This window comes from Diadema setosum, chromosome 9 (genome assembly GCF_964275005.1).
Source record: "Diadema setosum chromosome 9, eeDiaSeto1, whole genome shotgun sequence".
Classification (NCBI taxonomy): Eukaryota; Metazoa; Echinodermata; class Echinoidea; order Diadematoida; family Diadematidae; genus Diadema; species Diadema setosum.
The window spans coordinates 39291563-39363651 of NC_092693.1; the positions used below are offsets into that span (position 1 = coordinate 39291563).

The following is a 72089-nucleotide window of genomic DNA, read 5'->3' on the forward strand; positions in this document are numbered from 1 at the left end:
ACTATTATCTAAATGAAGAAAAAAAAAAGGAGATGAAGGCATAGAAAGGCAGAGACGGAGAGAAAGGAAAAAAGAAAGTACATGTGAAGAAAAGACAGAACAACAACTGTACAACATGAAGTGTAAACACAATAAAGCGGGGACGAGGAGCGTGTAATTTAAGCTCGAGGCAGGTATTTCTGATTTTTATATTCAGTCATCGACCTGATGTGGATCCTATTGATGTGAGGAGGGTTATTGATTTTTGATTTTTGTTTTTAGGGCATTCTTAAAATCTTTGATCGTTATCCACAGACTACACAGAAGAAAAATTTCACCATTTCATTTCCGAGCGGCCCTCTTTAACATGGAACACTACCGTTGTCCAGATTTATATCTTTGTTGCTTTGCTTGCTCCTAATATGTCACTTGCTGACATAAGTTTATTGAAACCCTGTCAGTGAGTTCTTCATACGATAAAACAATACCAAACAGAAATGTGACGTCTCCTTTAGACTTTAAAGGAACTCTCCAAACTACCTTTTTTAAGGAGTATAATTTCAGATATTTCAAAAGCAATGTTTTGATGTTCCATCTTGGTCATGTGAAACGTGCTCAGGCTTTTCTCTTCATAACAACTGGCTGACCCAGGTCGACAGCGAGCAGTAAGCATACCTCACAAACCATCATGATACACTTGAGAAAGCAGGGAATAGCACGCCTGTGGGTCGCTTTCAATGGTTTGGATGCAAGACTTGAGAGCTGCAGCGAAACACCTATCAGAAATGTCTTAGAATCCAGCAGTTCGCAAGGAGCATGGAAACATTTGTTTCATATCCACTCCCAAGACGGCAATCCGTTCGCAGTTTTCAATAACTTTATGCTGCAATCTTTATTTGCTCTCTCCGTATGCTTCCTTGACTCAGCGCATCATCATCTCTCTCTCTTCGGCGCTTTCATATATGGTAGTAATGCAGAACAAAACAAAAAATATAATGGGCTTGTAGTTCACTTTCTCACGGCTTTTCGAAGGGGAACAAGCTGTCTTGATCTCGTCGATTATTCTCGCTTAGAAGTCATGTCAAATTCAAAATGTAAAGATGGTCACCATTGCCGAGTAGGTGACATTAAGCACAGACAGGATGATTACTATCAGGTACAGCGATTGGCAATTCTGACAATCATGTCTGACTAGCCATCAAACGCATCGACCGGATCAGCAACACAAACCGTCTCAGATGGTGGAATGATCTCCTGGAATGGTCTCCTGGAAACGTAATATAACCAACGTTGATAGGAAGAAATTTATACACGAAACAGGTCCAATGTTATCACAGTGTCACACTTCTTTTCTCAGTTTATTTGCCGAGGATTCGCGCGTTCGTTTTGAATTTCGCAGCTAACTTTACAATGGGCCTATTCTAGGAGAGTATGTGCAGTCCTCCCAAGACATTTTGAAAACTCAGAATTACTGCAGCAGAAAATAAAAATATTAAGTTTCTGTCAATTCATGTCAGGCGGGTTTGAATACAGTTTTCGAAGCAGACGATTTAGGATTAGGTTCTGTTGCGACGGCATGCTGTTTATAGTTGTTCGGGGCGTCCTTCGCAGGGCCTCCACTGGCTTCGATCGCAGACGATTTGGCGCGCGGGATCTGTTCTCCGGCAGTATCATAAGATGGTGTAGGAGCGGATGTTCAGGTAGTAGCTCCAATACGTTACGCAGAAGATGAGGAAGGTTAAGGGGAACATGACTCGGGCCAGCTGGTCGATTCGGAGAGCCAGGAGTTTTGAGTTTCTCTTCTGAGAGGAGAAGAGTCCAAAGAGAACGGGATGTTCCTTCTCCCCCGGGACATGTCCCTCCCTTCGCCCAGCTCGCTCCCCGCTAGCTCCTGGTGCGAGACCGTTCTCCACATCATCGTCGCGGACATCCGACCTCGTTTCGCCTTCGTAGCTTGTGCGGTAGTTCGACGTCCTTACGGGTCGGTAGGTGGCTCCGTAGTTGTACTTGTTGTAGCGGTTGTCGGGGTATGGTTTGTTTTCGTCGATGGCCACGATGAAGTCGGTCCTGCCCGTGTTGCTGATGTTGTGGCTTCGATGTTGGTGGATTGGCGACTCAGCCTCATTGCCACTGATACACAAACCGGGAAATTTGAACTGTAGGGAAAAATAAGTAGAGGTAAAAGAAGTTGATTAAACCATAGGCACCCTAGGCACTCTTGAAGAAATGTTCAAATCTTGATTAGGCTTGGAGCTTATTCAGACAACGGTGTCGATAAATTCCGCCGGAGGGAACACATGCAAACGGTTACCTGCATTATCAAGACCACTATTGCATATTTACTCGATTCATGGTTTTGGTTTTAACACTTCGTGTTAGAACATGTATTATGTAACAGCATGTCATAGCAGTGGTGGTGCATATTTTTCCCTGGTTGAGTGTCATGATCAACGGATAAGTACGTGGCCGTTCCACTTACTATAATAGCCATGGGACCTATAGAATTCTCTATCAATTTAAGCATTAATGTCTAGCAAAAAGAAAGCGAGCACTGTATCATGAAAATGCTACGAACTATCCGTTTATGGGACGTACGAGTATTAAAGTGCGAAATAATCCAGTAGACTTGATCAACAGTCGTCACCTCATATTATACTTACCTTTCTGGTGGCTTTTCTCATGACCTTTTGCCGCTGTCGTTCTGTTCTGTCTCTGGTCCACAAATAGTGGACCACCGAATATTCGAACAAGCTGGCTATGGCGAAGGCTAAACAAGCATCGAACCAGATATCGATAGCCTGTGTGTGAGGGAGAGAGAGAGAAAAAAAACCCGAATAAGTATAATCTGGCCCTGGTTACCGTCCTGGTACAGAAATAAGCCGAAATAGATGACACAAATTTACATCAAAATCAGAGAGGAAAAAAACCCCGAATAAGTATAATCTGGCCCTGGTTACGGTCCTGGTACAGAAATAAGCCGAAATAGATGACACAAATTTACATCAAAATCAGAGAATTTCGTAAAGCTCAGAACTCAGTAGGGCAGCTTAATCTACTCCACAATACACCTTGTTTAGATTCTAACTGTTTTTCATTTTCACAGACCTCAATCTTTAGGAAGTGATCGAATACTTGTACCCTGAAGATAGGAAAATGAGTAATCTAGATATTGACATAAAACCATGATTCACACAAGCACACACAAAAAGAAACCAGATAGCTAGATTCGCAAAATGTCCACAATTTCCCTCGGATTATTGGAGACAATTTGCATTTTGTATCTTCTCCTCTGCATTTTTAGATATGTATAAAATACATAAATTATACATACTCAGTAAAGTACAGTAAATATGGTAAGAATGATTTTTGAGTGATATTTTCTCAGACGGAATGCATAGCCAAAAATCACTTGACCAAATTACCGTTTACGCTCTCTCTTTGTTTTTTGTTTTTTTGGCAACAGCGCCCCCTCTCGAGGAGAAATAAAAACAACTGGTCACTGCTCGTACTCAAACGAAAAACCATTTAATCCTCTGCCTGTGGCCATGAAAACGACTACTGAGGTGTTTGATTGGTGCTCACTTGCCAGATGAGGCGTAAACAAGAGATCACAAAAGCTACGCAAGACGGAACCACGCCATCAGCGTCAGTCGTCAATATTAATTCTTCCAACACTCTACCTTGAGGCGTTAATATTTTACGCCGTTTACATTTACCGGACTTTCTTAAAGATTATCATTGCAAGTTCCAGAAAGGCGCTGTCTTTTCTTTAATTTCCCCTGTACTTGTTTTCATTTCAATGCGACATTAATCTTTAGTTGATTTGATTAATAGGACATATTTCACGACTCTGAAAAAGCGAACTGAATGATGCCAGGACGGATGAACGGCAAGCTAATACCCACTTGTTTCAAGATTACAATTTCAAAAACTTTTATGACAGTCTGTAAGCATGCCGAGTGGATCCAGATAGGACCAACAGGCCTACCTTTTCAAGAAAAAGTCGTATGATGTATGAAAATTCATACATTTATTCTATTATGACGAAAATACTTTTGCTTTCATCTAGGGAATCACCCACTGAAGTATGAATTTATATCCCTATAAGCTCATGAGTTGAGCAAACCCTATCACCATGTCCCACCTTAGTGTAGGAGACTTTTGGAAGACCAGCGAAGCCCGCGTAACCAGTGGTGGTAGTTGTCATGGTGAGGATAGTGGTCACGCCTAGCGACACCCTAGCAGCGGCCTGGCTGATGTCAATCCAGAAGGACACCCAGCTAATGATGACCAGGAGGGCGGTAGGCATGTAGGCTTGGACCACGTAGAAGGTCAGTTCCCGGATGAGCAGGAAGGAGAACTCGATGCAGGAGAAATTTCCTACCAAGTCAGGAGAGAGCAAATCAGTCTGACTCTTACTCAAACTTTCACTCAATGTACAGGCAAAGTGGTTAATCGTTTTAGAAGCAGCAGCGAGAATTCTCGGTTAATAGCGTATGTTGTAAGGCGAGGGAAAGAAATACGTTCTCGGAACGTATTAATATTTGTTAACAGTCAACTCTGTATTGAATCTAGCGTATAATACAATAATATTATTATTTTCTAGGGTATTGAAACAGTTACTAGTAGTTTTAATCGCAGTTACTGTCTGTGTACCGTTCTGTCTCAGAACTCGCTGAAAATCTCAAGCGTCTAAAAACTTACGTTCTGCCTCCAAAAGCAGAGACTTATGTGAACGCTTTGATATTGTAAGGGAAACAAACATTGTCTAAAATGCATGCATCTAATTATCAGATATTGTCCATCGCTCTGAATTAAGTGTGTATAATGATTTGGATATCGTAATTGGTATTTCACAGCATTAAAGTTTTCGTACCATCCAACTGACAATAGAGTTAGCATCGCCAATGTTTATAAACCCGGATGTGAATATCGTGACAAGACAGACTTAAGAAAATACAATGCGTTTAAAATGATCAGAGCTTTAATCTATATATTTATGTGTGCGTTTATGAGTGGCAAAATGCTGTGAACAATTCACATGCACATACAGGCCTTACTCTAAGGGCAATTACAATCATATCTTTCCACGCACATGTAGAGAGATCATGCATTTCACTGAAGATGATAAGAGATCCGTTTGAGAAATCAATTCGGTTTTATATTTGGTACTTTAATTCAATTATTTAATATTTTATTCAATTCTTATTTTAACTTTACTTTTTTTTCAACAGACCATTACACAGCCTAACGAAATTGCAAATGATCTTGAGCACACAATGGTTAACTGTATGATGAAAATTAGAGGTAATTAGCGAATTTAGACCATGTATATACATAGTTTCAACTCAAATTTGTTACGTTATCCATGTTCTGAAAAAGAAAATCACGGGTCCACTAAATGCAGTGCTCGTATACCATGTATACTACATGTGGACAACTAATGCAATCGGCGCAAAAACGTAGACTTTTTTTAAAGATATTCAAAGCAGGGCAGACAGGACAGAAACAAGAGAGAAACATAAACAACAAAAACAAAGGCAAATAAACACGACATGAATGTAAGGGAAATTGAAAAAAAAAAATACCTAAGAAATAAGGTCCTGGGCATACAAGAGAAGATAAAAACTGAAGAAGCAATACAAGTAACGCTATTTACCGTATATCAGAGTTAAGTACCTGTTGTGTAAAAAGTATCCGAGCACGGGCCGTGATCAATGTCTGGTAGAAGACTGAACTGTGGTAACATGATTCTGGAGTTGATCTGGACGGCGAATGGCTCCTTCCACTCGAGGGTAAGCTCATCGTCAGTACTTTGGTCTGTGGAATACAGACGACCCATCAACGGAAAACGGTCGATTAGAGCCTTTAATTAATGATCTGCCATTTTAAAGGAACATTCCAGACGATTTTCATAATTTCACATCATGTAGTACATAAATCGACAACTCCATGTGTAGATTTGTGGAATTTATTGTGGTTCTTGAGCAGAAAAACAATAGTTTGAAAAACCTTAAACAAATTACACTGGACAAGGATGATGACATAGGAGGTTCACATATTTCAGAAATGTGGCAGTGTAATTCCAATACAATACCACTTGCTTGCGAGTTCACCTGTGTGTAATCTATGCATGCCTTCTTCTTTTGTTCTGCTTCCTTGAGCCCCAACTCATGCATTCTTATGGTGACTCTGCCATGTCATCATCCTTGTTCATTACAATTTGTTCTAAATTTTGAAAATATTCTTATTCTTCATCCCAATTATCACAAATTCTAAAACTCTGTCCTCAGTATAACTAATTATTTTATAGTTGTTCAAATGTAACAATCTGAAAATCATGCGGAGGTCTCCTTTAAGGAGTGTGTGGATTTAGCCATTTAACTGATGATGAATGCAGCTCAAAAGAGAACGCTAACATTTTCCTCCTCAAAAATTCTAGAAGTTTTAGCACATTATTTTTCGAATCCACGATACATCCAAATTGTAATGGGTTTCTATTTTGAATGCTAAGTTCATACCTAGCTAAGTATATACTTAGCTTTCAAAATAGAAACCCACTACAATTTGAATGTGAATAAAAATGAAGTGTTAAAACATGAGATTATTACGTCTGGAATAACACAAATATAATCAATTTCATTCTTTGTATACATGCAAGTATGTATAATAAGATACAATGAACTGTTGAATTATTCATGACAATATTCATGACATCCATTATTATCTGATGCTAAGTAATCCCATGTCGAATAGATAATCGACTTTGAATATTTAAATAAATGTTTAATCAACGTCTTCAGAAGATGTATAAATATCTATACATTCGTAGTATCCACGAAGCAATTAAAAAAAGAAAAATGTAAAAAAGAATGAAAAATCTGAATGCTTGAAGGAATAAATATTCATATCAAGTCAAATTTTATTTTTGCTTATTTGTATGCCATTTATGTTGTGTTTAATCAGTTTTTTTTTTTTATTGCGGGTACCTGTTGCTTTTTGTTTTCTATTCAGTTTTGTAAATTCTTACGCACGGCCCTGCTGTAAAGCAGCTTTAAAGCTTATAGCAGGCTTTTTACCGGGTTGGAATGAATAAAAATCCAATCAAATCGACGGCATGTGCTGCAAATTCTATCGACCATTTTTCAGACGTATCTTCATGTTCTCCAACATATGCAGACGTTAACTATATCTGACTGAGGAATTTCATCCTAAGTATCAGGCGTGTCTCCGAAACGATGAAAAATTGGCCTGAACTCCACGATTCATCTTCTTCAGTTCCGTTTTCTGAGTTACAATCAACATTTCTTACATTCTTTTTGCTTAAAAATGGTCTCAATGACACATCTAAGGAACGATCCTACTAGTAAAATCATTAACTTGATTCCATCGTGGAAATTGGATTCATCAATATCCACGGCATCTGTCCCTTCCACGACTAGAATAAGATTCTATTCATCAACGCAACATACACATGGAAAAGAAAAATGAGAGAGTATGGAACTGATTGGTCGGGTGCACGTCACGACACCGACACCCACGAGTCATACAGCCTACGAGTTATACGGCCCACGAGTCATAGTGCCCGTGAGTTTGACACTAAGCAAGCAAAGCCCACGAGACCGACACATTAAATCCCGTGTTGTATCCAATCTGTCGAACTCGTGGGCTTTTTTTTTACCTATAGTGTCGGTCTCATGGGCTTTATTAAACCTATTTGCCTAGTGTCGAACTCGTGGCCTGGAGGACTCATGGGCTGTGTGACTCATCGGTGTCGGTCTTGTGGGATGACCCCCATTGGTTGGGTGTTCTTACAGCTTTCGATGACTGTCTTGCATCTCTGCTTGTCTAAAGGAAACGTCTCAAAGTTCATTCGACATGAGAGAACCAACGTCAGTCTGGGAAGGAGAAACCAAAGATCAGAAGTCCCATTATTTTAGCGCGAGCTTTGGTTTTTAATAACGAGAAGATGTGCTATGACAGAATTTGGAACAATTGTCTCTCTTTGTACAAATATTTAGGACTATGTAAGATCGCAACTGCTGATGTACATTTTAACAAACATGTCGGAAAGAGCACCAATAGGATTCGAACCTGTCATCACTGCTTTCTGGCCAGCGACACCATCACCAGGCAATCCCTTGTTGCCGGCAGTGACACGATGAACTTGGAAAAAATCAATACCCAGGCTCTGAAATTCCGACATTTCTACGTTAAGTAGTCCGAAGCAGACAAGGCATGCTGAATGAATATAAGAGAATATTAACTATACGGAATAATTTGTACAAACTACAAAGGGTGGCAATTGAAAACTGTCACAGCACACTTGGCTTTTATTCAACACGTACTGTTCAACCATGCATTATTTTAATTGACAATAATGTTGACAAAGTAGAATCGTTTTTTTTTTCTTAAAGTGAAATCGCTTAAAAAAGAATGTATATCTGCAATTCTTATGTTGATTTTGAAAAAAATCTCATCAGCAAATGATGAAAATTTCAGCTGCCATGACTGTCACAAAATAATGGTCGTCGTCCAAGCACTTGTAAAATGGAAGCAAGAACAAAAAGTGTGCTGTAACTGATTGACAAATTGCTCTTCATCGACGTAAATAAACATCGATTATTTATGCACGAATTTAATAAGAAGCGTACCGGTACTATTTCTAGCGATATCTGTGGTTGTGGCTGTCGCTGTAGTTAACATATTGCTCTGATTATTTTACACCCTGACATTAACTATCCCAAAAACTTCAACTTCGGAAAAAAGAAAGCAACAAATAAATTGCTCTGATAAAGGATAGTTATTCTATGACATAACTGTTTGATTCATATAGGAGCATAGAACAGCTTATAAGCATCGTGGGTGACTAGTGGGAGATTATTATGCTGCAAAGACTTCGAGAAGTTTAATCCATATTCATCTCTTTGAAGTGTTGATGAAATCTCATGGAAAGAGTATTGCAGATATTACACGGATCCTCGTCTTTTATTTCTGAAAGAATTCTTCTTTCAATACGAAAATGCAGAACTAGTGCAAGAGCGACTTTTGCAAAGTTACGAGCATTGTGATTCAGTGCTCGTTCACGTGCAGGGAGAAAACAGCGTCAAAACTGGCCTGAAACATCAACCTTTGACCTGATGGAAAGATAAACGACCAATGAGCATTGAACGCACTTTAAGCGCAACTTTCATCAAAGTTCCCATCAATATACAGTCTTTGATGTCGATTCACAGTCATCGCATCATATCCGTCTTCATTTCAGTTAGAAATCTGTACACAGAGTGAAAAGACAACAACATTGCCAAAGGAAGAGCAATAAAACGGCAAACGAGGGAACTATGTCTAACAAAATTCGGGTGCTGCCGTTCAGGTGTGGACTATAGGTGCGAAACATACAACTGCGAATTTACGTCTTTGAAGGCTGCTCTCCGATCCTGGGGGTGGGGGATCAACTTGATATTGTGTGCTCCTGTAAATCGATTTGAAATGAAGCACCTGCGTTATCTGGTGTCTGTGCGTAGTATTCTTAAAGCATGTGTGTGTGTGTGTGTGTGTGTGTGTGTGTGTTGGGGGGGGGGGGAGGTGTCCATGGTGGTACGGTTTCGGGAGATGTTTATTTATAGTATCCTCATGCATCTTACAACAATCTTAACCAACGCATCTCAATATATCAAATAACACTTCGAAACAAATGATTAATTATTCATTAACAGACAGCCCCCTCAGGAAGGTGCTTCCTTAAAAATACAATTTCTTTTTGTGTATATGAAACAATCTGGTCACACCCTTCATTATAAGAGTTGTATATTTTCCAACAACGAAATCTGTCTTCTCTGTTGCTGGATTTCGTGTTATACCATGCACCCTTTAACTCTGGTGACGACACAATCAATGAGGAACTTTTGAAAAACTTGTAGAAAAAGGTCTTTGAGGGCGATTTTTTTTGGGGGGGTGGGGTTGGGGCGGGGGAGGGAATGCACACTCCCTATGATTCATTTCAAGAGGTTAACTCTGGTGACGACACAATGAGGAACTTTTACAAAAACTTTTGAAAAATTTGAAAAAAGATCTTTGAGGCCGATTTTTTTTTTTTTTTTTTTGGGGGGGGGGGGGGAAGGTTGGAGAGGGGATGCACACTCCCTATAATTCATTTCAAGAGGTCCTATTGCAGTCGGTATGGAGAAGACGGAAATAGGAGCTGCGAAAAGTGCTCCAAACCCTGTTTAATCTAGCGCGCTTCCGTTGCCCGTGATTGCCCTGGTCCAGATCCCAATATTGCGCGCCATTCGTATTCTCTCAGCCATGTTCTCTTAATTTCACACTGTAAAGGAATAAAAAGCCAAATCTACTCCACGAAAGCCAGAAAGCAGCTTAAAAAGAAAAGGTTTCATGTCATTAGGTGGTGTATTAGCCCCATTCATCATACAGACAAGATCAGGAGACAGCATATTCACTGGGACATGTTGTCATAACCATGTGGACTGTATTCCATCCGTTGAGGATTCACCTCATTAATATACAAGAAGGAAGTAATAACGAGTGTGCAAATTGAGGTAAACCAGGGAACAATGAAGTGCCGTGGGTGAGAACATACGAACAATGACAAGATATGAAAATGATGAATTTCATGAAATAGATGTTGATATGACTATGCGTATGGATGGACATAGGCCGTACTGGTACAGCAAGCCAAGGACGCATGCAGTAGAAGACTATGTAGTAGCTAAAACTCGCGTAATAAAATGGGACTGGGCAGATTCACATTTGAAGAAAAAAAAAAGAACCTAAGCAGACAGGGCGCTGTACTGTGTTGGCAAAAGTGTGCGTTGATGTGTGTATTTCTGTCTCATGTTGTTTGTCTTAGTGTGCATGCAAAAGTCTTTCCCTTGTATTTTAGTGTCTTGTTTTATTTCTTTCTTATGGCAATGCACTTTGCGTTCAGTCAGTAAAAAGAATTTCAGGAAGTCGGGTGTTGTCTTACAATCCTCAGTCTTGACGGTAAAGTGAACAGCACAAAATCCCTCCGCAATTTCAACAAAACCTTTTCAAAGAATATGAATCATTATCCCAGACTTTCAGCAGCCATTTTCACTCGCCAACGATAGAACAAGAGATCGGGAATATAACGAATGTGAGTCAAAAACTTCTTCACATTTACCATGTTTCAGTTTATGGTCAAAGATATTGAGACCAACATCACTAAGCCCTTAAAACAAAGTCCCCTTCTCTGCGGAGCTACATACAAGCAGACGACAGAATCGCATGACTGCGTTTCCCGCCCTTTATTACTCGATTTGAGCCACGAAAAGGAAGTGAGTTGTCAGTCTCTGATTGATATGGTGAAAACTAGTCGCCTTGTTCCATTTGAAACCCGCTGGATCGTGACATTGGTCGGTGTATCAATCAATCCAAGTCAGAGAGGGAGTTCGCTTTTTTTTTTTTTTTTGGAGACTTGATCGTGTCTACTCAAAAAAACAACTACAGGTAAAGTCTATCTACATCCTAAGTCCCTGCCGCTGTTCAACATTCCAATGGTACATTTTTAAGATCTCCAGAACAAGGCATATGAATCATCCGAAATACTTCAGCATTCAAAATAAATAGAATAACAGAATTTAATACTTGAGGGTTCTCCATCATTCTATAACCCATGGAAAGGATCTTGCCATTCGTTTCCAGCACGTACTTGAACTTTTCTGTCCGTTGAATTTGAATCACTAATGCTACGAATGAAAGCATCACTTTCAAGCTTCATAGCTCATCAATTCACTGAAAACACATTTACGGGGTTTCATACTGTGTGTTATTGTTATGTAAAAAAAGTTAAATCTTGTAATTTGTTTGAATCTTTCTTATATAAATTATATCCGTATAGACTTGATTTTTTTTAACAGCATCTTAGTTTCCTGAATACTTACGTCTGATTCTTTGATGACTATACATTTCTGATTTCAGATCATTATGGACCCTGATGCTCTCTCAAATTGGCAAATTGATGTTTGTAAATTTCTTGTTGATATTTGTGTAAATTAGATGTAGGGATTCCAATTTAATGATGAAAAAATATCCAAAGCAAAAGTCACTATGGACCCCATTGCTTAATCATAACGTGAACGGACACGGTATCTTCATTAGATATGAACGTTGAAGTTATAGTACTGAAGCAAGACAACTATAGCATCCTTGGCACAATACGAAAACATCGATACTTTACACGTGTATCTAGATAAACCACAGTACTTGACACAATCAGAGTTCTTTTTCCCATATGCGTTGTATACACAGATTGTATTTGTCCACTTATAGCTATATATGGCTCAGCATGTCCAGCTAGATCTGACCACAGCCTCGGGCTGATTACCAGCCCTGATCGTCCCACGAGACCACAAGATGGATGGTGGCTCATAAAGATGCCCTCATTTATCGACTGCTCGGCTTCACACTTGAAGTGATGATGTGGCTTTTAGTTCTTACATCAAAAAGTGTGAGAAAATTCTCATGAGGTCTACTACAGAACTTACACGATAAACACGATTAACAGTATTGAAAGTGGGACATCCTTCAATCAGAGTCGTAATTTGAGGGAAAGTGTATGCGCCTCTTTGAGGCATAGTATTATTCTCTTGATTTGATTAGAGGGTGATAAAGGCGTTATGCTAATTGGCGACAATAAAACACCAAAAAAAAAAATACAGTAGAGAAAAAAAGAAGAACAAGCGATTAGAGGACAAGACGAAAGAAAGAAATGAAGTGTAAGAAATAAGAAAGAGGTTTCTCACGAAATAAGAGGAAAGCTAATTGAGAAGAAAATTGCTCCACCGTACCTTTTGCCGTACAGGTACACAATCCTCAATGATAGCAGAAAAAAGATGGCAGTCCAATAAAATTTCTACAAAATTTCATTAGTGTGACATGTCTTCGATAAATCCAGTGTAATTGGATGGTTCTATACCCTCATCTAATCAAATAACAAAAGCAGGATTTCACCAGCGAACTCAGATGAAATAGCGAGTAGAAGTTGTACAATGAACTGACAGACTCGAATCTGAATAATCCCGTGAAATCCCCAGCACATCTTGGATGGAATTAAGCGAAATATCTGCTTTTGAGGAGAAAAAAAAACGCGCTGTACGAACTGTCTTCTCTGATCATGGATCTTTCCGTTTCATGTCACTTGCGTACGCCTGTCGGCTAATAAGACATAACCTCGTTATGTTTCCAAAAAATGTACCGCATATCCTCTGGATGACTTGTGTAGCGGGGGAGCTTGGTCTTCATATATTTATTTTCTTTGCGGAAAAGACTCTTAACAGAAAAGTTCACTCGCACGCTAACACCATTAGTGAAATGAGAACTCGTCCACTATTGTACCCATTTTTCTTTCCCCCCTTTTTTTACTATCCTATTATGCTTTATACAAGGGGATGCTTAGGTCTAAGATATCTTTGTCGCCTTAAAATGTCAGATCCGTTATATCTCATTAATCACCTTTACCATGATAAGATGGGACTACCATGCCTGAAAATTAAAGTGGTATGCCAAATAAGATGTGCCGTACATGTTTCTGAGAAATGTACTTCAGAAATGTATAGCGTTTGTGTTTTCAACGTAAATTCTATTGGCACAGTTTTTTGCCCCTTATGATACAAGTAGAATGATAGGAGCATGTGAAGTAATGAAGTTGGACATACACGCATCCTGTAAATTGGTGGTAGATTGGTCCTGAGCCACCCATCCTATTTCTGTCTGCCTTGTGGAGGGAAATGGTAGTACGTTAGGGTCTTCCTTTTGTGCTTCTTCCTCCTTCTCTATGCATTGACGTGTGGACTAAAGTGTGTGTGTGTTTGTGTTTTTTTCTTTGTTTGTTTATGTGAGTCTGTGTGTGTGTTGTTTGTTTGTGTGTGTATGTGTTGTTTGCTTGTGTGTGTGTGTGTGTGTGTGTGTGTGTGTGTGTGTGTGTGTATGTGTTGTTTGTTTGTGTCTGTGTCTGTGTCTGTGTGTGTGATAGCGGGCATCTTGGGCTGTGAGATTTCTTAGCAAAGAATATGAGCCATTTTTGTAAGCGAAACAAGAAGAAAACAGATTCAGATTCAGCACGTGAACATAGTATTTACACACACAACACACACACACGCAGTCACGCACACACAGTATGTATATATATATATATATATATATATGTATATAATATATATACATATGCACTCACATTATTATTATTATTATTATTATTATTATTATCATTACTGTGTATATATGATACATATACATATATATATATATATATATATATATATATATATATATATATATATATATATATAAGGATACATATTGATACACTGGTCGGACTTTTTTCCACACAGCAGTACGTGTCTGGAACAGCTTGCCAGATATTTACAGGTGACATCACTGAAATTGTTACATCCGTCAGGAGCAGAGTGCATAAATTATAGCCACCTATCCTCATATTATAATCATAAGCATTATGTCTGAGGCTGTGCTCCTGCACTTCAGATATATACTCTCTTTGTTTGCTATGAACCAGTGATTAGGACATGGAGTAATTTATCACAATGCATTGCTGTCTATGCTATAGCTTTTGCCTGTTTCCTATCATTCTTCATGATGGGCTATTAGCCCTAAAAACTTTACTGATTGCATCTGTGTGTGCTTGCGTGTGTACATGGGTGGATGAGAGTAGTGATAGGCATGTTAAATTAAAATTGTGTGTACTTGTAAAAGAGTATTGCGTGTGTTTTCAACTTTCTTTGACAGGACCGTACAGTGAAGAATTTGCCCTCGGGACTGAAGACTTGGTCGGCTAGGTTTTCCCGCAGTCAAAGAAATGCAGACAGGATTTGTTCCCATCGGCGACAAGTCTGAGATATGCGTGATATCAGGTAAACGTTCTGCGACCGAAATTTTGTTAGAGGACCCGATATCATTTGAAAATTATATACTAGTAGCTGAAAATGATTTTGCAAATTTATTACCTAACCTTATATGGACAGGATGAAATACGCAGGAAGAAAAATCATTGTCGCTTCAACTGCACAAATTGTAAAGTTTCACTGATGTATGTGACCATGAAGGTGGGGGGAGGGGGGTGGGGAGGAAGGAAGTGACAAGTATGGAACGCCACTTGATGATTTTAATCATATCTTGAAAGGCTGCGCAGACAGTACGAGATATCCCGACCGACAGAAGGGGTCATATTCCACGGATGAACGCTAGACCCCTGAAAGAAGAATCACCGCCAAACGTTGAACGCGACAGGACATGACGTAGGTAGTGTGGCTTGTCACGTAACAAAAGACTGCTGTAATGGAGTAAAAACCCGACTGAATACCTGAAAAACAGAGCCCCCATCCCCTCTCTTCGTACACTCACCCCTTCCCAATGTGACTTCATCCGAGTCCTGCTGCATGGGTGTCAAAAACAACTTTGAAATCAAGGTCGCAGTAAATGCAGCGTTACGACAGGTCTGTGTCATGGCAAATTATTTCATAATTTTTTGATTACCACATTTTCTGAATACATAATCTCAGTCACATTAACATACAATCAAAATCATACCGTTGAAGGAAAAATCAAGCCCCTTGAGTATAACTAAGTTGCATCCAATCAATACAGATAATACTAGCATCATGCAAATGAAATATTGACGCAATCGGGCCCAGGCACGCAATCACAAAGTAACAATTTCTTCCAGAACAGAAGTCTCACCTTACGCAATCAAGTGAAAAAAAAAATAATCGTAGAATGTATCAGAATTCTTACAACATTATCTACCCGTATTCTGACTTTCTTTCAAGTAACTTTATCAAATTATCACCAATATTATTCCCATCGAAGGAGCTTAGAACACTCCAGCTATTAAATAAAATCTGTGGACATAGCTCATGTAAAAAAAAAAAAAAAATGTGAAGGCGTATGTATCCACACTATCTCGTTCATCTCCAAACCCAACTTTTCAGAGATAGAGATCGTTTCTACAATAATATTCATGGCTGCTGACTTAATAAGTATATAGTGCACTAAACAAAAGGTAAACCCTGGCCCATGAAGGAGATATATTCCAATCTATCCCAGCGCAACGCAATTATCATGATCATGGAATAACACGTCACCCAGTGTGATGTTACACGGCGCGCATGCGTCACTCACTTCATGCTGTAGTACACGTCTCCATTTGGATAGATGCGAACGAGCCTGTTCGGCTGTGTGACGTCATGGTAGTTTGCCTGCTTCTCGTTGGCGAAGAAGAGATCGGGAACCCAGATCTGTTCAATCATGTTCTTTCCCGATGCGAAATATGGCTGGTCCGTCATGTTCCCGTAGGCCAGTCTTGGATCGTTCCAGTACTCTTTCAGAAGGATAGTCATGCCAAAGTCCTGCAAGATCACAACAATAAAGAAAATTTAATGGTTAAAAATGCTCAGAACTTAATAATAAATGAAATATTCAGTCGCGGCGATGGATTGATTAAAAGACAAACTAGTGTGCATTACTCTGAACACAATTGATTCTGTTCTCAGATTACCCAATGAATCCAGCTCTTTAAGGTTGCACGTGACTCGCCATGCCTTATACTTTGATTGTTTACCCTTTTCAAATATCGCTTTCTTTGAGATTTCATCCTTTATGATTAAATTTTCTATTAATATGTATTTTCTGCCTTGGTGTTGTGAAGCTAAATATTACATGGATTGTGACTACCTCGTTCGCCCTACTGTTCTTGGGGAAATACGCAGACGTATCCAGTATGTTTGCAAGTACACGGTTTCGAATAGATGTTTCTTGGTTTTGGTGCAATCGTTTGTATGCGCTGCTGCTCGGAAGCAGGACTCGATGAACAAGAAAAAACAGGGATCTTTCTGGACTCCCCCCTTCACAAGCACACACACACACACACACACACACACACACACACACACACACACACAAACAAACACATTGAACATACAACTATATCCTGGCTCAATGTTGATGTATGTAGGCCCTCTGCCACCCTTGGATCTATCTCGAATGTAATGATAATGAGCACATGGTTCGTTCTATCAGTGGGTGTAGGAGTAATATCATGCCCAGCATGATAATGAGCTCTCGGCCGTAAATTTTACCCCTTTTATAAGAAAAAATTCACACCTTGACGCTTAGATCTTATGAGTAGGTGAGTGATGAATTTATTGCTTGGTTGAGGAATATGAGAATGATTTTAAATGTCGTTTTATCTCAAGCGCCCAATTCATGAAAACATAAACCTAGTTTGCTGATGAGAAAACATAGTCCTACTTAGGAATAAAACATTTGGATAAAAAGTTTTGTAGTTTTACAGATTTAATTTTGTTATCATCGGCTACGTTGTAAATGGTATGGTCGATATGTCTCAAGTTACATGAACATGAACTATTGCACCAACAAAGATAAAGAAACTGATGCTACCTTGCCTTATGATGTAGGTTTTTGTTTTTGTTTCTTGATCCCTTGATGATAAGTTTTCTCATGCAGAACAAAAATCAAATTGGTATTCGATTGTAAAAAAGTTTGCCAACAATCACCTTCTTTACTACCAAGGTGCCCTTTATCAGATGCTCTTGGAAGCGCGGAAAGAATCTTCAAAGTTTCAAGTGAAAGGTTTTGAAGGATACTCACCTTTCTCTGACAAAATGGAGGGTGGGGGAGGATAATCTTACAGCGGAAAGCTAATCAAGAGTCATGATCCATTAAGCCAACCTATCGAAACATTTGCTCTTAAGTGATAACGAGTGCAATTCATGCACGTGGGAAATTAACAATTTCTAGCTTTCCGGCCACTGAGGCATCCCCAGACACTAATGTGTATTGAATCTGAATTTCATGAGACACGTATATTGTTTACCAGCTGCCAATACCACAACATGGGATTATTTGAACTCATGTTCATCACATGCTCGTCACATGTTAGACATGTCGTCTAGACAGCCCCCACCCCCAAACAAAAGAAACTGAAAACCAAGAGAAACTGAATAGCTCTCCTAAGTAGATTTCTTGCCGTAGAGGAAATACTAGATCATAAACAAACAAACAATGAAAAAAATGGGGTGCAAATCCCCAAGGATAATTTCGTTCTCCTGCCATTTTTCTCCAATCACCGATTGGTCGATCGTCGGATCATTGTTATGCATTAGAATTAATTGTGTATTGCTCTTGACTGATTTATTGAATATCAGCCTGAAAATCAAGGACAACTTTGTGCAGGGGAAAAAAAAGAAGCTCTAGTAAAATGTCACCTTTGATGACGTCATTGCATAAACTGCATTATTACCCAATCATGAAGAGAGATGATTGAAGTTTGCTTGATTGATAGAAATTTAGGAAGAGGTTCAATTGAACTCCACTAACAAATGAAATTACTTTTGAGGGAAAACAAAACTGCGGTATTTTTATGCGCCGAAAGAAGTCGACATAGGAAGTGAGTAATGCATCATTTATCATTACTAATCTCACTGATAGGGGACGCTTCTGTACATTTTCAGGTAATCACCACCAAAATGGGAATTGAGCATGCTATTGTGTAATGAGGTTAAGGCTTGTAATATTCCTTTCGTTATATTCATTTTGTCCTTATTGCTGTTCAAAAAATATATGTGAGATTTTGATAAGCAAATAGAACCATCCAATCAAAACAAAAACGAGTCAATAACTGCTACTCATTTATTCCCAAAGAATGTTTCGTCCATTTTAGATTGTGTATAAGTGCCAGTCACCATGGTAACGGTCATGCCGCAGTGCACTTACATCTTCACGGACTTTATACGTCTTTCGTTGTGATGAGAGGAGGCTTTTTTTGTACTATTTTTCTTTCATTTAGAAATTCAGTGTACATGCATGTATTATCAACTGGCTTTCCTAGATGGTTAAACATAACGTTAGTATACTTCACATAACCACAAAACCACATGGTCACTGAACAAGACTTATTTGTGATGTGAGGTGTAAACCCTAGCGATGAATCTGGTGTCGTGAGTGAATGAAAAATACAAAAGCCAACGTAGGAATGAAAGCAACCAACACAATAACAACAACGACATGGAGACATGTGAACACTCATATCATCATAATTATAGCAGCAATATGAAATAGGGCTCTTTTCCTATAATCTATAAGATATTTTTAGTCTTGCAATGAGAGTTAACGTCCTGATGAGAATGTATGTTGTTCAGATCTTGAATCAAATTAGGTGAAGAGAATAAATCCATTCCTTCATACATCTATACTGATGATTAAGATTAACATCATAAACTCCTCATTAAAGTGAATTATTTATTATGTCCTGTCGAAGAATAAAAAGATAATTTTAACTAAAAAATGCTTACATATAGGTAGTTGGTATTTCCTTTAGGTGAACCTAAACTGTCAACTCCATATCGCTGTTTTCATGAAAAAGGGTAGTATATTTGGGGTCATCCCACAAGACCGACATCCACGAGTCATACAGCCCACGAATTCGACATTGAAAACAGGCCCATGCATGAGTCATACAGCGCACGATTCATACAGCCCATGAGCTCGACACTATAGGCAAATAAAGCCCATGAGTTCGACACCATGGGTATAAACAGCCCACGAGTTCGCCAGATATAACACGGGGCTTAATGTGTCTGTCTCGTGGGCCTTGTTAGCTTAGTGTCGAACCCATGAGCTGCATGACTCGTGAGCTGTTTAACTCATGGGCTGTATGACTCGTGAGTGTCGGTCTCGTGACGTGCACCCGTATATTTCCATGCAGAGGTGTATTGATGGAAAGTACTAAGCATGAAAACACAAACACCAGATGGATATATCATTCAGATATAGTGTTCGGTTGGACTGCACTGAGTAGAATTGCTCTACATTTATAATGCTCTAGATATAAAGGATCGTTTCCGATCTCCAAGAGAATATCATAAAATTGATTTTTCATAAATTAACTCGAATATTGTTTACAGCTAATGAGTTGACAAATATGATCGAATTTGGAATCCTTATCAATTTCAATGAATAAACTGTGAGTAATCGCTCATTATGATTACCTCAAGATTGAATGAAACACGTACAGCATTTAATCATGAGCCTTTTTCATAATTTCTAGTAACATTATTATGGGAAGCCATTTGGATAATATCTATCAATAACGGGTAGTAAGTCCACCAACAAAATCTGCAACATATAGGGAATAGGGAAGTATGGAAGTTAACCTGAACGGGATTTGTCTCCATACTTATATTAGACTTTGTACAGACCAACCATGCAGTTTCCCGTTGGTAATCGATGGCAATAATGGTAATTATATTCTTCATTTTGCCACTCCTCACTATCCATTAAACATAATCCATATTGGGGGAGAAAATGGTTTGATAGTTAAATTTCATACTGTATGAGGAATAATCGCTAAAATTTCATCAGTGATTATTTTAGTTAGGATACGAAGTCATATACGGCGATGCAAAACGCAGCGCAAATGTTTGGTTGATTTTCAGAATACAGATCCATTTAGTCTTTTTTTTTTGTTTATTTCGTTTCCATCTGATTTAAGATGGCTGGATAGCCCATATTCATCTATGCTAAGCTGGTCTTCCATGGGGTCCAGTTGGATGTGAGGTGGGACCACTTCACCGGGTTAAACACCCTGCGATGAATGAATGAATGGAGCGGGATCTTTTACGTGCATGAGCTGTGACTCTCTCACACACGCGACCTCCATTTTATGTCCTATCGGAGGGACAGAGTGTTTTGCCTCTTACTAGAGGAGACAGTATGATTACACATTGCTCAGTGGGACCCGGGATTCGAATCGGGGTCCTTTGAATCGTGAGGCAGACGCGCTGCCGACTGAACTAACTCACCGCCCTTTAACTTACATCTCAGGAGTAAATAGTTAAGCATGGCGACACCTTCTTTTTCTGCTTCATTTGTTAGTTTACTTAAATATAATATCATCAGTTGGTATGCAAAAGATTCCTTCCCGATCAATTTGATGCGAACAGCCAGACGTATCACGGCTATAGGCAAACAAGCAGGCTGATCATTGTTCATTATGTTACAAGCCATGTGCAAGGAGATTCCGTGATATATTATCTGCCTTATCCAGCAAAAAATAACAAATAGGCCTTAAAAATCCGCCTGCATAAAATTATGATCATATCTTGAAACAATATCTGATTTGTATTTTCTGCCTTTTTCCTCATTTTTTCTTATTTCTTTCCGCCGCTAACTTCCCTTCTGTGATTTGTTATTCTACTCATGCAAATAATTTACAAATAGTGTGATTCTGTATAATTCTTCTAATAAAACATAAAAACAAAAAAAATCTTAAGGACACTCCAACATTGTCGAAACGCTTTATAACGTTAATTCAACTTGCATTCCAGATGGCATAGGGTAAAATTTACATGCTTCTGACTAGTCTTGTAGATTGCTGAAATGGTAAAAGACCAAATCCTCTTGAGTTGGAGCGAGATTGGACAGATGGAGGAAGAGGAGGGATGGGAGACTCGAGGCAGTCTCGCTTCATGGTTGAGCGATGTTTGATATGGATCACTGCCCGACATGGCAGCAAAACAACATAACATAGACCGACGTACAATGCACCCTTCTCCTCCAAAATGGTATCCCTCCTGAACCAGCAATTTGAACATTTATGATATTTTACGACTGCGCATGGGTAGTTTGGGTTTAGAATCAAATTTATTAAATCTAAAATCCGGATATCCAGCTTATAGCTCAGTTCTTACTAAGCTGCGCTTTTATAACGTAAATTCTCTTTCTGTCAAGATAAAACTTAAACGTTCATTATCATGTAACTGTGATTCAAAGTCAATTCAAGCAACCACAATGATAGACATGGCGCATTTTAAATTTGTTTCATTAATGTTATCGACATTGTCACTGTTACATCTATTTGGTATTTTTTTTTTTTGTAAATGCTTGCATTTCTACAAAGACTTTTGAAACAAAACGTTGCCTTGTTTTCAGATTTATATGATATGTTCTATCGTTGCTATAAAGAGTGACTCAACATGATTGTATTCCAGCTCTTTGCGGTAATTCTAATGGTGTTTAAATATTCCCGTATGAGAAGGATTTATAAAGATTAAACGAATCTTGTGCGTTGAGCTGTAATCATTGTAACCTATAAGGGACGAATAAGAATGATATTTTCTTAATGCAATCTTGTTCCCAGAAGGCGCACAGGATGTTTGGTATTTGCTGATAATTATTTTAATGTAGATTTCGCTCCTATACTTCACAAGGAAAGTACTACCATAAGTTGTCCTGTTTAAATGAGTGTGTGTGTGTGTGTGTGTGTGTGTGAAATGCACAATTCTGTTCAAATGTTGCATTGCATGAGATTGTCCGTGCCGCAGCGTAAAAAAAAATGTAATTGACATTAACGCCAACAACTTAGTGGTGGGCTAGCGTATAAACATATACAGAAAAAAAAAATCCAACATGAGAAGTACGCTCTCCAGAAAACGTGAAAAAGTTTAACCACTTTTGGGTGTTACAGCATTGTCTAAGAGTATTCACGTAGGAATATAGAATAGTACAAATAAAAACAAAAAATACAGTTACAATAAAATAGTAGGATTAGCTGAAGGATTAACATGATTAACAAGAGGCAGTTTTAATGACAGTACGAGTAGTTCACTGGAAATAGTACTTGTAGTACTGGATATGAAACCTATAGCACAGCAGGAGTAGTACCTCTAGAATTAGAAATGACAGAGGAAGATAACAGTAAAAGTAAAAACTAGTGTTTAAATAGTGGTAACTGTGGTTGTAATGGCAGTGTAAGTAGTTATCTAGATGATGAAATATTTGCAGCAATATACAAGAAAAGGCATCAAAAGCTAAACAGTTATTCTAGCAGCAATAATGTTTGCAGGATAGTGGCATGGAGTCATTATAAGTAGTCTATGTAGGAGAGCGGGTAAGAAAAAAGGAAAATAAAATTCTGAATTATGCAAACAAAAATAAAAACAAAGCAGAGAGAGGAAATCCTTATTGAGACGAAACATGTCGTTATGTTCTCATATAGTAAAACAAAGATGATCATGTTCCATTGCATAGTTATAATCCTTAATAATAATTATAATGTCTTTAACTGTTTTTTTTTTAAACAAAGAGACTGATATGATTATCAGACGATATGATTTATCAGACGATTATGATTTATCAGAAGATATGATTTAAGAAATATTGAGACGGTGCCTGAAAACGAAACTAAATTGTTATACACGACCAGAATGATGAACATAGAAGTGTACAGATTAAGTAATACTTTCTTTTGATCGATTTCATGAAGACCATGTAACTGAAAAACTGGTTAGGAGTAATCCGACACATTGTAACATCTATTGTGCTACAAGACAACGTGAAAACAACTGAACCAAACTTGCCAAGTTGAAATGGGTCATCCCACGAGCTCAACACCCACGAGTCATACTGCCCACGAGCTCGACGTTGGAAAACAAGGTCCAAGAGCCTTACAGCCCACGAACTCGACACTAGGGAAAATGCCGACCAGCTCGACAATAGTAAGATAAGGCCCATGAGACCAACAGGCAGAAAAGGCCCAATAGACCTACACTGCGTACGTTAAGCCCCGTGATGTAATGTCAGTCTCGTGGGCCATTTTTCCTAGTGTCGGACTCATGGGCCTTAGTTGCCTATATAGCGTCGAGCTGCATGGACCGTATAGCTCGTGAGCGTATTTTACTTGAAGTCGATCTCATGGGCCTTGTTCACTTACTGTTCACTTACTGTCTAGCTCGTTGGCTGTATGACTCGTGGGTGTCGAGCTCGTGACGTGCACCCGTTGAAATGACGTAATAATAGGGAGCTTTAGGTTTGCGACACGGACGTTTGAGAAAACGGCTGCGTTGGACGTTCTCTCTCCCTGCGTCGTGTTGAAAAGTAGCTTTAATAACGAAACCTATAAAGAAATGGCGCCTCTATTATGATTAGTGCATCAAGTAGCTCTCTGCGTCGTGAAGTGAGCGGACGAAAAAAAAAACAAACAAACCAAGAACCCGTAGTGAAAACTCAGACGACGCGAGCTATGAATAGATCGCTTTTGTTAAGCGATTTTGCGCATGCTCACAACAGTTTTTTTTTTCCTCTAAACGTCCCCGTCGCGAAAATCTAAAGCTCCCTGATATCAAAATAAAACGCGACAGAGGAACAAACGTGATCACTTGAACAAGGAATAATTCCCAATGAGGTACAATGTCAAAATTAGTATTACGAGGCAATAAAAACGGTAAATGGGTACAATCAAAACTTATGCGGAATGTTGTGTCTGTCTAAAAAAAGGCTCCATTTCAAAAGGAAAGGGTTTTTTTTTTTCCAATTTTCGTATCTATTTCTCTTTGGCAAATACTTTTTCCCGAACATTAGTTGATTCAACGAAATAAAGCATGTGTGAATTTCAAAAATCCCACAGGCTTATTTTCATGCTTTTCGTCGACAACAACAAAAAAATCTTATTCGATTTCATCACACTATGATGAAGATGTCATAATTCATTGAAAAAAAAGAAAAGGAAGGAGAGGAAAGACTCCTGTTTTACAAATTTACAAATGTACAAAAATGTACAAATACAAAATTTCTATTATTGTGTATTCAAAGATGTTATGACGTTCATTAAAAAAAAAATGAAAATTACCATGCAATGCAGCCTTTTTAGGACACAATGTTGATGCGTTGGTGACGTGAAGTTTGCACAATCATGAAACCACCAGTACCACAAAAATAAAAATAAGTTTGCGCACGGCACCATTTTCAGCTCTCACCTGCGCAGAAGTAGTCATCCGAGGTTTAAGCTGCGACTAAATTTGAAATATTTCATATTGTCAAGAAGAGTAAAGGCTGTCTTTGAAGTTGCAAGTCTACATTATGTTAAAGTAATTGCAAAGAAATTAAAATATTTACAGCGGATGCATTTGGGAGTGAAAGAAAGAATTTATAAGAAGTTTTGGTAAGGAGAATTGTCACTAGATGCGTGTAAATATTTACTTTATTTACACTCGAAGGACAATCCCCTACATTAGATGAATAAGGAAATGTTTTCAAAGAGATATTATATCACAGAAAATTTACACACAAAAAAAAGAAGGTAAACTCACGATGTGGACGAAGAAAATACATTTTACTATGTGCGTACGAGATTATATAGTGCTACTTGTGGTGGCACATTAAAATTTCGCGTTTATGCCTATAATGGGGAAGAACAACATTAACGGTTTTCATAATTTTTTCATTGCGCAATATTGGACCCTGTGACAAAAAAAAAAAAAAAATGTATCGTGGTACAAATCTGAAATCGCTTTGATTCTAATTCTAATAAACGAAGACCAATATCACAATTGTAGTTCCCGAATCTTCATATTGATAACTCACGTGATCCAAGGAAATAATACTTCTAACGCTCTAAGTTAACAAAATTGCTGAAATTCGCTTAAAAGTCCCTATTGATACTCAAGCTGTTTGTGCTTTAAATCGGAGAGGAGGTAATTTGGAATGTTTTGAGCTTAAAATGATTTTGAGACTTTTTGAAAGAAATATCGAACCCCTTGTAAACTGAAATTGCGGGAACAGAGAGGGTTGTACGTTTCATACGTACATGATCTCGAACTCAACTTTCATAATCATCCTGTAAGTCCCTATCTGCTCAATTCCCATATCGTATTGAAATTTACACAATAGCGCTGCACTACTCCTATTCTCTCCTTGAACAACTCTATAAACCGCCACGTTACATTTGCAAATTACTATCATTTTTCTTCGAGCTGTGTTTGCCCAAGTGTTTGAGTAAAAATATAAAAATCAAAACCTTGGATATGCGGCAACTTGAAATTGTCAAGACAAAGATTTGAAAACCCTGGAGGGGTGACCGTTGAATTAGTGTTACATTGCGTCACTGCACGGCACTGAGGTTTTGCTGTCAGTCATAAATCGCATAATGAAGTTTTCGATGCCTTTTATATGATTTGATTTGATTTGATTTAATTTGATTTGACTTACGGGTTCCTGTATCATCATTGTACATGCACATACATGAATGCATACATTGTTGGTGCCATACATAATTATACATGAAGATAAGTTCTTAACAAAGTAATTTTTTCCTTCATTGCCTCGGCGCATCAAAACGTATTAGCAATTAATAATGTAGAGGGGCTACAGCTTAAACTGAGGCAGTCCTCATGAATTTGAGAGAAAAAAAATGTTGTTGTTGTTATTTCTAATGAACGACTTTCGCCAACAACAAACTTTAATCACTAAACAAGCGCGTATATTTCGACTGAAAAAAAAGGTGTGAATCTGCAGTGATGAATATGCTAATGAGTGAGTGTTGGGGGAAGTTAATTCAATTTTCAAAAATCGCATACGAAGACACTTGTGGATTTCCTTCCGTAAAAACTGGTGAAAGATTTTATTGCTTATTGTTCTTAATTATAGATCAAGTAAAAATTCCCAGGACAGCCTCCCTTTAGGCGTAGCTTAAGCGTAGCTTGATCTGCTCGCAGCCCTCATATACATAGTAGGACCTACATATTGGAAAATAGAAGGGAGGGATGACTTGCGTAGAGATAAGAAAGAAGAAAGGAAAGGAGAGGTCTGTCTGCTTTCACTAAGGCCCGAATTCACGAAGGTGGTACACTTTTCGTCCATGGACAAAGACCGTAGTTTTGTATGGGACGCCAAGTATCGCATGGCCTATTTCGTTACGAAATCAGTCATTTCGTCGGTGAATAGGCCATGCGACACTTCGTCGACGAAATGACTGATATCGTAACGAAATAGACCATTGTGACACTTGGCACTCCATACAAAACTACGGCCTTTGTCCATGGTTTAAACCATGGACAAAAAATCGTACCACCTTCGTGAATTCAAGCCTGCAGGTTTACACATGACAAAAACATTTTCTCAGCGAGGTACAGGTGAACAAGGTGTTACAGGTCATGGTCGGTTACATGATTACTTAATAGATTAGGTGCATTTTCTGCTGTCTTTTTATGTTTGTCTCTTCCTTTTTTGGGGGGAGTCTTTTTTCAATCTTCATTTTTTAGGGGGGACGGGATTCGGTTTGAAAAAAAAACAAAACAAAACACAAAACCAACCGTATATTATGACACCAGACAGACATCACAATGTTCATCAGTTCTTTAAAAAAAACCCATATGAAAGCGCTATATAAATATCATTTGTTTTGTTACTATTGTTATCTAAGAGATAGAAAGCTGTAAGTAGCACCATGTTCTATTTGTCAATTACTCTGCTTCTATTTTTGTGAAGACCAATATTTGAAAGGTGACATCACATTGCGCTAAGCTCATGAAAAAAAGGAAAATTTCACGATTATTATAGTATCAAATGAAAACTTTTGGGCAGAACAACATAGTATGCAAATTGTTTCGACAAAAGAGTTTATCAGTTTGATTTACAGAAAAGTGAAAGTTCATGCAGCAGAGAAGGAAAAAAAAAAGAAATGAAGGAGATTATATCATACATAAGGAATAAATGATATTTCCTGTGGTTCATAAGGATGAATTGTACAGAGGACAAGTTACGAGTATATAACTTATAAGGTTGCGGCATATTTGGTCATTGCTCTAAGTAGTCTCTAATGCTCTAATCTAAATGATGTCCTAAATGTGGAATTGCGATGCTGATGATGCTAAAAGGGGTATAGCTAATGTTGAAAAACCCTCCCTGCTCCGTTTTTACAAAGCTTCATGACAAAAAAAAAAAAAAACACTCTACGGTATTAAAACATTCAGGAATTCATGCATCAAGGTTTGTTTTGGTTATGCAGAAGGCATTTATCAATCAGTCATTGATTGATGATACACTCTCTTTTTTTTTTTAGCTTGACTGCTTTCACCCTTTAGCAATCGCCTGGTTACCAAGATATTGGATTCCATTCTAACTTACCATAAATATAACCTGACGATATATATTCATCGAAATTACATAATTGAAAACTTGAAATCACATTATAAAGATCATAAAATAAACGTCTGGCTTTAAGTTTGGTGCGGAAGTTCCTAAAACTTTCAAATACATGATCTATATGCAGAAGGAAAACTTCACAGGAATGTGTTTGTGGGCGTGATTTGTGTCTGCTTGTGTATTCGTGTAGTGTGTGTGCCCTGTGCAAAAATGTAATGCAATATGTGTGTCAGTGTGTGTATGTGTGTGTTTGTGTATCTGTGTACTCGCTTCTCAAACAGATCTTATGCGGAACGTGACGTCATAATGTTAAGTCGCTTGGATGAACATTTTCCAGGTGGCTAATGAAGCGTAGATTATTTTCCTCTTTTCACGGGAGTGCCAGAAATCGCTAGAAGTCCATAACGCATCGATCTTTTGTCAAGACACATTTTAGCTACCCACTGGGTTTGATTGATGCCCATTGAAGGGCAAGCACTCTGACGCTCCAGTCCTGATTGTCAAAATTTTGAATGGTGGAATATGTGCTGATGGTGGGTAAAATGCATGCATATCAAGGGGCAAATTCTACGGTAATCGATAACGTCTGAAACAAGACTATCTGCTAAAGATGGACACCATGCAAATTCAAAACATTTCAAATATCAGCCAGATTAAATATCTATGGGCAAAAATAGAGGGCTTCGCTGGCTCATTGCATGTCGATGAATACTTGATATCTTGCTGCGAAATTCCATCAATACTTGATCAATCACTTCAACATTATAAGGAAAAAATGATCCATTCTTCCCACACTACCAAACATACGATACGTATCCCAATAAAATAATTTCATTCCAGTAGCTTAGAAAACATAGCATAGCATAGCATACTTCAACAGATTAGACCAGCAGTCCTTTACCATATCACATCCCTTGTTTACTATTATACGTGTCTTCACGCAGTAACTATATATACAGATATATATATATATATATATATATATATATACAATGTATATATATATATATATATATACTTATATATATATATATATATATATATATATATATATATATATATATACACACTCAGCAAAAAAAGAGAGTAAACACTTTTTTGAGTTCATAATTTTCATAGAAGATGTTGATGAAAATCAATGTATTATATACCATATTAAAGGTGATTTCATTAGCTATCAACCTAGTAGGTCAATATAAAGGGAAACCTTACGCATGAGTGAACACATTTGTTTCTGTCCTTTAAGGCACGAAAGTAAAAATTGGAAAAATTGACATATTGTCTTTCATTTGCAAATGACCCTTAAGATAACAATGACAACAAAAGACCAGTTAAACACAATGAGAGACATGAATGAAAATAGCAAAAATAAGTTTTCGTTCTCTTTATAACGTCAAACAATATCAAAGTTGGAAACTTAAGGGGGAAAATAAGAATTTTCTGTCAACTCAAACTTCAAATGACATAGGGAGTAATGGCATAAAGATGATTAAATTAATGAAATATCTCTATTTCATTCATTCAATTAGTAATTTAAGAATTCATGTGATAAATTCAAGAACCAAAATGTAATTTACAACTTTCCTAAATTGAGAAATCAATTCAAAATCCTACCATTTCTGTTGATATTGCTTCTTCTCTCATTTCATTTAAATTTGGATTTAACGGAATATTCCTCATTTTCGTTCATTAGTTTTAGCCTTACTGATCTTTTGGGCTTCAGAGATGTTGTAGAGATCATGGGTATATATATTTGCAACTGACTACATGTTTTTTTATTGTCTTAGATTTGTATTTTGCGCTTATTGTTACATAGAAGAGCATTTACGCGTGAATAACAACTTGTTCATTTTTGTAATTTTTACTTTTGTGCCTTGGAAGAGAAAAACAAAGGCGTTCACTCATCCGTAAAATTTCCCTTTTTATTGACTTACTCAGTTCATAGCCAATTAAATTACCTTTCATATGGTATATAATACATTAACATTCAGCCAAAAATGAGAAATATGAGAAATATAAACTTGAAAAAAAAAGTGTTTACTTTCTATTTTTGCTGAGTGTCCCCTATATGCATTATTACATAGATAATAAGTTTCGCAATCAGCAATTTCCTGCGCCACTTACTCGTTCGCTTAGTAGACGCTGTACTGTTCTGCTATGGCTAATCGTCTCTCTGGGCTTAGACCTTTGCTGTATCCTTGAACTTGGCCTTTTTTTTTCAATTGTCTCAACTCTTTCCACTATTTCTGTCTCTTCTTTTTCCAAATTTCTTTTTTTTTTCTCTCCCTTTCCTCATTTACGGCACACTTGAGGGTTTGAAGCTCTTTACCCATTTTAACCTCTTCCCTGTGAGTCACCCACATAGTACAAACACAGTCTTTTGAGTGGGTACCTCCATTTATTCAGAGAATGTATAAATATGTTTGGATAAATGATGCCTCATTTTGAAATGACTGCAAATATGAACATGATATTCCTTGCTACCTGTGTATCGTTCCTTAAAATGCATGTCAAATTTACGTATTTTTTGCATAATCTGTTGAAAGAAATGAAAATAAAGTTTGAATTGAATTGAATGGAAGTTACCTTCACATTGATAGTAGTTTTCATTGTGATTGTGTATGTGTGCGCGTGTGTGTGCGTGTGCGTGAGTGTTAAAATGATGGTGACATGAAATTAAATTCCAATAAAAATGTCATAAAAGGGTGTTTTAAGAGTAAGAAATTGGGGTCTTTAGTGTCGAAATTCTCATATATATTTAGTCAGAGGTGAATTAGAAACTACAAAGGTGAAGTTTAGAAAACTGTCGATTCTTTTTTGTCATTCCTTGTTGGTATGACTTTTTGTTAGCCAAAATCGCATACACGCAAAGTTAGATGTTCTATTTGCAATACTTGGTTCTCAAAAAATGTTTCATGCATCACTTTTATGTGTGCAGTGAACATTATACCATTAGATTCAACTCATTGAGCGTACTATTTCAGAATAAACTAACCACACAAATCGACTGTATATGTTTATAATAGGTTGTTAATATAGTAAACCAATATATCCTTTGTCTATGTGTTTATCCATAGAAAAGACATCATTCCCAGGTTTGAGAAAATATACGTAAGGTGATTTTAACATGGACTTTTCACAGCAAAATTTGCACCTTTAAAATGCTGTAAGACTTCTTTTCTTATGAAGTGGTATATACCTAAAGGTCAAGGCTTGATTTCCTTGCAATCAATTGACTATGGGTCACGTTGTTTACCTGAACTAGTACCTTCCTTCCTCACGCACAACTTGCATATTACGTTCGACTGTTATAGATATTTTTTTCGGTCACTTTTTTTTCCGTTGCGGTGACAGGTCACGTGACTGAAAACTGCTTCTGATGAATTAATGCTGGCATCGACTCACCATGGTGATTTCTGTCACGGAATCAACGCTGATGATGTCTATACTGCACGCCACATTTGTCGCCTGACCTACACACAAGGAGAAACAAAAAAACACGTTCTGGTTTGGTCCGGTGATGGACTTGAAAATAAAAATGAAAAAAAAAAACAAATCACTTGACCGATTCATTAGCCAGTGGTCATAGACAAACTTGTATTGCTTGTCTGCAGTTCATTTTTGAAGGTATTTATCTTTCTGGGTTAAAGGAGACCTCCGGATTATTTTCAGACTTTTACATTAAATTGAACAACTATACATTATTAGTTATACTGAGTACAGAGTTTCAGAATCTATGTTTTTGGATGAAGAATAAGAATTTTTCAAAATTTATAACAAATTGCAATGACATGGCAGCCTCACCATAAAAATGCTTGAGTTGGGGCTCAAGAAAGCAGAACAAAAGAAGAAGGCATGCATAGATTATACACAGGTGTACTTGTTGAGCAAGCGGTATTGTAATGGAATTACACTACTACATTTTTATGAAATAATGTGAGCCTCCTATGTCAAGATCATTATTCAGCGTAATTCTTTTAAGGTTTTTCAAAGTATTGGTTTCTCTGCTCAAGGACCACAATGAATTCAGCAAATTTACACATGGAGCTGTCGATTTATCTATCACATGATGTGAAATTATGAAAATCGTCTGGAATGCCCCTTTAAGTTTCCAAGGTAAGGATGGACTGCCAAACAAGGTGGAACAAATAAACAGGGTGCAAACAAAATGTGAACGCGAATCACGATTTACGAACATCAGAATATTGATTGAGTAATAAAAGACTGATTGAGTAATAAATGACTGATTAAGTGATTGGTTAGTACCAATTGATCAATACTTTACTTATTGACTAATGAGATTGACTTAGGTACGGAAAACATGTTACTAGTATCTGAAAATAAATCTAATTGTCTCTTTGAGCGCGCTCGCCAATACGAGTCCATTTTGCATGCGCTAGAATATCAACCGTGACCTTCAAAGGAAGTAGGACGCTCATTTACAGACGGAATCAAGATGGATTAATCCTGGAAATGTAGTGAAAGTGAAAAATTTTTACTTCAAAATCTGAACGATTAGTATTTTTGCATGCTAGTTAGTTTCGATTTTCAGTAAATTGCTCGCGCAAAACATTCCATCGATTGTCTTGAATCAATGATACGGAGTGTGTGTAATGATGCTTATCTCGATAAACCGCCAGCAAACGCGCAAAACGGTGATGCATTATGGGTGAAATTAAAAAAAAAGTCACCAGGGAGACGGCGATGTACCTCTGGTGCCAAGGAAAGAGCACGTTTCAGCCTGCGATTAAGGTAGGACTTACAGAGGATGATGTGTGCCAACACTTTGGGATATTTTGATTCGATCAATGTCGATCACGAACAATTACGGCTACATCGACCCACTCCGACTGCGGCGGACGAGTGAAGAGTGCGCATGTGCGCCAAAGAGCTCAAAGATTTTAATTTCTCGCGTCCCTGAATGTCAACAAAACATCGCTCGTATATTACGTGCCTGGTAATAGCTTGAAATATTTGGAAGGGCCTGTGAGGAGCCGCTGACTATTGCAGACAATGACTTAACGATCGGTAAACAGTAAACGTATCTCATTTCAAATTCCATGTAAAACGTGACATTTGAAATGTTTTTCAACAATTCAGTTCAAGACGGCGACTCGAATGAAAGTTTTGAAGAATCCTACGAGGATTAAAAGAGACTCCCTCTTAAAGTGGCAGTCAAAAATCTTAAAAAGGCCTGTTACAGGAGTCAGGAGGTATAACACAAAGGGAAGAGACATGGTTAAAATAACGCGGGTATTCTCATGTCTTAGTAGATAACCCGCCCTCGCTCTAACCTGGATCTGTCACTTAGGCTGTTGGCCAAATGGACACTTATCGCTAACCTTTTTTCTCACAGACAGATATTTTTGAAAAGTGTCCCTCTCACCCCCCCCCCTCCCCTTACCCCCCCCCCCCCCTTAAACAGTCTTCTGAAACCTGATTGTTTAATGGTATTTTTCGTAAATCGTGATTCTCGTGCACATTTTTCCCGCACCCTGTTTACCTGCCCCACCTGGTCTGGAAGTCCGTTCTCGTCTTAGCGTTTAATTCTTGAAAGATAAATGACTGCAACAACAACAACAACAACAACAAAGGAATACAGACAAGTCATCATTACAGCAAAGGAGAAAAAATACGTCCCTGGTTTTTCATATCATCTGTGAGACATTCCAATCACACTGAGGCGCAAACTCATCTGATGTCTGAGTGTCAAACTATATTTACCCACACTTCTAGCAATATTTACCTCGACACATGTCAGCTCTTGGCAAGTTTGTCTTCCACCTCCCTGGTACACGAGAGTACCGATGAGCGCGTGGGCAAACTTTTCCGTCACCTCAATGAATTAGGACTAATCAACCAAAAGTGCATTTCCCTAAGGCGGTGACACAGTATGATTGAAAAGCAACACGATGTCAAGTTCCCTGATCAATTCATTCAAACTGCTGAGAAACGTAAACTGAGAAATACCCTAGAACAAACAAAAGTTCAGCTGAGACTTTCTAGGGTTGCAAAGTTGCAGTGCCATTAAATTTGTGTATTCCCATCTATACAACGAGAATCAGAAAAGATTAGACTTTTTCACGATTCGTTTGTATGATTTGATGAACTCACTTCACTGAATCTTGGATGAAATTTGTAATTAATGAGAAGATTTGCAAAGTTACAAGTGAGGAACTTAGAACGAGCAATATCTACATGCTTTCTTTTCCACATAGAAGATTTCACATTATGTTATTAAGAACGGAAGAACTGCCACTTTAAGAAATCATCAAACATATTAGATTTCTCTTCCACTTTCTTATTTTCACCCTCGTGTCATTATGGTAGCTGTATGCGTTCTGAATAGCCAATGTTCTCGCTCAATCCCATTTGCGCTGGAGCCAGAGGTAATTCGATTTTCACGGGAAATTAACCACCAGCACTGGATAACAGGGTTAGAAAGGCAACACTCCGACTCATCAGGGTTTGGTTTTCCCCAAGATCCCGATGAAATTATCGGGCTTTATGATTCCATCGTTTCTGATACTTTGAATATCTTTTGAGAAGGCCGTGAGTATTATATCCACATTTATGCAATGATTGAAACCAGCATTATGTGAATATGTTGTTGATACAGCTGAAATACATGTTCTTATTTGTTTCATACCAGGGATCATCATTATAGAGTGCATTATTTTATGCATATACGAGATGGGTATATTATTTGTGTCATACGGTATGCAATATTGGAACAGCTGAAATAGAATGATGTTCTTATTCATTCTACCGTACTTTTATCTTCAAATGTCATGTGTTTAACTTTGTGCTATTATATAGAAGGAACTGCTTTAATTAAATAAGAAAATGAGGATTGTCAGCAATCAACAATGATATAATTTGGCCAAGTGAATTATGCACTAACTAGTGTTCGTCTAAACTAAAAGACCCTGTGATCATATAGCCTATAACCACTGCTGATTGTTCATACATTGTTTTAGAACGTCCTATCTAAATGCATCTCATATACTATATTCTTCAAATTCATGAAATTCTTCCGTCGAGATGTTTTCATTGCAACTGACTGACAGATTGCCCTACATCGACGTAAATAAGCACTGAATTGATCAGTGTTTTAGTAGTAGCCATGATAAAAATTCATGGGCGTACATACTGAGATGACGCCTGTCCGGTGATCAGGAGGTCGTAGGTTCGAATCCTGCTCGAGTATGTACGCCCATGAATTTTTATCATGGCTACTACTAAAACACTGATCAATTCAGTGCTTGTTTACGTCGATGTAGGGCAATTTGTCAATCAGTTGCAATGAAAACATTTCGACGGAAGAATTTCATGAATTTGAATAACAAAGCAGTACCCGCTGCATGCTATTAAGGATTAGAACCAACACTTGCTGTCGGGCGAAAGCTCGGTGGTCTAGTGGAGATGACGCCTGCCCGGTGATCAGGAGGTCGTAGGTTCGAATCCTGCTCGAGTATGTACGCCCATGAATTTTTATCATGGCTACTACTAAAACACTGATCAATTCAGTGCTTGTTTACGTCGATGTAGGGCAATTTGTCAATCAGTTGCAATGAAAACATCTCGACGGAAGAATTTCATGAATTTGAATAACAAAGCAGTACCCGCTGCATGCTATTAAGGATTAGAACCAACACTTGCTGTCGGGCGAAAGCTCGGTGGTCTAGTGGAGATGACGCCTGCCCGGTGATCAGGAGGTCGTAGGTTCGAATCCTGCTCGAGTATGTACGCCCATGAATTTTTATCATGGCTACTACTAAAACACTGATCAATTCAGTGCTTATTTACGTCGATGTAGGGCAATCTGTCAATCAGTTGCAATGAAACTATATTCTTATTTTATTAATTATCCGGTCTTTGGGGTTAAGTGAAAATATAACTCTTTTCCCAAAAAAAAAATAACTGCATCAAGACTTCTCGATAATTCTTTCCAACGTCTAACAACTTCCATCAATATAATATATGAAAATATTTGGAACAAAAGAAGCATGTGTCACACAATTATCATATCATGCAATGGTGAATTACAGTGTCGATAGGGAGATGATCTTACAATGAGTGCTCAAGATTTAAATCTCTTAGTTTCTCAATAGGCCCAATATTATTTTCATATCTAAAGATGATTATGTTCTGACTGTCATGTAAATATTGTGTTAACTGCTTCATGGCAGGTATTCCTATAAACAACCCCCCTTTTTTTCCACCCCAGAAATCCGCCTGAAGGACAGGTCCAAGGAGAACGGCTCTTTTTTCAAATACGAACACAACGCCTCGTTCTCTGAAGAATAGTATTCGTTTAAAATACCATGCAGTTTATAGTTATTGTTCTTTGTCCTCCTTGAGCCGCAGTTCTCATACCCATAAAAATGAATTGGACATAGTTGTCATGTAATGATAAGTGTTGCCCCTACATAAGATATTTTGATATAGTTAACTTATCAAGGAATGCAACCCAGCGGGGGTTTTTCTTGGTTTGTCTCGAGACACTATAGTACTGCTGTTGCATGATCATTACTTTGTATACGGCGGACATTTTTTTTTTTTTTGACCAGTATTAGTGACTTTTTTTAAAAGGAAAATTCTCTTACCACCATAGTTTGGTCGAACTCTCATGTCGTACTCGGCCAGCATATCGTGGAAAATCGCCGACGGCCCAGAAAGGGTGGGATCCAGAGGGGTATTGGATCTAGGATACATCAGCACATCCGAAGAGCTTGCGTCTGGCACGCTCTCCGCGTTCGAGTGGGAGCAACCTGCGTCTCTGGCGCTCGAGTTTCCATCCACGTGGCTGCAAACAGGAATGAAATATGCAGAAAAAGATAGAAGTAGCAAAGATAATCACGATTGATTTCTTCTTTATCTCATTTGGATGGCTATAGATATTGCCTGATGAAGTGTCGATAAGAACAGCCAAACTTGGGCAAACCCCCTGTTTGAATTTCCTGATCATTTAATGTTATAGACAGCGCCCGCATTGGAGCCCTTGACCATTGCGATGACTTTGCTACAGGACACGTGTCGGTATGAGACACATCGCCCATTCATGTGTCGATAGAACTCTCATCACACAAAATGTTAATCGAGTCCTCCTATACTGAAATCTCGCAGCCATCATAACTGTCTCGTCAAATCTCGTCATGTTGTAGGACAAGTCGCGATATCACGTGTTCCTAGCCTGGAGGGCGTGCCATAGATCATTCTCTTACAACCCCCTGGACACCAAGTCTAGCCGACATCACATGACTGCGAAAAGATGGAACAGATCCAGGCATGCTTCTAAGCTATAGGCGCCATATTTGAATCCATGATTACATCCCATTACAGTTTCTCTAGCAGCCTTTATTTTTGAAGTGTTTATTACCACTTACGCATAGCCTTCATTCGTGTACATCTCAATCCGATTTCAACATGATTTCAGCATAATGTGGTAAAATGTCTTATAGTGGTTTCTACTATAGAGCATGGCGATTACATGCATGGCGTTTGCATGAAATGTCCCGCAGATATTGGTGTTTACTTCACTTGTTGATGTCTTCTAGACCGAGTATTCTATTCATAGATCAGCGCCATTCATTGGGGCTATTCTTTGAGACGTCTAGTTTAATCTAGGCAAATATTAGGAATCACTTTTTGTATTTGCAGTAAAAGATTTTATACCAAAAGAAAGGTGATGGGAGGGGGATGGAAGACATTATTGTCGATGTGTAAACGTGGTAAAGGTGTACTTAGTGGCAAAAACAAAGATAAGGTCGGGAAGCAGAAAATTGCCAGTTTCTTCAACATCAAACCATATTGTAAGTTACTACTGCTCGATGCTGATCATCTGTGTGTGTGTGTGTGTGTGTGTGTGTGCGCGTGTGTGTGTGTGTGTGCGTGTGTGTGTGTGTGTGTGTGTGTGTGTGTGTGTGTGTGTGTGTGTGAACATGATTTTGACTGTAAGCTTATATTCGATTGCGATATGTTGTGTAGTAAAAACGTATGCAACAAACTAGTGTTCAAAGTCGCGATATACCCTGACGTGGAGAAAAGGGTATCGGTGATGGCAGGTGCATGGAATTCATGGAAAACAGAAAAGCATTTTACTTTGTCTCGAGGCGGTTTTGGACGAATTCCTCGATGCACCTAGCTTCTTGAAGACCGTGATATATAGCTAGCTGTCAGTGCTCCTGTGTCTTAAACACTCAAGAAATTGTCATTTTTCTTCTTCTAAATACAAAATGCGTAAACAAAGAAAGATGGGGACTAGCAATCGTTTTTTGTCTCGCCGATCTTTGTGTCTGATAAACAGGATGTCCGGATGATTCTGCGATATTTTCACCTCTCAAAAACTTATAACCAAGTTTTCTTTTTCTGAAGAAAAACAAATATTGCCTTTCCTAACATTCACCTTATCGTCATATTTACACATGATAATAAAGTAAAGCCCAGGCTTGATTAGACAGTTATTAGAACTGTACAATAGTTTGGAATGTCAGAGAACTCATACACAGCTAAAAGTCGGTAACGAACATTATACTAGATATTGAGGTAAGATAATTATTGTTGTTTATACCCAAAATAAGTTTCACGCACTTGTGAAGTGTTCTTTGTCTAGAGGTACTGCTCACTCTATTTTCCATGTCTGTACTGTTGTCATGATTAAAGATCTGTACAACAATCTTCTCTGCAATTATCTTTTTTTCTTGCTAGCGTTTATCCTTCTCTCGCTTCTGTCTGTCTGTTGTTGTTTTTTTTTCTATATTTCATACTTTCTCTCACACATTCGCTGTCACTCCTCCTGTTTTTCTCACGTTCTGTTTCCTTGAGTGTGGCTAGACAATTCAGTCACTCCCTGCATGTTGAATAATGTTGTCGCGTCTAGAAACCCGCGGCCAGAATTTCGACAGGACGGGCCAGACGGCTTAAATCATGCTCGTTGGGGGCTTCCTTTACACTCGTAGCGCCCGAGTTCTGTTGTAAGGTGTTTAAGTCACGTGACAATGTTGATGATGCCGTGAATAGGATGGGATCATACACTGAAAGCAAGTTTTCTCTCGTCGTTCATCACATGCGGGATGGATGACATTTGCATTGAATGGGAAGATTGTATGACATTCATGATATAGCGTGCTTGGTGATACTGATCCTTCGGCCGCATTTATCCCTAGGCTTCATAGAAGGTTATACTTCATAGACTTGAAAACATAGAGCACCAGATGAATCTAGAGAGGAAGAGTAATAGATGAAGGGAAATGTAGGGAGAGATGGGGAAGGGATGTCAGGGAAGTAGGGATGATTTAATCTTCCTTAAACTTGGTTGTTTATGAGGAATTGATAAACTGATGACCTCTTTCGCATCATCACATAACCTGTCAAAATCATGTAAACAATACTACAATAGAAGACACTAGGCGAGTGTCGTAATGAAAACATTATCAACGATCCATATTTCATATTTGGCGTCTGTTGGTATTCTCTATTACTGACTCGATCGCTGCTTGATGTAAGTGAGCTCAGATGATAAGCGCTCTATCAATCCCGACGCGTAAATTGGAAAACCGGCGCCGCTGTTCTTCACTGCTCTATTGTACGTGGAGGGAATGACGACGATTGCAATTGGCGCGTTTAGCGGTGGGTTAGAATGCGCGGATCGATAGTGTGGGCCGAAAAATGTCAGGACGAGTCTAACGAAGCGACCTCTTCACCTCGTCAGATTCATATTCCGTCTGCAGAATTCGATTGATGACACGATGTGGGCGTCGGTATGAACATGTCGAAGTTTGATTGATAGATTTGATTACTATTAAGGTGTGGGGTTAATGTGTGAAGACGAGAGAGGGTAACAAACATTCATGAGTTCGACGCCGACAAGCTATGACAATAATGATGATGCTTCTACGAGCGCGCAGCTGCTTTTTTTTTTCAGGTTCAACTGCAGCATTAACAACGACGGTAAAAATACAACAACAAACAAACAAGAAGAAAAAGAACTACGTGCTGATACTGCTTCCACTCACTTCTACAACTTTTACTATGAATATGAGCTACTACTACACCTGCCCTTGTAATGACCATTACCAATCACTGCTGCTTTTGATTATGAATATTATTGGTAAACGTTAAGGCATGATGATGCTAAGCTAATGACAGCATAATATTCGTAACAGAACCAAAGAAAAAAAAAGTCTTCCAAATAGTTCGTAGTTTCTCGTTCAGAATAACGGACAACGTGATCGCAAAAGATGAAAGTCTCCACAGATTCAATAAAGATAAAAAGCCATACCAGAGAGGTTAAAATGATTTGGAGCAGGAGCAGATATCTTACCGTACAGGTTTGATCTGAGTGTCTCTTTCCTTGGTAAACTTTAAAGCCTGTCAAAACACTTCACATTCTTACCTCCAAATTCTCTTGCTAAATTACCAGTTTTAATAAGTGTGATACGTGTCTTACTTCACATGGCATTGCATATCAAGACTATTGTCCCGGAATAGAGAATGTATTATGATAACTAAATCACTTCCGCGAGTAGGTGGTGATTTGGCTCAGTCAGTAGCGCGTCTGCCTCTAGTTCCAAAGGACCCGGGTTCGATTCCCGAGTCTGACTGAGCAATGTTGTGTGTAAGCATTCCGTCCTCCAATAAGAGGCAAAACACACTTTGCATCGAATAGAATATTAAGTGGACGTCCTGTGTAAAAGGGGGTCACAACTCATGCACGTAAAAGATCCCACTTCATTCATTCATCGCAAAGAGCAGGGTGCTAACCCGGTGAAGTGGTCCCCTACCCACCCCCACAAGAAAACGGGCGAATGATGCCGACTCTCGTGGTTTGCTCCAAGTGACTACTAATAGCCAGCATACGGTATCATCCAGGCTCATAGTACCACTATGCTTGAATGAATGACTTTCACACGTCATGACTACAGAACTTAGCCTTTTTGGTACACTCCTTCTTTAAGAGTGCATTGGCTAAACAAACGTTGTTAACCGGTTTTGGCACATCCCTTCGAAAAAAAAAGAACCAACAACAACAACAACAACTTTGGGTTTTCAGATCTTTTGTCAGCCAAAAGTAAGATAGAAATGAAACGATGAATATGCACAGATTCCAATCGTACTGCAGTTTGACTGCACTAGCACTAACTGTTGCCTGATGATTATCGCTTGTGAAAATCTTCATACATAAATGGTGCAATGTTGTACCTCTTCACTCCCCTTACAGCGCAGTGCTGATTAGACTATTTAAGCGATACAATCGCGAAGTTTATTCGTTTAGTGTTGTTATCGAAGATCCTGTTAAAAAAAAAAAATCACAAATTAAAATGCGAGCAAGACGGACGTAAGAAAACGAAATGAGAAGATAGCATCTACCCTGTCTACTCAGTCGTATTAAAGGGTTACATTGCCAGCACCATCCCAAGGTAAAGCTTATTTGAACAGCCAACTTTGTGTGTGTGGGTGTGTGTGTGTGTGTGTGTGTGTGTATGTGGTGTCATCTGGTCATCATCAGAGATATTTGGCAGAGATGAACTGCGCCCTCATTGCTCATAATGTGGGAATCTTCCAAGCTGCTGTCGATCACATTAAACTGCTGAACAAATTTACTTTCAACTCCTCCAAGAGTAACGGCAAGATGTGTCCGTGAGATTAAGTCTTTGCACATTTCAGTCCAAAGTCAGCAAATTGGTCTTCCTTTTTCTCCTTTAAATAGTTATTTCTCTCTAGCTCATTTTCGTTTCCAAGTATTCGGCAAGTCTTGAAATTACTGACAGATTGAACAGCAGGCAAAACATCTTACAAGAAAAGAAAGACGTTTTCCTTAATCACGCGATAATCGTTGGTGCTTATGTAAATAAAGCTGTGAAAACTTTGTCTGAAAGCACGCAAGATGGGGAAGTGTTTCCCTTTATATTTTTCCTTATGATTCTTAAGCTGTATTATAGATTCATATATTTGTTCATGTTTATTTCATTTTGAAACAACACTTGATTTGGCTGTCATGCCTTTTATCTACTTCACATTAACTAGATCACTTCAAGTTTGAAGTTTATCTCCAACAAAATGTAATTAAAGGGGCCCTGAAATCCAAATGCATGTTGATTAGTGTTGATTTATGATACCCTCAACATCACTTTTGTGGTAAAACAAATATCTAGAAACATTCCATATATTTTTAACAATTTCTTCTTCTATTTTTCTTCAGATTACTTGAGAACGCCCACAAAAAAAAATCCTTCCAAACCAATCAATATTAACATTCTTGAGATGACGTCATCTGTCAATCATTGCTACAGTGCTGAAATGTTTAAAAAAAGACATTAGAATGCACCTTCCTCTCGACTCAGCACAACTTGCATGTTTCTGTCATATTAATGTGACTAACAAAAGACATGGCGAGGGAAAATGCAAGTTATGATGAGTCGGGGGGAAGGTGCATTCCATTGTCTTTTGTTAAACATTTTCAGTACCTTAGCAATGATTGACAGATGAGGTCATCTCAAGAATATTAATATTGATTGGTTTGGAAGGATTTTTGTGGGTGTTCCCAAGTAATTTGAAGAAAAATAGAAGAAAAAAAATCGTTAAAAATATATGGAATGTTTCTAGATATTCGTTTCACCCCAAAAGTGATGTTGAGGGTATCATAAATTACACAAATCAATGTGCATTAGGATTTCAGGGCCCCTTTAACGAAACGTTTGAATACACACTTCTTGGTACATTCAAGGAACACCTACAACAACATGCACATCCACATAAACACGCACGGATAAAGACAGGAATATATATACTGTTGCATCTATTTTATTTCTCTTCGGTTTATATGAGTGATACATAATTATATTAACTTCCACGCACTTTTTATCTCTCTCTCTCTATATATATATCTCTATGATTTTTTTCTTTGTCTGATTGATTTACTATATCAAAAAGCTTCTTCTCAAAATATGCGTCATGGCCGGATCTAGGCAAATCAATCCAAAGCAAATCGTCTATGTTTACTTTATTTTGAGAATCAAGCGACTATTCTGAAGTGAAAGAATTTAATACAGTAAGACGCACACGCCATGCTAGGGACAGGCAACGACTGTAGAGAGGAATGAATTGTACGATTTATATGCTTTTTACTCCACCGACTGAAGAACTGAAAATCCACAGATAGAGATATATTTTATTCATGTGTTGTTTGATTTGTTTGTTTGTTTGCGACTTTATCTATGGCATCACGATTAAGAGGTTCAGAGAGCATTGCGATGCAAGACAGAAAATCTTCCTGTTTTCGTATGATCTGCAGAACCTGTTTGATGTGGGCGTGGTTTAATGAAGAGAGAGAAACGACGAGAATGTATCCTATGGCGACAGCGAGAGTGAGCTTTCCGTCTCTTGGGACGTAAACTAAATAAATTCCTTTCCACCATGTCCTCATCTCATCCTCCTCCTCCTCTGTCATCAATAAAACGTCTGCCTTCTCTCTTACTTCCTGTATATCTATCTATTTATCTCAATGTCTCTCAATATCCATCTTTTGGGGGCACTGTAGCATAATGTATAAGACTCTTGGCTGTCAATCGGAGGACCCCAGTTCGAATCCAGTCCAGTGCTTACGTCCTTGCACAAGATGTTTTTACCTAACACGTCCCTCACGATCCAGGTGTATAAATGGGGTACCTGGCAACGCTAGGGTTATGATAATAATAATAATAATAATAATAATAATAATAATAATAATAATAATAATAATAATAATAATAATAATAATAATAATAATAATAATAATAATAATATAATAATGGCAGGGCCTTCTGGTAGAGCAGTGGCAACACTGAAGAGGCTACCCTGGGTAGAGAAGATCGTATTATTATTTCATCATATCAGTTTTCCTGCTGTAATAAAAAATTCATCTCGTTTTTCGTCCTCCAATCTCTTACTGTCTTCGTCATTTTCTCGTTATGTATTGCTTTCGTTAATTTCTACTGTGAGCGTATTTGTTAATAATATTTCAATCTATTTGTCAGTTTTTTACACTTACAGAAAATCAACTCTGTGCACTGCATGTGTCTGACGCTTGCAAAAAAAAAAAAATCGAAAAAAGAAAGAAAGAAAGCAAAAGCGGTTGAATGCCGGCCGACTTTCATTGAATGAATATTTAACAATACAATTTTACATCAATCCAGACCAGTGCAGCGCAACACCCGATACTAATGAAGTCTCGTTATGGGACCCTTTTTTTTTTTTTGGCCTTTTTCTTGCTATTCGTGTTTTCCATGAGTGAATAAAGCTTATGGCAAAAGGCTGCATTGCCACAGATCTTGACTTCGCATATCAATTCGTACGACACCCACTACCGCCGGGAATATTATCGACCCTTTTCTTAATCTTTGAACTAGTTTACGTAATTGTCAGCATAATCAATATCTCTCTCTTCTTTTTTTTTTTTCATTCCAGCGGTAGCCCGTGAAATATTAACTGGCCCTGGGGACACATTTTTTTTTTCGTCTGTCAAGCTGTTGATACACGAGCGTGAATCATACCAATCGGAGATCAAGGCAATATCACGGTTTGGGTGGAGCCGTATTTTGCGATGTTCCCGTGAGATAATACATGTCAAAAATCAATTATCGTACAAATGACATCGTCTTGTAGAAGACCTAAAGAAGCGAAGATAATACAGTAATATGATATTCCTTTGCTCTCTCTCTCTCTCTCTCTCTCTCTCTCTCTCTCTCCTGCATGAATGGTGGCGGGGGGGGGGGGGGGGCTTGAAAATGTCATCGACGGCTGTCAACTCTATACCCACCGTCTCCTCCGAGGTATATAGGATCGCAATCACAATCGCTAGAAGTGTGGCGCGTCCCATAGTGTACACGAGACCCCTTATTACCAATTACGATCGCTGAGAGATCGGTGAGCGATGCGATTATTTACGAAAGTCAACCATCTCACCGAGATCTCTATGCTGCCTAAGTGTCTTAGTGAGAATGCGATTTCCCTTGCATCGACGTATCACGCAATAGCCTTCGCGTGGAAGTGTCAATGAAGTCCCCGAGCAAAATTAAAGTTTACTCACTTTGCTGAAACCGAAGTGCCCACTCGTCAAATAAATTGGCGACGCTGCCACTGAAATGTTCTCACTGCCAAACTGGATTGGTAAGTAAATATGAAGATGCAATGCATGCAAAATGCTCATCTCTGATTTCCGGGGGAATTCGATGACATCATCCTGCCTCGTTCAGGCAGGAATTCAGTGTCAAACATTGACTGAAAGATGTCGAAAGGAAGCCTTTTTCACATGATATACTGAGGTAAAGTGTATTAAGAGGAGACATTAGTTGAGATTACAATTGTGAAAAAGGTTTCAAGAAGAGTAATACGGAATTAGGCCATTCAATGTTCTATTAGATATACAGAAAATAAACTTAAAACTTTACTATGACGGTGATTATCAAGACAACTGCGCACGGTAGAGAAACACAGTACTGTGAAGGAAGCACTCTAACACCCTCCAATCGGGCTAAGACGTATTGACCGGAATTTACAGAGGTGGATTAAGCCTGGTACGTGGATTATGCACATTTCGACTGATGAACGTGACGCCCCGCATTTTACGCCACTTGAACGGACTTCCCATAAAGAATGCACGCCGGCACGCGCATTATGAAAGATTCGCATAGTCGCACTCGCATTAGGCCCTGGACATGGACAGCAATCTAAACTATATATGGACTTGATTTAAACTGCGTTGTGACTGCCGGCCAATGTATACCCAGAGCATTAATGAATGAAGACATGACTGACATGACATGTGTGTCAAAGCCAGTGTGATCTGACTGATGATAAGCAGAACGAGCTGGAAAAAGAGGGCGTGCTGATGGCAAGATATATCATTTGAGTAGCCGTCACGTTAGTAGCCGGCTGACTCAGTAGCTGTTACATAGTTATTGCTTATCATTGTGTAACGTTTTATGCATATTGCAGCACATTGTTTAACGCTTTTCGCATATTGCGTTATTTGTATGTGACGTTAATGTCATGATTTGTATGTGATTTGTATATCATTCCAACATAACGGCACTTGGTTAGATTCTTTGTGATATGTTAATTTTGTGAAATACAGAAATAGAATCAAAGCTAGCCAAATAAGAATTGAAGGATGAGATAGCGTTGTTGTTTTATTTTTATAACAATATGAACAACTTCAAATCAACCTGGGCCCCGTTTTATCAAAGGATATACTGTAATCGATTTTAAACTTCCTTACAACACAGGCTGCCATAGACTTATGACAGAAATCAACTATAATCAATTATGACTCTTCATAAAACAGGGCCCTGGTTTGTTTCCATGAAAAAAAAAAAGAAAAAGAAGAATCTGATCATTTCAATCCGCACAGAAAAAGATAATATAAAATAATGTAATGCAGACAAGGGACTGAATATGACTCATCTTTCTCTTCCGTCTTTCTCTTCTCCCCACGCATCTACTTTTATGTCTCTTGATATTTTCTTCAAATCTTCCACATGTTTATCCTTCACCCCGTTACCCCCATGGCCATCTCGTTCTCTTTTCTTTAACCCTTTCTGCACCAATGAATCAAATGCGCATAAATTTCACACACATCCCTATGGACAAGATGCAAACGTGGCACGCTATAAGTTTATCACTTCCATGGAGTTTTTTTTTTTTTTCACTATTCCACAGAATAATATTCCTCCCTCTCGCCCGTCTGCCCAAAGATAAACGAGAGTTTGACGAGAGTTTTCAGATGGGAGGAGACCATCAGGGGGCATCATGCCACTAGTTCACCTCCGGCCACGCTCGCGAACAAATCCAGCTGGAACCACCAACCTCTCTCTCCCTTCCCCATCCACTTGTCTCTCACTATATGTATATGTATATATATATATATATATATATATATATATATATATATATATACATATATAGTTGTGAGACAGTATAGTATTCATTCCACTATACTGTCTTACGCCTAATGTCTCCACCACCTTTATAGGAGTTTAAACGTTTGTACATTTCTTGCTGTCTCATATATATAAGTATATATATTATTATTATTATTATTATTATTATTATTATTATTATTATTATATATATATATATATATATGGATGTGTGTGTGTGTAGATTGATAGACAGATACAGAGAGGGAGAAAGAGAGAGAGAGAGAGAGCAGCCGTTTAAGCCTATCTATATACACTTTACCTCTCATCTTCTCATGTTAAATAATATAGGGCATATATTATTTTTATATATATTTATGTGCAACAATGTTTTATTAGATTAGTTTTATAGGAATAACATATCTAACACCCACCAGTTTGCCCTCTCCTGATCAGCATAAGAGGGAGAACGAAATTTGACAACTTACATGTATGTTTATTTGCATTCATAGACCTTTACAATATCATCAGCTCCTTGCCTAATAGCGAGCTTTGTTTGCACCAATTTAAGACACTTGTATTTAACACCAAAATTATATGATTCGTACTCGTCTAACTTTTCATTTTGTTTCAGTTCCACAATCATCCGCAACAATAATTTACCTGATGAGTTTGTTCAAAAACTTAAGACAACAAATCAAATCATATCAACTTAAACTCAAGCGCCACAGCTCTATATAGTTGATCAGTGACATATCAATTTTATTAGTAAACTCTTCATAGTATCTATTTTAAACCAGCTTAAGGCAACTGTCTCTTCACAAGAAGTGTTTCATTTATCATGCATACATTCGATCTCGGAAGTTTTCAAACCTTATTTGAAACAACGCAAAACACAAATCACATATCGAGATACCGATATGATGCAGCATTGAAAATTTGACGGAAAACCTGGCAATTATGGATGTGTTCCGTGTTAGTAATTGATATACCGATATCAGGTTTTATCCGCATGTTATTATTCTTTCCGAAGGATACCTGTGCTAACGCCACTTACAAATCGTCCACGGGTTTTAAAGGGATCGTACAATTTTAGTTGAGGCCTAACTTTAGGTTTCTAACAATTGTTTGTGAGATAATGAGAAACCCCTTATGAAATATGAAAGAGTATGTAATTCCATGGGGGAATCAACGTTTATTTAATAAAAATTGGTTTTGAAATGGGTGAGATATCCAAAACAGAGCAAACCTAATAAAAGTTGGGACCCATCTTGGGTTTGAAATGGGCGAGTTATCCAAAACAGAGCAAACCTAATAAAAGGTGGGACCCATCTTGGTTTTGAAATGGGTGAGATATCCAAAACAGAACAAACCTAAAAAAAGTTGGGACCCATCTTGGTTTTGAAATGGGTGAGATATCCAAAACAGAGCAAACCTAATAAAAGGTGGGACCCATCTTTTATTAGGATCGCTTTGTTTCACATTGTTTTTGGATGTCTCAGCCATCCCAAACCAATTTTCATCTAATAAACTGTGAATTCCTCTTAGAATGGTATGCTCTGTATTATTCCATAAGTGGTTTCTTGGTATCTCGCAAAAAGTTAAAAGCCCAGTTCTCATCTCCACCAATACTGTATCATCCCTTTGAATCTGATTTGGATGTCGCACAAAGGCTCTCAGGTTTCTTTTCATTCTCTCTTTTTTGCAGAGATTGAAAAAAAAAAAACTGGTCAGACAATCTTTGTTAGGAGATATCCAATCGACGTTGCCCGAGGGTGCCCTAAAGGCCATTTTTTCCCAAAAATATCTTTCCAAAATTCTGTCAGTGTTGAAAGGAAAACAGCATGTCAATTGCTGAGCCATTGTTTGTCTAACTCTAGGGAACAGTGTCCCAAGCCTGGAATACTATTATTTTGTTTCTCCTGCAAGTTTTGACGATATACATTTAACCAAAATTATGTTTTATCAAAAAAGTGAGAAAAATTATGATTAAAAAAACACTTCACAGATACCACCTCGTATGCAGGTATGAGTATTTCTGTTGTGTATGGCTGCTTCTTTCTTCCAATTGTTTGCACCTATTACAAGAGACAAGCTGAACTGATAACCGAAAGTGCCTGAATTTGTACAAATTATTCCGTTCAACTATAAATGATAAAACTATGGTAAAGTCTTTGAGACACCTGACCTTCAAGGGAATATTACTAGAGAGCAATATATCGCAAATGTCTTGTTCGACATCTCTTGAAAATTTCTCATTTTTCTCTCCTTTTTCTAGCGTGGGAACGAATACCAAGGAATCTAGACGCAGTTGGAACATACCAGACTAAACAAGAAAATATTGAAAAGTGAGAATTACCAGAAAACAAATATAAGTCATTGCCTCTGACATTCTTTAAGATATCTTCGACATTATCTATCAGATTAAAATTTTCTAGTGCTGCAAAACCTGGTGACACTACCAGCCAGAGTCTCAAGACATGTGTAGAAACCCATGCTACCACATCAGATTGCATCCTCAATAAAAGGGTCAACACAGTACAAGCGTCAAAGCCATCGATACCAATGATTAGGACACAATATGAAGATGAAAAGAAGATTATTTGACATCTTAAAGGGATGGTATCGCATTGGTTGAGATGAGGATTCAGCTTTTAACTTTTTGAGAGACACTCTATAGAAACCACTTATGAAATAGTACAGAGCATATCATTCTAAGAGGAAGTCAGCGTTTATTTGATGAAAATCGGTCATGGAGTGGCTGAGACATCCAAAAACAAGGCAAAACAAATCAATCGTAATAATAGATGGGTCCCACCTTTTATTAGGACCACTCTATTTCGGATATCTCGGCCATTTCAAAACCAATTTTCATTGAATGAACGTTGAATTCCATTTAGAATTACATGCTTATTTACATTTCATAAGAGGTTTCTCATTATCTCACTAAGAAATGTTACAAACCTGAAGTTAGTTCTCAACCAGAACCATTGAATAACTCAACTTTTTAATAACTAAAAACCAAAAGTACATTTTGGTCACGAATGAAGAAAATACGTTCTAAGTCAGTATGTCCCTCAGTATGATGTAGAATTCTTATTATTTTAGAGGATCGCAATACAGTGGTCTAAATCGACGAATCTCTACCTGTAGAATCCACGTTACCACTTACCTTACCTGTTGAGAGGTTCGGGGTATGTATGCGAGAATTTCAATGGGCTAGGTTTGAGTGGAGTGCTCAAAGAGAACACATGGGTAGGCGTTCACCTTACCACTAGGAGATGATGGCGTCGATTGAATTAGGGGCATCAGGTGCTGCCGTGGCAAGATTTTTGGCAGACGGATTACCGACAGCGAGACGAAAGGCGGGCTCGTCGGTCACGCAGTGCGACGATTGGTGAGAGGTTTTATGCCAAGGGCACTCCACGGATAACAGCCAACCTAAGGCACTCTTGATCTCTACCGGATCTGACGTATAGATCGAATGATTCCCGCCTCCTCTTCGTTACCTGGCAACGTGCCAAAGTCGCAGACTTAATGAGAAGGAAGGTGGTGCTTTCACTTATGCACGTGAAGGAGGTCGTCAAGTGTCATTTGAAACATTTCCGGTAAATCTATTATTCACTCTCTCACATTATACACCTATGTAATTATAAATGATACCAATTATTTCAAAATGTGATAGACAGTGCACTGACTTATTGTCTTTTTTTATTCACATTATTGTTGATTAGAGTAAGAGGGAAAATGTAAACGAAATCAGAATAACTATAGAACAAAGTATTGATATTTACGATAAACAAAATTACTTAAATTGATTAAAATACAGGTTTATTTTGGTGATGTCTACCTTGCATGAGCTAGGCATATTCTGTTTGCAATTGTTTTCACTTCGAAAAATAATCTGAGCAATAACGGCTCAAATGCTACCAGTGGCTCAGGCATTTGGTTGATATAAAGGTGTTAAAATTGTTTTAAAGAGCAACAATATGTAAATGGATGGATATCAATGAGTGATTATGCGTGTTAACTCACTTATATTTGTCAGATTAAGTCATTTGACTATAGTAGTCTCCGCGACTCGTGCAACTCGAAAGACCAAGAAATGGCTCGCGCTCTCACCGTCCGAGCCATCTCCAAGCAAGGAGCCGATTCTGGGTTTTTTTTTTTCCTACCAAAAGTCACGGGGACGTCTCCACAACGTCTCCGAGACGTCTTCTCAGTCGCGTAGACGTCTCCATATCGTGAGGTAGGTCGCCACGGGTTTGCGCAATGTCACGGATTAAATCCGCGATTTGGCCGCAACAAAGGAGAAAGCTGAAAAGTCTCTCAAAAAAAAATTGAACATGCTCGCTTTTCTCGCGATTCCCCATAGATAAGGCTATAGTCTCCACAATGTCGCGGAGGCGTCACTGAGACGTCTCCGCCACCAGTGAGACTCGAGTCTCCACCAGGCCGCCGCCTAGCATTTTGTCAAGGACCTCTCGCTGTAACGGGCGAGCAGCGAAGCGAGCCCAACCCCACTCGGCGGGACTCTCTTCACCATACAGCGAGAGGGCCTTGACAAAAGGCTAGCCGCCAAGTAGTCTCCAAGCCAATGAGATACCCACTTAGAGGGAAGGAAAATGGGAGAGAGTAAGTCAAATGTGAAGGAAGAGGGAAACGGAAAGTTGAAGAAAAGGAGGTAAAAACCTTCGAGTTCGTAGAGGCTGTATTTGCTATTTCTAATATCATTATTTTACAACTAATTAGAGGATGGCAAACCGGAATGGTGCGTTTGCATGAGTAGAGGCGTTCTAATCACAAGCAAACAAAAAACAAAACTAACAAACAAACAAACAAAAAACCACCTGAGTGCAGTTTTGACTGTATCTGTTTTCTCCGTTAGTATGGCAGTGCCGTTGTGCTGGTAAAGTTAACACGTCTTAAGTATTCAAGTTTCAGATACGTTTCTCTATTTGTGATATTCAATCCTGACTGCTGTAGAAATTTACATCAAATCCGTTTTGTCGGTAAAAATGGAATCCACACTACTTCGAGATGACGGTTTATACATGTTGGTTATCGCTTTACGAAAGCCAGGGTTTTTAATTGCGTATATGAATGGATTCGCGCAGGAATTGCAGAATGCCAAGACAACGAAGGCTTGATCCAGAGGCGAGTACATATAGGTTCCCGGGAGGAGACCAAATACGTGAGCTAGATAACTTGTGAGAGGTGGCCCCCAACATATCATATACACAGCAAAGACAAGGAAGAACATCTGGAGCATGCGTCTTCTAGCCACTATATGTATTGTAGACCTGTTGTTTGATTTCTCCTTGCGAGTGTTTTCTTGGAGGTTGAGGTTAGACTGACGATTAAGCGCGCTGACTGTCAGTATTTGGCTCGTCGTCATGGTGACAATCGGGATTACGACGTGAAACATGTACAACATGAGGGCTGAAGCGCGTTGCACACTGACAGACGAATAAACCTGTACACATTCACCTTCTTCTACTGTCGGTAAGATAATCAGGTCCAAGCACATCGCACCTGCACAAAACCAGATTAGTATAATGGAGTGCATAACCCTCTTGCGCGTTACAACCATCTTAAACCTGAGTGGAAGCGCAATGGCAAGATACAACTCGAGTGGTATCAAAGTCAGAGTGAATATTGAAGCATCTATGGAAAGCCACATGAATAACGACGTATATACCACTTTACAATACAGATTTCCGAGCCAAGAGGGAGGAACTCTAGCTGCTTGAATCGGGAGAGGAATCATGAAGACAGACGTCAAAAAGTCGGCGACGGCCAACGCTCCGACCAAGGTGTCGGTTGAGCGGCGTTTGTGTCTTCTTTGGAAGACGACGCGGATGACGAGACCGTTGCCAGTGATTCCCAGCAGAGCAGCCGTTATCTGAGCAATCGTGATCCACGTCCAGGTCAGTGACTGCCACACCCATGATGACTCCACTCCTTCCACGTCCTTAGATGCATCAAGATTAACCCCATCTGAGGGATCTGTCAAGACGTCATTACTTTCGTAGATTTGAGTTATAAGTTCCTCCATTAAAGTTGTGAGATACTCGTCTCCCCCAGTCTGTAGTAGATGAAAATGATTTGGATGAAGAAACCCGGTCGAAACGGTAGATATCTGGACCGGACGACCCATTGACGTGATACCAGTAGACGACGAATTTGAAAGCGACGCACTTTCCACCATGCGGAGTGTTTCGGTTTCTTCACCGGTGACTTGGGAGTGCCTCCTTAGCAGCGTAAACGCAATGAGAACACGGACAACTCTCCCAGCCATTCTATGCAAGCACGCAAATGTGGTTGCAGCTAATAATACAGAAACAAAAAGTAAGAAGAGCTCACCTTTGTATCTCACCTAAAGAAGTCATAATATACATATCATGTCATCATTTAGAAATGACATTTTGACACAACTAGACAAGTACATAACATATCCAGCACCATATCTCAACAGCAAGGAAAAACACCAAAGAAACACCCTTTCGTAGTTTTTGGTAATGAAATAAACGTCCGAATGGGTTAATACATGATGTATTTTAGTCATTGTGTCGTAAGCAGTAGAATTCATGAAAACTTACATGCAAAGGTCTCCTTACCCTGTACTGATTAAATGATATGACGTATTCAAGCAGCTTGCATTCATACTATTTCAGCATGTAGCGTAGAAATAGTTCACGAACATGATGGAAATGTGATTTAGAAATTTGAATTTAAAGATGTTGCGAGTATTCATCCCAGAAAAAAAAAAATGCATTTCTAAACCAATATACTGTAAGACTCTGGAATTCCCACCTAAACAGATGTAAGGTTCGTTACTATTATAAGTCGTTAATCACAAAATGAAATAAAGTTTGTTCATCCGACAACGAACAGATGACGCGTATTAACGATCCTTTAATCATTTTCGGATTATCGAACCTTCGGAATAACGAGTCTTGGGAATAACGAACTGTGACCCCAGGCTCTAGTCAGAAAGGGGAGAATAAGTGCTAGAGAGAATTTCTATCTTCTAATTTGGAGTTGCAGAAAGTCATAGTAGTACAGTTTTTAACGTGAACAAGTATTTCCTCGTTTACTTTGTCTAATCAAAATTTCAAAGTAGCAAGCAAGAAGTGCATAACTCACCGAGAGATACGTATGCAAAGTAGACAAATTTCTCCGATACATCAATGTAAGTTCAGACTTGCCAGCTGCTTGCTTAGACAGTCGTTTTTATACCTCTCGTTGACTCAAAAGAATTATCCCCAAATCACTGTCATTGTTGCAGAAAACACACTGCGTTTGCGCACTAAGTGACTTCTGATATGAAGATTTTAAAGATAGGGTTTCTCTAAACATGCGCATTACTTCATTCTTTCTTTCTTTTCTCTCTCTCTCTCTCTCTCTTAGTAAATAAAAGTGGATGAAAGTATTTTGCGTAATTCCATTTCAACCGAACTCTTTCGAGCCTTCTATCTATTCCTCCTTATTTCAGCATTTTCTAATCTCAAAGTTTTTCCTTTTTTCACTCTTTGATAACTGGAAGTCATATTTTCAAATCTCAGCAGACCTGCTATTATCTGCTTTTTTTTTTCTGATACTGGTTTTTTACAATGCGGACAGATATGTAACTACAAGAGTCGTAAAAAAGGGGCAAGAGCGATCTTACCCTTTGATGTGATATTTATTGTGATTGAAAAGACCCTTGTCTCCTCTGGACGTATGAGATCAAAGCCTATTGTAAGAGCTCAGCAAGCAGCTATTAACTCGCTCGTGTTAAATGTGATGGAAACTTCTTAGAGAAGATTATTTTCTGCATCATTTCATCTTGAGTCTTGCACAGCGGTTTTGTTTAACATGTGTGAAGTTGACCTAAGAAAACGGCCTAAATGGCAGCACATGTATCGGTTTATAACCTTTCTTTTCCGATGTTACTACGTTATGAATAAAAAGAACTTTAGGGATTACAACTGAGTGGAAAACGAGTGTGAGATTTTCATGGGAAAATAGGAGCGGTGCGATGAAAGACTGATATAAAAAATATCAGGGTTTCTACGTGAGGTTTTCACGGGTATTAAACAGGCATGAGACTACGGGAAAGAAATAAGTTAGTGTTTTGTTGGTTTTGGCTGCCAAGGTAAGGGCAAATCAATATCATATTGTTAATCATTTTACAGGTGAAATCGAAGATGTAAGAGATATGACAGCTGAATGTAGAGCTTTTAAAACTAGTTCAATAGACCGAGGTGATCGGGAGCGGTAGATAGAGGATAAAGTGAAATAAGAATCAGGAGTAAGACGAGAAACATTTCAAAGGAGGGAGAGCCAAGAATAGTCGAGATTTAGGAGGGAGATAGCAAGCGACGTATAGTTGGACTGTCTAGATAATATCATGCCATCTGGACGATAGTCGCTTCTATCGATATGATATTTCTTTGTACTTTGTGCTCCTGGTAGATATTTCATTATCATTTCTTTCATTTATTATCTGCATCCAAACGATATCAAGTAAAGACATAGTCAGATCAATAATGGACATAGATGAGATATACAACAAAGTTCAGAGTTAATCAGTTTTTAGTTAATTCAATGTAGCAAAAGTTTCTGAACTTTGAAAAAAAAAAGTATGAAAAAATGCAATTCCGTGTGTGTGATTTTTTTTTTTGGTGTTTCTCTAATGTATCAAATGCTCAAATGTATATATATACATGGTACATCACTACATTGTATATTTACATAGAAAGTATGTGTGCATGTGTGGTAGGGGTGTGTGTATGTATGTTTACGTATGGCTGCAGAAAAGAAGAATCACTTCGAGAATGTCGAGAATATCAAAGTTTCCTACAATCCAGTGCAGCGAAGGTCATTGATATCATGAAGATGTAAAAGGTTTTTTTTGCCTTCTGTCATAACTACATTGCAAGAGAAGACCTAGGGTAAAGACTTGACCTGATTCCATGACTTCCTATTCTTCCCTTTTCACCTCCTAAGCTGGTTTCCTTCAATCAACCTTGTGAGAAAAGTGCCACCATTTTCATACGTTCCTCACGAAGAAATTACCGGAACAAATCGAATGGACGAGCGGCATGGCTGCCCGAAAGATTCGTAAGATTAAAGTTTGTGACGGATTATGCCATATCAGCTTATAAGAATCTGTAGAGTAGATTTGGCCATCCGTTGTGATGGATCAGCCTTTTTCAGCTGTCGTTTTGTGTAAAGCGTATCCATATTGTATCCTCTATAGCCTCAGGAAACTACGCAGATAGAACTTAAATCTACATTTAGGTTTTAGGTGCAGCATTTTCAAATGATGAAGTACCTTTATTTTATGGAAATTCGAAAAGCTTGGTGAGATGAATCTCTGTTCCCATTCTTGAAAACAGCGTGCCAGTTTCAATCTCTGACAAGCTTCTATTATCCACCACACAGACGATCGCATCATACTTTTATGGCCTGGTACCGTCAACGTATCGTCAAAAAAAGGAACAAACAGAAATTTTGTTGAAAATAATTTCAACAAGTCAGCACTGTCGGCAAAGACATCCGTTGTCACAGCATAGATTGCAGAGCCTGACCGAGATTTCTTTCAGCGCAGAGTTCTAGAGGCAAGTATACTGTCATGAACATTGAGTCAGGAATCACTTATCATCTTTGAAAGATTAGTTGACTAAAACGGGGAGGAAGTGGTGGTGAAAGCGGGTTGTGTGTGTGGGCGAATGCGAATGCACGCAAACAAGGGTGTGCGCAAACCTTTAGTGAGGCAACGAATCAATAGGGTCATTAACATTCAGAAATAAAAAAAGGAATTTGAAAAAAAAAAACAAATTGTTCTTCGATATATTGTTTACGTGTACGCTACATAAAATCCAGAATCATTCGTAAATGGGCATGCTCAGGAAAAACAGAATAATACATTGGGTTTTTTAACGGTAAGTAGTGTATATTAAGTTTGGCATATTGTGCACTATAATAAAGAAAGATACCTAGCCTCTCATTTGTTTTTGGCATGTATGAATGTATTTATATATCATTATAGGCCCATATACAAAATATGGACGGAGAAAAGAGAGAGAAAAGAAAATTAACGCTCTCTTTGTTACGACTCAATGCATTCAGACCTTTTGAGCTTAAAATCTAATTAAAATTCAACGAACTATATAATACATTACACCAAAATTAAATCTACATATTCGGATTTAGATCACAGGTTCGGTTTTATCAGTGTTATAAAGATGAAGAAGTTGCTTGCTAGTTATTCCGAATGAATGTGGGCAGAAACTGGCAGTTGACGCCATGCCTGGTGACCTCAAGCTGGTTCCTTTCTTTTCACGTGTAGTTTGTACACTGCAAAAACACAGGCGTTTGAGATCTGACACCATGGGTGTTAAATCTAACACCGATCAAGTGTTAATAGAGGACCACACACACACAGGTGCAGAAAGTATGTTGTGATGGTGTTGAAAAGTGTTCACTTGGCACTTCGTGGTGTTAATTTGACACTGTAACTGGTGATATTTTTGACACTGCGCTGGTGTTAATTCAACAATGACACCACATGGTGTTGATTTGATATTGCTGGTGTTAATGTCAATGGTATAACACCCGCCCAGCTTCAATAGGAAACCACACCAACAGGTGTTACTGTGGTGTAAATGTGTTCACACCTTTTTTTCAAAAATCAAGTACTTATTGGAAAATTCTTGAATTTAATTGTCTTGATGAAGTTCAAAATCAACAAGAAGAAAAGTAACTAAAAAGCTATTAACAAAAAAAAAAAACAATTTTAAGATTTGAAGTGACACCCGGAGATGTTAATTTTACACCACAAACGAGCACCGGAAATGTAACACTCGGTGTTTCATATTTGACACTGGACTTTTTGCAGTGTAACAGTACAGATCGAGCAACGAGAGTAAGGGTGAAAGTAATATCGATAACTACACACTCTCCGCAAAAACCAATTATACTTTCATGCATGCATGTGATCTGTAATGAGCAAGCTAAGTGTTGTTTGCATTACTTTCACGTTTCTCCAACTTTGGAGATTAGCATTCGTGTATTCCGTGTATGCTTTTGGTCCCATCTAAATGAAATCTAAATGAAACATTTTGATTACGTATATCCGATATGACAGTGTAGAAAAGCAAGCAAATGAATGCCCGAGATTTTATGAAAAGAATATGAATGCTGTTGACCGCATTTCGCCTTTTTGTTCGTGTCTGGATTACAGTAATAAAGCCTGTCGTTCTCAGTCGAGCTAAATACAAGTGAATGTTTGCATTAGTATATGTAGAGCGTGGAAATGCGCCTACGCAATCTCATATAATGACCGAAGATGTTAGTCCATTCTCCCTATGCATAAAAATAAACTTAACCCTAATCCCATCGGGTTTTTTGAGGGACTTGAAACCACGGGGGGGGGGGGGGGGGCTTTTTGCCTTTTTGAACCCCCCCCCCCCCTTCAGATCTCGGTCGTGGATCTCGCGATCCTCGCGAAAATTTGCACTAAGGTAGAAGCTAATGTAATCGGACTGTAGAGTTAGATTTTTCAAATTTTGATTTATGTATTTTATATTAATTAATTTATGCTAATTTATGCAAAAATAAATTTTGCCTATAAATGAAAAAATAAAGTTCCAAGACTTCTAATTTTTGGTGAACATATTCTTTTCGATATCCTCAACAACAATATTGAAGCAAAAATTCGGCTTCATTATTACTTCTTATATATTTTATTGTTATTTTAATTTCTTATGTATTTCTTTGTTTTTTACTTTTTGTTTTTGTTGTTTTTTCGTCAAAATTTGTCGCAGAAACTTTGTAAAGCATAATCAGGTTAAAATAAATCATTATCAGCCATTGAAAGTAAAATATTTATTTTTATATGAATTAATTGCAAAAACACAATTTACATTGGATTTGTACACAAAATCATGTTTTTGATCAATTTTTGGGTCGACGATTTTTTTTTTTTCAATGGGGCGTGGCTTCAAAACGGTATGTCCGGGAGCAACAAATTTGCGCGATACTTGAAAAAAAAAAGTCATAAAATGTCGCGGCAATAATCACACGAAACGTGTGTTTTTATGCTGTGCGCTTCAGATTTGAAACATGGCATGTCTTTCTTCTGATGGTTGTCGAGTTTGAATGAAAAAGTTGTAAATGAGACTAAGACAAGGAAGTTTTACATTTCTGAATTTCGAGATAACATTAAAATTCGAAAATAAAGGGTATTGATGTGGTTACAGTTCCAATCCGAATTTTCGTTCATCCAAAAATGAAACAAGGTTCGTAATTTCGAAGGTTCAATAGTACGCACCTTCTTTTCATTTTCGGATTAACGAACCTTCGGGAACAACGAAGCTTTGGAATAGGCCATTAAAAATGTTCGAATGAACGAACCAAGTTTCATGTGCGGATTAATAAACATCTACAGGGAACTTGTGTGTTTCGGAATACTAGTAACGAATCTTCGGAATATTGAACCTTGTGTCATCTCGGATTAACGAACGTCCGGAATAACGAACATCACCCGCTGAAGTCATGATATTCATTTTGCAATATGCATCACTGCTTCGCAAAAACAAGACAAATGAAGCTTTAAATTCTTCACTTTTCCAATCAAAGGTCCATACAATTTTCATAAAACTTTTTCTTGTTTTATTTCTGGTCATTAAAGCCAATTGAAGATGGTGTGTAGATGAACTTTAAGATGGATAAACAGATATACACATACACATATCAATGCACACAAACATATGTACAGTGTATGTATATATATATATATATATATATATATATGAGATTAAAACCTAAAATGGCATTAAAACGCTTTATCCTGGCGAGGAAAGCGCATGTTTTTGAAACAAGACACCAAACAGGTTAGTCATCGCATTCTTCATCAGCGACCAGGATGCGATGTGATGTTAGATTAAAAATCCGTTTCTGAAGCAGAACATACACACAAGGGTATACGTCTGCTCCTGGTCGGACGGATTTCAAAACTAACCTGCTTGTGATGGAAGATTAAAAAACGCATTCCATCACAAGCAGGTTAGTTTTGAAATCCGTCCGACCAGGAGCAGACGTATACCCTTGTGTGTATGTTCTGCTTCAGAAACGGATTTTTAATCTAACATCACATCGCATCCTGGTCGCTGATGAAGAATGCGATGACTAACCTGTTTGATAGATAGATAGATAGATAAATGGTATTTTATTGAAGTATTCATGTCTCGCAGTCATACGACTGAATTGCACATAGAATTACATCGTAAAAGAGACAATAGATATTACAAAAAAGGGTATTCATACAAATGAAACACGTAAAATACTGACATCAAGAAACGAGGTCATACGACAGGACATGTAGACCTACAGACTGGGCAAACCGTAAACATAATCTCATAACCGACAAAAACACAGATGATCATGGTTCGGTATTCACACACTCTCTTTCGACACCTGCCTCACACACTATCACACGCCCTTTCGCTCTTTGTCACTTTCACTCGCTCTTTCTCTCATGTTTTTGCATACACACCACTACTACGCTCACACAATATACTAGTACATTAACAGACCTGCTGATTTCCTATTCTCGTTACACCCCAGTGATCACTCTCGTGCACCTGATCATCAAAGCCTATACTGATCAATGAGATTCTTCTCGGGAGATATGCACAATGAATGCCTATTGAAATACACTGTATATTGCACTGAATTAATTACGGGGGATTCTAAAATGTGCAAAGTATATATAATTCCACTCCCAAACAAATAGGGTGAAAAACAGCAAAACATGTTCCAAACAATGAATTGGTGTAGTTGAGTTGAGATAAATAGAAGAAGGAGGAAAGAGGGGCATGGGTGGGAAGGAGAGATAGGGCGGAAGAAACAGAGAGGATAAAAGAAAAGAAGGAAATAAGAAGGTGTACACCAACAGAGCGCCTATACAATATTGGGTGGGATATACATGCATGCAAGAACCAAGGGAGGTTAAGAGAGAAATAGGGATCGGAGTGTCGGCTGCAGCAAGTATTATACAGATTATCCAATAATTGAAATAACACGCAAAATTAACGCTTTCATAAGTGTAAGCCACAGACTCTACACGCGTACAATATACCTCTTTACACAAAGATATCATCTTTGTGGTGTAAATAGGAAGAAATAAGAGGGATCACATCAATGAGCATAAAATTGATCAAAGTGACACGAAACTCATTATCCGAATACGACATGCGACATAATGTTGGGTAAACTAGTTCTTCTTCTCGTAAAATAAATATATACAGTTAAATGTGATTATCATTGCATTAAAAAAAAAAACATATTACAATCATACAGTACAAAAAGCACTGCTTAAAGCCGAAAAATGAGAGAAGCCGGAAAGGACAAGAGAAAACGGGAAATAGGAGTATACATCGTAACATACACACAACGGGAAATAAAAACCTACCCATTGCAAATCAAAAGCTACAAAATGAAATGTCATATAAACCCCGCATCATTGTATAAACAAATGATCAATGCAGTATAGACGTGTAGATAAAAGGGGGACAACCAGTCAATGGTCATAAAACTTGATCAAAATATCGTTGGTTCGTCATCCAAATACACGTGCACCGAACATTGTTTTGCGTGAGATTATTATACTTCTCGTGACATGAAAATGCTGTATAGTATCGTACAAAGAAAGCAATGATACGGTAAAGCACAAGGGGCTGCATGAAATACCATCATGAGTAAAGGTTCAATTATGATAACAATTTCCGAGCCTAAGAGACGACTTTTGCTCACAATATACAAGGAAACATTACAATGAAGTAATATTTGCCGATGAACATGATGCGAAACAAACGTAAAACCTGTATAACATCATTTAGAATTCAGTAGTTTAGTCATGAATGGTACTGGGCTATTTTTGTAACGGTTGGTGCGGCACCTAGGTTCTTTGTACAACTTTGTATGTCTTGAAGATCTTGCGCAATCGTTAAGCATGAACCAGTTTTTTCCAATCTCTAGTTTAGTGGAAGACTTGGCAAAGGAGAGGCAGAGTTTGACACGCCTTGAGGCCAAGTCCTGAATCCCCGCTAGCTCGAGTGAAGTGCAATAGGAATTTCCAGGGAAGATAATTCTCAGTGCTCGTTTCTGGATACGTTCGATGGCGGATGACTGAGCGACAGTAAGCCCGGAGTGCCAGACAGGGGAGGCATATTCCAGGAGGGGTCTGATGTATCCAGTGTATACTGTCACAAGGTCAGCAGGAGGAAGTCGGAATTGTTTCAGTCTGCGGAGCATGTACAGGCGAGAGGCTGCGCGTGACGTAATGGAGGACACATGGTGATTCCATTTAAGGTCGCTTTGGAAAGCCACACCGAGCAATTTCATGACTGACACTTCCTTCAGAACATCGTTGCACAGAATGAGATCAAGATCAGGTGGTGGCGTTTTGCGGAAACTGACACGCATAATGTGGCATTTGTGTGGATTTAGCATGACATTATTGTGACCACACCAAACTTCCAGGTCACACAAAACAGGTTGCAGGGACACACTGGGCGTAGCACCACTGATTTCAACAGCGCCAAGGGACATATCGTCTACATATTTCCACCGACGAATTGAGGAATCACGCAGTGCATCATCAATGAGAACTAGAAACAGGAGGGGACCAAGACGGGTGCCTTGAGGGACACCAGCCGACATCGCTCTTGGAGGTGAGAGGACGCCTCGGTAACGAACTTGATTTTGTCTGTCCGTCAGGAAACTGCCCGTCCATTCAATCAACCATGGAGCCACGCCGGAAGCGAACAGTTTCTGCATCACGATTGAGTGGTCTACCCGGTCAAAAGCGCGAGTGAAGTCAGTAGAGACGATGGAAGTGATGGATTTAGGGCGATCCGCGTTTTCACACAGGAAGTTGTAGATGTCAACGAGACATTGCGCTGTGGAGCGACCTGCTCTGGCACCAAATTGGTTCGGGTCTAACTGATGATTCAGGTGACGCAACAGATGGCGATAAACAAAAATCTCAGCTATCTTCGCAAAGTGATCAGTCAGGGAGATCGGCCTATGTCTCTCAATCGAGGAGGAAGATTTCTCTTTAGGCACGGGAACAATGATTGCCTTTTTCCACTGCTTTGGGACAAGACCTGACTGGTAGGAAGAGTTCAGCACCTCACAGAGGGGTGTTGCCAACTCAATAGCAAATTCCTTGACAAGACGTGCAGGTATTCCATCAGGACCACTTGATTTCCCTGGTTTGATTCGTTTCAGCTCCTTGAAGACCTCATACGGTTGAAGTAATGTTGGAGGTTGGGAGGGCAAGAATGCTGGTAAGCTCTCACGATCAAGTACAGGTATGTCGAGATTGATGCTTGCGAAGTGGTTATTGGCCGCTTCAGCGACAGCATAATCGTCCAAATCAGGAATTTCCGGTATGGTGATGGTACTTGCGGGTTTCGCTGCAGATGACAAGAGTTTGATATGTCTATACCAGCTTGATGGGTTCTCTTGCTTCAATTTGAGAACACGCTTTTTGTAGAAGTTGCGTTTCAGTTCCGCTTTCACCCTTTGAACTTTGTTACGCAATCGTTTCCACTCCCTCTCATCTGTTCGAAATGCTCGTTGTCTCTGACAGATCAACGCTTTGAGGAAAGGCGTTACCCATGGTTGATCGTTTGAGTGCATTTTGGTTGATTTCAGCGGAAAAAACACATCAATTTTCTCTCGCAGGGTTTCATAGAAATTGTTACATTTTTCTTGGACAGAAAGCTGAGGGGATGTGACTTCAGCCCAGTTGTGCTGTGAACACCAGTTACCAAACCCACGAATCGCAGAGTCTTTCATGGGACGAGTGATTTTACTGACCAATTTGTTTGGTTTCTCACCTTTACTATAGGATGGTTTCCAAAGCACAGCATTGTGATCGCCACCAGTGCCTAGAGGTGAGAGGATGTCTGGTGCGGAGTAATCTCTTTGCATATTTGTGATTATGAGGTCCAATATGGCAGATCCACGTGTGGGACTCCTCACAACTTGAACAAGACCACCCGTACATGTAAGCTGAGAGATGTCGGCTCGGTTAAAATCACCAAGAATCATGATACCAGCGTTTGTGTGCCTAGTGTTTATATCGTCGACACAGTTCATGAGGTACTGGATGAGATCGTCGGCGCCATCGTACGCGGGAGGGGAATACACAGCCGCTACGTAAATGCACGAAACGTCACGGGGTAGTCTCTTAGGCCTGATTTGAATCCAAAGAATCTCATGATCAGGATGTGGTGGGAGAAAACTGACAGTCTTAGGTGATAAATCAGGTCTAGCGTAAATCACCACTCCACCACCACGCCGAAAAGTCCTCGATTTTGCGTAGGACAAGAAATCGTTCACTGCATAGTCACTCTCGGGCTGGTCAGCTCGAAACCAAGTTTCACTTACTACACATAGGTCACACCCCAGTTGTTTGACGATGATAGCAAATTCATCCAGTTTGTTATTCAGAGAGCGAGGGTTGCAGAGGTAAACAGTCGGGAATGTAAAATAGTGCAAGTTTGAGGAACTTGCGCATTCAATTCTCTGTAACTGGGGGGTGCGGGGCCTGGTTTTTGTTCTTCTACTTCTGTTGCCAGTAATGACCTTAATAGCTCTCCTTTTGTGAGAACCAGCTCGGCATCCGCGTCGCCTGTAGATGCCGAGTTCCTTTGTCCGGTGGAATACTTCAGTGGGCAGTCGAGAACGGGTGGCTATGTTACGTAATGACGTGAGTTCCGATGGAGAATAGAAGAAACGTTTGCAATCTCGGTTTGTACTTGACCCTTCAGATTTCAGCTGGAAGGCCATGGCTTTGGTAGAGGTGGATGGTGGCAATCCGTCGGCTTGCAGGAGGGACAGTGGTCCGTACAGTGCAAGTACCGCAAGAAACCAGTAGTAGGCTGTCATCGTCACAGCAAAGGTTTTCCAAAATCTTTCCAAAACTGAGGTTAAAGTTTCAACCAAACATTGCCAGGTGATTCCACTGGGCTACAATGACACACTAGTCAGGACATTATGAGTGCAACAGGCAAAATATAGGTCAAATCCAGCAAAATTCAGAAAAAATATGAGAAGGTTTGAAATCGGCGTCAGTGTTGAACGACAGCGCCCTCTTCGAACCACTTGTGTCTTGTTTCAAAAACATGCGCTTTCCTCGCCAGGATAAAGCGTTTTAATGCCATTTTAGGTTTTAATCTCATATATATATATATATATATATATATACATACATATAATATTATATACATATAATGCAGAGAAGACTGAGACAAGTCATCCTGGTAAAACTGAAACCGGACTCCCCAATGATCAATGATGAAGGTCCCATGAGACAGGCTGATCGAGTAAGTGCTGGTGGAAGCCATGAATTAGGCGTTTAATATGTTTGTGAAGGTATTTATCTCTGTGTGCGGTATGTGTGTGTTCGTGCTTTTTGTTAGCGAGCTTTGGATCTGCGACGCGAACGCTAAGACGACGCGAACGCTCAGACGATACTTATTATGGGCACAAAGCGGTGTTCTGCGCATGTGCGAGACAACTGTTTCCATTGTCCAACCCTGAAGGCTGCGTCGTCTTAGCTTTCTCGTCGCACATCTAAAGCTCGCTATAATGTGTAAGGGGGGATTTCGTGTTGAATGCCACCGATTCACACTGCATTTGAAATTGAAAAGGAGGTTTTCTTGAAGTTCCTGGATTTTAGCAAGCAGCAAAAGATTTGACTTCCCCGTTTCCCCGATGACACGATGTCATTGATCGTGGTAGAAAAGTCTCATTTCCACTCTGTACTGTTATTTCTGAGATGTCACTGGATAAGTTTACTGATTTCGGTAAAAGATATTGTTCAGCTCATTATCAACAACGAACTTAAATATAAAATGATGTTTGACTTGATCGTGCGACCATTCGAACAGTAAACTGGTATAGTTCAACTCATTACGGGTCCTGTTGCGCTATAAAATGGTCGTTACGATGCGGAACGAGAAAGGGGGAGTGGGATAGACTATTTCGTAAAGTTCTAAAAGCTCTCAGATATGAGATCATTTTGGTTCTTCTTGGTGCACCAATATACTCAGTACTTTGTATGGTCAAGAATTACTAGTATAATTACTTTGCTCACACAGAGTGTTCTAAGACGAGTCTTTTACCCCAGACTACACCACGCAATGTCATTTGTTTTATTAGACGAAACGACTGTACATTGTTATTGGGTGTGATTCCAACTGCAATACTGAAATACATGTATGTGAGTAACGTGTCTGTGCAGTGCCCCATTTTTATCTTTATCATGTCCACATCAGGAATTCAATATCGAACATGAACTTTTTTTTTTAAAGATATTCATATTACCTATGTTCTTAACACTCTGGTAATATTGGGATTGCCTAAACCGGGGTCATCCCACTAGACCGACACCCACGAGTCATACAGCCCACGAGTTCGACATTGAAAACAGGTTCATGAGTCATACAGCTCACGAGTCATACAGCCCATGAGTTCGACACTAGGCAAATAAAGGCCATGAGTTCGACACTAGGTAAAAACAGCTCACGAGTTCGACAAATACCACACGGCGCGTAATGTGTCGGTCTCGTGGGCCTTGTTGGCTTAGTGTCGAATTTATGGGCTGTATGACTCGTGAGCTGTATGACTCGTGGGCTGTATGACTTGTGAGCTGTATGACTCGTGGATGTCGGTCTCGTGACGTGCACCCTCCTAAACCCCCTTCATCTAAGATGAACGACTCTCTTTCTATATATCAGATAAGATCACCATCAATTACGCACACAAGAAGAAATTAAAATGTCAGTGATAATAATGGTAATAATAATAATAATAATGCTGAAAAATTTGCGAAAAAGCTATGAAGTCATAAAATGTTGGATTGTGATATTTCTAATAAATGATATTCTACACTGTCAGCAATATGGACAGAAAGAGCAAAGAGTTGCAAACGGTAAGGTGAAAAAGAAAACAATCAATAAAATCCCCGTAGTAGCTCTTGATGATAAACATAATAAATCCGACGACATTCTCTCTCATCGAAAGAAGTGATGTCCAAAGGAATAAAAAGCCCTTCTTTCGATTTATCAGTCAACATCAGTAAAGGAAGGCATTCGAAAGTATATTCTTTGTGTCATGACATAAAAAATACTCTGTTAGACAAGTGGAGGAATATGAATTTCTCGTATAGGCTGCTGAAAACGAATCAATAATCACGATCGATGTGATAATGGCCTGTGATATCTATTCCATGCCCACGAGTTTGAGAGATAAAAGGTGAAAATAAGCCAGATGAAAAAAAAAATGATATATAAATTCCCATTTTATATACCATGCCTGTACCGTAGAAGGAGAGTCTTAAAAAAAGATATCATTATGAAGTATCATATGAAGTATTACGTTAAAAAGTAAAAGCAGTTGTTTAAATTTAATAGTTATGCATGCAGGGAAAGGTTTATTTGCACATTTAATGATGACAACTTTAAATACTCGTGTAATGGTTGTTATGAATACAATGAAGATCCTACATACGATGGAACATGTAAATTTGTTCGTTGCATTTGGAAATCAAGCTGTTGTCTCTTCCTAAACATTTCCCTCTTCATATTTGTCTCTACATTGTCTCTTTCGGCATGTTCTGCTGTCAATTGATTTCTATGTAAATAGTTTGTTCTGTAATAACATGTCCGTTTTACATGCAGAAAGTGCAGGAAAGAAGCAAACAAAAAAAGAAAAACATTCTTACAAAGAATAACGACAAATAACACTGAGAATTATCTCTCTCTACACACAATATTTTCCCGATGCCATGCTCCTGGTATAAGTCTTTGAACTCTCATTTCAAGATTGATGCAATAATTTCTTAATTTCCCGCGCATGTTCTACACAAACACACACACACACACACACACACACACACACACACACACACACACACACACACACACACACACACAATCTAGATAAGCCAAAGTTCTATACTCTTACTTGTCTATGCAAAGACAAGACGTGAGCAGCCTGTATCCTCGTTTTCACTGAGGGAAGATTCAAGCGATTCGAAGAGAGAGTGAAATTTGAACGTAATTTGTGAAAAACAGCCTAAAACATTTTGATTACAGACATTTTGTGGAGATTGGGGGATTATGTTGCTTCCTGTATTTTCAATGACATTATATTTAGAATATGAATGCAAACTGTGCAGCCAGTTCTATCGATTTTCAATAATGTGAGGATTCATAGCAAGCTGACTGACATTTACATTTTGCATTTTCGCATCGAATTTCCCGAAATCCTGGGAATCCACCTGAATGTGTTTCGATTTCTCTATAGACGGATTTAAGACTTTAATCATTCTGTTATTCGCAGTGAATATACCAATGTCTATTGTGAGATAGGATTTACTGAGCACGAAGAAAAGACTCATGTTTTCATTCGTTTTTTACTTTTTGGAATGGAAACACATTCATCCGGTTTCTGAGATCCCCGCGTGCACACAAGTTCAAAAGAAACAAAATCTAAATTAATGATAGAGTATAGATGAATGCAGGCACAGAAAAAATGAATACACAAAAAGAAAGCTTTATAATAGTATTGAAATAAGTAGATGAATTCATACTATAGGGTAACAAATATAGAAGACAAATGTGATTTTATAAAGGCATAATGTGTGAGAGGAACATGAAAAAGAAGCGAAAAAAATCATGTTTATGTCAGAGGTATTCTGAGAGACTTTCTTTCAGGAATCACACCAAATATGATTTAGAAACTTATTACGTGTAGATGAATTCTTCACATCCCTGCAGAATGATAATTATATCCGTCTTAATATAGCGCACCCGCCGTATAGCTGCGTATGAAGACATGTTGACAACACCATTGTACGCACATGAACAACCCCTAAACGCCTCTCAAGTCTACCAGAATAAACTGCATCCGCTGCCCATGAGATTACATCAGCAATGTTTATGAATTTTCATAATCTTTATACCGTTAATAGTTGGCGAGGTGCAAAGTGAGGGAGATGCTCGGAGGAATGGTGTTTGTGTTATCACATTGATGCATATTTATGAAGATGACACCTTTTTTTCCTGCATTGAGACCAGGTCCTCTTTCAGCCGAGATGTGTCTGCCCGGATTATTGGTATGACCGGAAGGACGAGGTTAATGTGATTGATTATCTTGCTTGATGCACGTGCAGAATTTCGCCTCTGGATCAGCCGGGTCTAATGTTTTCTCCACAAAAAGGGGAGAAGCAAATACAACTAATAAGCGTGAGCTCTTGAAAAAGACAGCTTCGGGGCTTTCCAGAGACCGGATTGAAGATGCCGGGTGTAGCCCTCTTCTTACACAAGTCGGCAAGCCATTGAATCAGGCCGACAAGCTGGTGATCGAGAGGGGCCTATGTTCCCCGATGTTGTTCTCTGTTTACTTTCGGAGAAATCGATGCATCTCACGCGAATAATAAATCAAACACAAGTTTGCTCGAATCCACCATTAGCGAGAGCACGTGTTAAAACTGCGAATGGAAGGTAAGCAGGTAAGTGACTGTCTCTGAGTTCACAATTTTGCCGTGACTTGGCCAGCAATGCCAGCGGTATCACTTCGACAAATCCCTGAAGAATTCTACTGTCAATAACAGGCACTTCAGGAGTCAGTCAAAGTTTGCTCCTTGCAGCCACCATACATCTCTGCAACTCTGCAGATGTTTCACAGAAAGTATTTGATTATACTCAGAAGACTGTTTGCGACTAACTTTTAGACATGTGTGTTTTAGGGTATGTTATGAGTGCAGGCTTAAAAAAAAACCAGGATCATATAGCATTTTTTTTTCAACAACAGTTTGACTGCTTTTAATGCGATTGTTCTGACAATTTCGTGTGGTGCTCGTTGTGTAACTCACATCTAAGAAAAAAAAAACACATAATTTGAAAAAATGAAATCTCTCAATACAAAATCTGCCTTCGAAACTCCTTATTCTAAAAAAAAAAGAAAAAAGAAAAGATATACAAAGACTTCACTTTTTCATCACATTGTGGACTTATGCCCCTGAGATTTTACATAGAAAGTTGGACGTTGACAACTTATCATGCATTCGGAGAGATTTCTCAACTTTTCCTGTTGATCTAATCGATATACATAAATAAAGGTTTAATTCACCCACTTTTCAAACTAATGTATATTCTTTACGACGTTGGTCGTATAGGCATTAGAGATTAGGCAATTGTTAAAGCAACAAAACAAATTTACAGACCGAGCAGTGCCTCAATGATCAAAATGAAATGCAAATGTGGAAACGTTAAAGAAAAAAAAAAACCAGATCAATCTTCACAAATATGTTGTCATTTCTATATATAGATCAATCTCTTGCAGAAATAAGAAGTTCTACGTCAGACAAGGCTATGAAAAGCATCATTGCTTCTTTAAGACACAGCCAGTCAAATACAACACAACAACCTGACAACCATCCTAGTGAGACGTTTTGATGCGCTGATTGTTGTTCAATAGTTCAGTCAAAAGTTTCGATTCTTAATGGTCAGAAATTCCTGATATTACAAAGAACACTCAAACGAGTGTGATTTCTAGAAGCAGTTATTGCTTAATACCTATATTATCTCTCCAGAAAAAAATGCGTGGGTTGAATCAGCGATTGTATATTCGATATTCTGTGGTTTTTATGAATAAATATAGGTACGAATGTTCATGCATCACAAATTCCGTCGAGTTCATGAGGTTTCGTCACCTCTCTTCATATGGCCGCTCATCAGACAGGAGGGGGGATGAACATTAAAGCATGCCCGAGGCATGCATGTTGATGGCATTTCAAATTGCTGAAACGATTTGACGATTAGAGAGGGATCCTTCTCCTTTCCTGGTGCACCCAAGTAATTGTGTTTTCTTCTGATATTCCCGTCACACTGATCAGGGGATAAAGTGGTTGATGGTGAGGGGTTAGTATGTCATAAAATAGTTTTGAGTGGGAGTGAGCTACACACAGCTGTGCTTTATACCCTCTGGAAAATGAGAAGTTGAATTGATATTGTATCACCTTGTATTGTGTCTTTCTTTTTATTGATGGAAAAATAAATGATTGAATTGAATTGAAATGAGTTTCGAACTACTTTTGATGAACGTTACATTTCTCTCTTTCCCACGAAGATCTCGTGAGTTTATTCTGTAAAACAATCGTCTGGTTGTACTTATCACTAGGTGTACCACCTTACTAAAGAAATGATATCGAAAATGAGATTCTACTTTATTATTTGACATGCATACGATGGTTTGAATTAATTGTAGAATGATTTACTCATCACCAAATATTGTAATGTTTGGTACAGTTGTACAGGATCATGGTACCTACCATTTGATAGGCAGTTCAGGTTTCTATCTCAAAGTTTGGGGAAGGACTTGACATTTTACAGAGAACACTAGTTACGCTTTACAAGTAGTGAACTGAGGAGGTAGGAAATATCTACTAACCCCTAGAGTGATTACAGGTAAAGGGAATCTTTGCTTTTATAGCTATACAGGTATACTACTCTTTTCTACTTGTTGTATGCTTGGCAAAAAGGTTGATTTCACTTCTGTTGTTACGTAATACACAATGTTGCTGCCCCAAGTTGTTACTTCAAGCCTATTTTCGATCTCAGCCCACTTGATTTCCATAACTAAATCATGTCCCATTTAAGGAAAAAATACACAATGATATCCTCTGAATAATATATGGGGTTCTTCTCCCGCTCCTCTGCCTAAACAAATGTAACTTAATTCAATAGAAATAGACCCCTACGGATATCAACACCGGATCGCTTGGGCCTCAGTGCCGACATGGTATGAAAGAAACAGTGCGAGTTCTATTGGGGAATAAAATCCTGGGGAAGTAATGGGGAGTAAGGAGAACAGAATAGAGTTACCAGTGTAGGGGCAAAGAGCATGACCCCCCCCCCCCCCCATTAAATTGAATCCCATTCCAGTACCAACTAAAGAGTACCACTCGTCTGTGAAATATAGAGCCAATACCGATGCCCAATGGAATGTTCGATCGTCTTTGTGCATGATTTTATTTCGGAGTTTTTTTCCTTGAATCAAGCAACCCGCCTCGCACAAGAAAACTGACACTGTGCTGTGACCCAGTACGCCATGCATTCATGAAATTCAATCTTTAATACTTTTGGCAAC

The 72089-nt window shown here is 38.7% G+C and overlaps 1 protein-coding gene across 1 annotated transcript; it reads right to left on the reverse strand.

Annotated features, from left to right (window-relative positions):
* Window positions 1–1649: 1649 nt before the first annotated feature.
* On the reverse strand, window positions 1650–53169 carry LOC140233391 (glycine receptor subunit alphaZ1-like). The gene is made up of 9 exons (XM_072313496.1): window positions 52649–53169; window positions 36579–36778; window positions 31375–31442; window positions 16153–16379; window positions 7795–7877; window positions 5659–5799; window positions 4124–4359; window positions 2640–2777; window positions 1650–2135 (listed from the first exon to the last, which is right to left on the reverse strand). Exons 1-9 carry the CDS (start codon window positions 53167–53169, stop codon window positions 1650–1652), a joined length of 2100 nt encoding a protein of 699 aa, XP_072169597.1.
* Between the last annotated feature and the right edge of the window lie 18920 nt (window positions 53170–72089).

Bases quoted from the DNA above. Each gene is read 5' to 3' on its own strand.
- LOC140233391 (XM_072313496.1), bottom strand. From the start codon at position 53,169: ATGGCTGGGAGAGTTGTCCGTGTTCTCATTGCGTTTACGCTGCTAAGG. The intron at 16,380-31,374 runs GTGAGTCGATGC...GTGATCTTGCAG, and splicing joins CCGTGACAGAAATCACCATG to GACTTTGGCATGACTATCCT. The intron at 5,800-7,794 runs GTAAGAACACCC...TGTATTCCACAG, and splicing joins CAAGACAGTCATCGAAAGCT to ACCAAAGTACTGACGATGAG.